The 72089-nt window shown below is 34.6% G+C and overlaps 1 protein-coding gene across 4 annotated transcripts; it reads right to left on the reverse strand.

The window, feature by feature from the left end:
* Nucleotides 1-3416: 3416 nt before the first annotated feature.
* On the reverse strand, nt 3417-55118 carry LOC149567178 (RPM1-interacting protein 4-like). Of its 4 annotated transcripts, none has more exons than XM_089820362.1 (5): nt 54945-55118; nt 54744-54823; nt 5260-5922; nt 4081-4278; nt 3417-3995 (listed from the first exon to the last, which is right to left on the reverse strand). In XM_089820362.1, the coding sequence occupies exons 2-5, from the start codon at nt 54753-54755 to the stop codon at nt 3960-3962; spliced, it is 909 nt and encodes a 302-aa protein (XP_089676488.1). In that variant the 5' UTR covers nt 54756-54823; nt 54945-55118; the 3' UTR covers nt 3417-3959. The 4 variants fall into 4 exon arrangements, with proteins under 4 accessions (XP_089676488.1, XP_089676486.1, XP_089676489.1 ...); XM_089820360.1 differs by having other exon boundaries at nt 5242-5922; XM_089820363.1 differs by lacking the exon at nt 54744-54823.
* Nucleotides 55119-72089: the final 16971 nt, after the last annotated feature.

Consider the following 72089-nt stretch of genomic DNA (forward strand, 5'->3'; position numbering starts at 1 on the left):
CACATCTTTTGGTAAAATGCATGCTGCTTCTAGACTATTTTGGGGATACTAAAATCTATTATGGAAGGGATAGGATAATATATCAAGGACTTTGTAATGGAAAGAAGCATGCTCATAACTGTTAAATCCCAATTTTTGACCTAATTTGAAATATAGCCGCTGAGGTTCACATGAAATCAGCTGACAGTGAAATTGGTTATAATCTTGTGAAATGATAAGATTGTTAGTCGTTATAATTTCATGTGAAGATAACATGCTAGTTGATATCACGAATTCGTGGAATTGAAAAGGCAGCTAGCCGTTATGATTATTTATAACTTGTTATGATTTTAATTTCAAAAAATTTCCTTGCAGGAAACACATCAAAGGGGTGGAAGCATTGTCAGAAAAGAATTAGGCACAAGAGCATCAACATCACTGGGCAGATGGGTTGAGGACCTAACAACTTGAAACAGGATACGTCTGCGGGACCCGCATGAGCTATTTAAATAAATAATTTGAAAAACTTAAATAATTGGATTAAAATATTAATCGTGCCTCACAAGATTTAATATGATATTTCACCTTATTATTATAATAGATATATCTATATACGTACATATAGATATAAAAATGAGATGGCACCATTATATTATAATAATTTAATAAAATGATGTCACCCCATTAATATTTACATGTACATATATAATGTAAAATTATAATAATATTCAAATATAATAACATTTGAATTATAATAATATTCGAATTATAATCTTTCCAACTCTTTCTTCCAACCTTTCATTTATCTTTTCCTCTCTTTTTTTTGTTTTAAATCGAATCAACGTTTATGAATTTGAATGGACATCTTGGAAAACCGATAGTAGCTGAGGAGTCATGACTAGCTTTTAAAAAAGCCATGAACCAAACCATTTGACATCTCTCCTTTTCATATCTGTTGCATTCCCCTTTGCAAGCCGAGTTTGAATCTTTCTCATCCAAAACGTTCTTCCTAATCACTCCATCAAACCACCTTGTTCTCCCTTACTCTGCCAGCAATTGAATATTGCATCAAGTTCAACCAACGGGTGAGCAATCAGCCAACAAAAGTTCTAGCCTAGCGACGAAAGAAGTCACATCCAAGCCCAATCACAGGTCACATTTATATGAAATCGCATGTCATAATTTTCTTCTCTTTCTAAGTATAAGCCTGATTGTAGTCGGATACTCATTTCCAGGGTTGAACGAAATACAGTATAAGCAATCGTAATTCATAGTGCTTCCTTCATGGAGTATAATGACTGATTGCAATCGGTACGTAGTGATAGGACTAAGAATAAAACAAAATATGTTTCATGCTCATAACTTCTTTTTCTGAATTAGAATATCCAACCATAGTCGGCCATGCATTATTACACTACGATTAATTGATAACATCCTTCTTGTTGGACCCTTGCATCATATAAAATTCATTGAAGATCTTCCCTTGTGATTAAACATCATATATGTATCCAAATGGTAGCTGTAGAAAAACTAAATCAATAACCATGCTATCACAAATTCCAAACAAGATCAGAATACTCATAGATTCTCTAACATTGAAGAATTCACAAGCAAATATGTCATGAAATGGTGAAGAGGTGGAATGAATTTGCAAAAATGTAGAAAAGAAATCAAATATGATTAAATTAATTAATTAAACAATAAATTTTGCAACCCTTAAGAATATCCTTTTCAAATCATAAATTGTGATAAGCTAGAACGTATATGTTATTCATGAATTTGTTAGAAATCAATAGACAGAGCTGATTGCTCTGAGATCCGAACACCTAGGATTCACAGGCTATATAGCCATGAAAAGGGTGAAGAGGTGAGATGGAGTCTGCAATGACTTAGAAAATAAAAGTTAGATATGATACATTAAATCTAGGATAATATCATTTAATTGCTCATGCATGATCCTGTTAATGTGACTCCTGCTGTCAAGTCTAGTGATGTGGTTAGATACCAGGATGCTCAGGAGATGACAGATGATCCAAGTCCAATTTTGGGTAGGGAAGGTCTTTCTCGTTGGAGATAGTGTGGGGAATAAGTTAAGGTCCAAGGTTGGGTGGTAAAACCCCTAACAATGTTTCCCTCTCCCCAAGTTGTCGGACGTACAACAAACAAAGATACGCTATACATTCAATTATTTGTCGGTAACAGGTATTTTACTTTTATGATGTATATGCACGAAGGTAAGATTAATTGAGTTATAACATCGTTACAATTATTTTACACTTAGATGCGAGAGATAGATTTATGGATTGCCTTTCATTTATATGAATATTAAATATGAGCATATCTTCTATCTTATGATAATGCCACAGTTAAGCAATTGGAAGGAAAGAAATGATCCAGTGGTAATTGAAGCCCTAAGTGATACAATGGTGTCTGAAGCCCTAAATGATCTAATGGTAATCGATGCCCTAATTGATACAATGGTTTGCGATGCCCTAATTTTATATAGTGGTATTTAATAGTAATTCGTCATTTGATTTTAATATAGTGGTATTAAATGGCAGTCGTTATATGATTTTGTTATAGTGGTATTTGTGAACTAACTTAGGTGGTTGCAAAAGCATCCCTACAATGATTTCTGATTTCAAATTCCATATTATATGGATTTTAATTTCTATAGTAATTCATTCATAGTGTTTTAAGTTCTTAGTTAAAAAAAATTGATTAACTGATTTTAACCACCAATCTCTTTCATATGAATGAAACTGATTTAATTGTCTTCCTATGAAAATGAAGTAATAATTGTATTTCGTTGAGTATGTTAGTTGTTAATTAAGACCCGTGAAAACTAGTTGTTAGAATAACTTCGCCACTGAAATGAAAATGTGCTACCATTTTGGGGGCATCCTAAGCCAAATTTTGAAATACATTTCCATCTATTGGCCTTGAATTGATATTCAATAGGCCCCTTCCTGCAAAATCTGGTTCTCATCTTGTTATCAAGCTCTCATCAGGACAATGAAGCTGAACTCTTTGATGCAATTACCTATGAGTATGGATTTCTCAATTTTGAAACTCGATTATGCAATGGCCTCTGTTTGGCCTACTCTCACTAAATTTTTATCACCCAAACAAAATTGAAATAATCCCAGTCCTTTGCATCCATTTTTGGCACACAGATAAAATCTTGTTCTATGGCCTTGTAGATATAGCAGTTTTTTTTTCATGATGGAAATGTATTTTTCAACTAAAATAAAATGAGAATATGATATGTCCAGGAGAAAAATGCAAGGTGTTTAATAAATTGATCATTTCTACTACTTCAGCAAAATTCATAAAATAATTAGCAGAGGCAGTGAAGTGAAATTCAGCAACCTAGAAATTCTGGCCAAAAAGGTAAACTTTGCCTGATAGAATATATAGAATGGGACACAATGACAGATGGCAATATCAATGATGTATTCATATAATATACTTGATAAGCACTGGACTCCCTCTGTTTTTGCGAGAATAAAATCTTATTTAGCTGATCACAGAACCTGTCAAAATAATAGGTGCAGAATTGTCCATGGTAAGGCCCAACAGAAATCACAACACACGAAGAGAAATGAAAGTAGCTGGAGAATCCCACTCTAGTTCAGAAAGGTAGTTCAAGACATTTGCATATGATGCAGAGGTGTCTTTTCTCAATCAATTCCATAATCAATCTTCTACAAATCATGTAAGCTTGCAAGCTATATTTCAAATGTCAACTAGAATCAGTAATGAGCTACAATCCAACCTGTGATGCACAGTTCCTGATTGAGTACCAAAACTGGTGGATATGCAACCCTCTGGAAGAAAATCACATTGAAGTCACACTGAATGCATGAAAATAGAGGCTTAACTGCTGATATATTGAACGCAAGCCATTTAGTCTTCGGAATACCACTGTTCATCCTTGAGAAATGCCATTAGAAGTCTCGATGTAAATTATCATACCCTCACTCTGCAGTCTGTGGTAAACAGCAACATGGAAACTGCAAGTAGATAAAGATTCCAATTTCAGTCAAAAACCTTAAATAAGAATTTAAAGATGCCTCCAGCTCATCCACAAGTACTCACTGAATTTTTGCGTGGTACAGTTTTCTTGTAACCACTATCGCGTGAAGGAGTTTCAGGTGGCATTGTTGGAATCTTAGAAGCTCCTCCTGTCAGCTTCTCTTCCCTTGCTTTATTAAATATAAATGTAAATCCATCTGCAGATGCAGGATCGTTCTCATTCCAAGCACCAAACTTGGGTAGAGGCCCTCCTCGATCAGGCTGCAGCAAGTTCAACAAACCTTGATATCACAGCAACATCAAGTTATTCTTACACAGAGCTATTTTCATACAATATCAGAAGTGGAAACTGGAAACATCAATTTTCCAGTACCCTGGAAACAGAACAGAGTGGAAATCAATAAAATTATATATATACAATTAAGAAACCTGGAAATGCGCTGGAAAAGAAAAAAATCTAGGCACACCCTGGCATTTTTAACACATTGTCAAGGCATTGCCCTTTTTATTTTTTAAATGGCAAGATGATAAAACTGGGACTACCTATGACATTTCCTGCAAATGCGAAATGAAAAATTAAGGGTGAATTCAAGGGTAGAAATTTGAAAGAACAAATGGACCCGAGTTATGTCATAGGAAGGTTCCAAAATGTCTTCCAAGTCATATAAAATCTCACAATTCTGAATTTGACAAAGAATCACAAAATTTAAATATCAGTATTTTATCTAAAAATATAGGGAATGAACCCATTGAATTCAACCTTGTCAAAAATAAGTTTATATAATCAAAAGCATTTAGATTTTGGTCCTGAAAACTCAAGATTCATGTTTATAGCTTAAAGAACCAAGACAGTTACAGTAAATTCACTCTGCATAAAACAAACATATAAAAGGCATTATCTTTATAAGCAATACACTAAAAAGAATATACTGTGTTTCTCAATCCAAAACACCAATTGTAAATATAATTCTATATTTGGTTTAGCCAGGACTTAAATCAAACAAATAACATATCAGTATTCAGACCATGTATTTAAATTTCTCAGATTACCATAAAAATTATTTTTAAAAATTGTACAATCAGCTGAACATCTAATGCCTCTCCATGAAGTCTCTCAAAGGTACTCCTATATTAATTATAAACATAGCAGATCAGATAATGAATCATATTGACTAATAGTCAAGTAACAACGTCTAGTACTAAAGGAAATACAGTGGTACTCACAGTTTCATCAGCTCTTACACTTCCTCCACGTGGCTTTCGTCCTGGTGTTGCTGGTGCAAACACAGGTCCCCCATCCACCGAAGCCTTCCTATCCCATGCAGGAGAAGCTGCTCCAGGTTTGTTACCAAGTCTCCCTTGATACTGTGCTGGAGATTGGTCTTGACTGGAAGAAATAACCTCCCCCATACCTTGATCCCCCCTTTGCGATTCACCAGTGTTTGACTTTACAGATCCACCAGCTGTAGTATTCCTCCCTGCATACCTATGACCAGGTGATTCTCCTGTTGTTTTTCTAGCAGGAGAATCAGCATATTGGAAGCGTGCAGGGGATCCAATGGGACGCCTGGAATCCACATCTTCCCTGCTGTACCGTCTTTCATGACGAGGCTTTGTTGCTTGTCCGCCATTTAAATTTGAATCACTTGTTCTCCTAGGAGGTGGAGGTGGTCTACCTGGGACACTTCCATCTTCATATTCTGGATTTTTCCCTAGCAAATTCTCTGATGTGTTATCCTTTATTTCAGTATTCTGTACAAATGCAGTTGGATTTTCTTCAGGATCATTAGGATTGATCATCTTCCCTCCTGTACCTTTACCAGCACGGGCATTGTTAAAAACAGCGGTGTAAGGAATATGGTCTTCAGTCCAGTTTCCAAACTTTGGAACATGTGAAGGCCGTTGCTGCAAACCAGCACACAACAGTTAAATTGAAATGACATGCATATCACATGTGCACATACATCCATATAAACCAACATCAAGACATAATAGATCACAAACACTAAATAAATCACTACATCTAAAACTCGAGAATCAAGCATGTGGTGGGATGCAAGTTTGGTGACATATGCACAGAGCACTATACTTTTAATTACATGTAAAACTTGAAAATCAAGCACATGTTGGGATAAAAGTTTTGCAGCATGTGTATGCTATTTTTCATTATGTAAAACTTGAAAAAGGAGCATGTGGCAAGATACAAGTTCAGTAGCATGTGCATACATTGCTCATGTGCATGAGAGAGAGAGAGAGAGAGAGAGAGAGAAGTTTATTAATGTCCAACAACAGACCAAAAACGGGTCCAAGGGACTGAAAGCATAGAACGAAGGCAACTGCCAACAGCAGGAATACCAAACAGTGACCAAAAAAAGGACAAACAGGAAATTAAAAGACCCAACGAAGGAAGACAAGAGGTCCTTCCTAGGCAGGAAAAAGTCCAAGACTGAAGGTTAAGGTCCAGGACGGGGGAGAGCCCTGGACCATCTCAAAATACCGCTGGAGGTGGAGTGTGGCTGCCGAGTGAACCCACCGCAGGGTCTAACAAGCTTGGTGTGACTGGAAGTAGGAAGGTTTATAATAAAGAGAGGGAGAGAGACAGAGAGAGATTTATAACAGAATGATAATGATCCAGAGACCTGTAGGGTTTTTTATCATAATTTGAAAATTATTTCAAATAGTAATTTTTAAATATATTAGGTGGCCAATGGGTTGTGTGTGTGTGTGTGTGTGTGTGTGTGTGAGAGAGAGAGAGAGAGAGAGAGAGAGTTCATAACAGAATGATAATGATCTAGAGACGGTCGTTTTGATCATGATTTATGAAGTTAATATATTAGGTGGCCAATGGTTTGAGTTTCCAAACATATTACTTAAATATAATACTTCCTGGTTTGTAATATCTAAATTACTTTAAATGCGGTATTATATGAATTCAAGGGGTCTTCCTCCAGTGTCATATAAACAACTATGGTAACCAACAACAAAGGGTTTTTCTAATTAGAGGATTCTGATGTGCCTACACCATCTTACAGCAAGCCACTCTGCAGTCTTTCAAGTCACTGTAGTCTTGGAAAAAATGAATCACAGCAATATATCTGAGCTGTCAATCCTCACTCACAAAGGTGTTCTAATACCATGACATTACAAATAACCTGAGACTATTCACTGGAAGAATTTCAAGCTAGATGATAGATATGGAGGTAGCATTAGTAAATGTCCAATGATTCTAATAGGACTTGAATGTTTACTTGGTAAAGATAATTTCCTCGTCTTTTCTGGGAGTATTCCTAAGGAATCCCTACAAGTTGTTTGTCCCCTTTTGAGTTCTCTTGACTCACTTTTCTTATTCCAAGTATTCGGAATATCAGATTTCCTCCTTATGAGAATTGTGAAACGTTGCACCCACAAAGGACTTTGGATGGCATCCTTAGACCTGGGAGTTACTTTATAACTCCTCGCTTTCACCTCTATATATTTGAGGTGCCTCTGTCTTTTCTTCTATGGAAGCATCATTATGCTAAGCTCACCTTCCTTGTCTCATTGTAATTTCTTTACGCTCTATGTCATCCACATAATCATGTTTTTTTTTCCTTAGAAATCTTGTGTCTCCTTCATGGCTCTTGGTGTGGTTGCTCTTGGTAATGGCTTTTCATCTTTATGGTAATATCCTACCTTCAAACAAGTGCTCCGTGGCTGGTTTTTCCTTTCAGATTGACACACGAGAGACAATTCAGCAAAAATGTTCATTGACATGCAATGTAAGACAGCAATCAATATACAGTTGTATCATTTCATTCATCATGGCCCCATATTTATAGCCATCTATTAAAACAACTAGGGCAGGGTAGACCCATATACCACTAGCATGGCCCTAACTCAAATCCTAACTGACCAGATAATATGTATAGCTATTATTAGCTGACCCAATCTAACTTGGTCACGAATATTTCAAGTTAGTTAATCAATACCTTCTAAACTACAACCCTAAAACTTTTGTTGATTTTCCATTGTTGATAAGCACTCTCTCAAGAAAGATTTAGATCTGTAGGCAAGACTTTTGTTTTGAGTGGAGCAGCTGTTCAAATGATAAGGAGTCATCCACATACAATTCTTGTGTGATTTTTTGGATAATTGTAAAGGGCGACTAAGAGATGAAACCTAGTTCTTGTTAAATAAGGATCAGAATACAATAACCCTACCTGAACAAAATTGAAAGGCACCATTAGGAAGCAAACATTAGATGTTATTTTGATGGAACATAATATGCATCATTATTCCAACACTGCTAAACCAATTAGCATGGCTATTCTTCAACAAACCCATTATACAACATAAAGTCTTAAAAAGGCAGAGAGATTTTTGGGTCACTACCAAACAAGACACAACTTCCATATATACAATGGCCCTTGTGGCATCTAAAAAGAGACTTGTTTTATATTTCCTTCTATATTATTCAATAAAATGTTCATTTCCTACATTCCAACAAAATTCAAACCTACACCTACCCAAAAAATGCAAATCTTCACCACTGGGACCACTATGGTTGTACTCCAATAGACTCAAGCTATATTTCATCAAACTCACATATAGACCTATTGATAACAATCAAAGATGATAGTCAATAAACAAGAAGCAAGGTCATCTTAACAAAAGAGTAATAATTAAAATATCACGACCAAATGATGAAAGTAGAGATGTGTCAAGGACAATAGCATCATTAAACCACCAAGGGTGGTTTCCAAAAAAAAACTAGAATGATTTAGAAAAAATTAGAGACAAGAAATGTTTTATGCAAACAACCAACAGTCTCATCCAGGGCCAACTCCTCAAAGGACAAACAAAATAAATTAGGAAGTCAATTGGCATGTAGTTCATCCAAGCAATCCCATGATTAAACAAACAAGTTGCCACCCACTTACCTTAGATAAATATATGCTTACACTCTTCCACTAAATCACTTCAAAACCTTTTGTAAGATGTCATTCTTCAAAAATCATCCAATTCAATATCAAATTTTAGCATTCTCCTTTTTCTACAGCTACAATCATTTTCAATCAATCAAATCAATGTAATCAACAATCAATAAGGCTGTTGACAAAGTCCTTTATGTCAGTCCATTATTGATTTATCTTTCACGATAATGTTCCTATGTTCCTCAAGGATGCCACTGAGTGTTTTACTAATATTTTGGGGCAAGGATGATGTAGGGTGAATGTGATGACAACTATCACGCATCTGGTAGCCGCACACACCCATGATCTGAGACAACCTAAAAGGATATTGAACCATTCATTGTTTGTTTCTGCTTGTTAATCAAAGATAGTATTGGTATCCAAATGGTCAATATTTGGGTGCACTTGCATCTCGTTCTTTTCAATAAAGCACAATGATGAAAATCTATGAAAAATATCTGGCAACGACTCAATACATCATCTACGTTGATAAAAACCAGATCATATGTCTTATACGAGATGTATCTTTCTTGAAACTAGACATTATCGCTTGTCTTATACATGGTATATCTTCCTTGAAACCAGACACTATCGCTAGTCTTATACAGGATGAGTCCTTCCTGAAACCAGGCATGATTCTTGTCAAACAATCTCTATCAATCAAACGAACATCATCATCTACTAAGTCTTCACTTCTTACTAGCTATTCTTCTCTTTCATCATTTCATCTAACATTTCTCATCTTCTATCAAGAGATCATTCATGCCTTTCTTGCATAAACAATCTCTTGAGGGGACATACAATCCACATGCTATCAATGAGGCAAGCTGAGGCAATACCTAATTTAAAATTCTTTGATAAAATGCTCATAATCACATTATATCAAAGAGGGGCAAATGTAGACACCCAAAAATGGACATGCTTGTGACTCAGCATTAAATTGCTAATTATTTCCTCTATTAATTAGTGATCCTTTAATTGTTCATTAAATCATCTTTATTCCCCTAAAATCAAATCTTTTCATTATCTTATCATTCTCTGATATTAATTAAATAGTTGCTATTGTTTAATTAATCACCTTTAATTAAATGATTTTTTTTATTAGTTAAAATCAATTTCTAAAATCTCATAATTTACACAATTATCATTGATTATTTAAATTAGCTAATTTGTTCCTCTTAATTAAATTAATTTTCAATAATTTCATTTCAATTTCCCTTAATCTCAATTTCTAATTAATTCTATCCAATTTCAATGAATTTCAACTTTCTAATTTAATTTTAATTTTAATTCTTCTAAAATCTGAAAAAACAAAATGACGAGGCAATAATCATTTTCTAAAAAATTACAAATCCTCACAAATTGGAAAATCACTTTTTCTAAATATCATATATTCTTTAAAATCAGAAAAAACAAAGTCTTTCCATTTTCAATTTTTGGAAACTTTATCTCTATAAATTGAAAATATCTTCAAATTTTATCTTCTACTTTTCTAATCTGAAATTGGAAACTTCCTAATTTCTTCTTCAATCTTATCTCTTCTTATCCATCCATTATTGATTTATCTTTCACAATTATGTTCCTATGCTCCTCAAGGATGTCACTAAGTGTTTTACTAAAATTTTGGGGCAAGGATGATGTAGGGTGAATGTGATGAGAACTGTCACGCATCTGGTAGCCGCACATATCCATGACCTGAGACAACCTAGAAGGATATTAAAACATTCCTTGTTTGTTTCTGCTCGTTAATCAGAGATAGTATTGGTATCCAAATGGTCAATATTTGGGTGCACTTGCATCTCTTTCTTTTCAATAAAGCACAATGATGAAAATCTATGAAAAATATCTGACGACAACTCAATACACATTCCACGTTGATAAAAACCAAATCAAATTTCTTACACGGGATGTATCTTTCCTGAAACCAGATGTTGTCGCTTGTCTTATACATGGTATATCTTCCTTGAAAGTAGATGCTATCACTAGTCTTATACAAGATGAGTCCTTCCTGAAACCAGACATGATTCTTGTCAAACAATCTCTATCAATCAAACAATCATCATCATCTACTAAGTCTTCACTTCTTACTCACTATTCTCCTCTTACATCATTTCATCTAACATTTCTCATCTTCTATCGAGAGATCATTCATGTCGTTCTTGCACAAACAATCTCTCGAGGGGGCATACAATCCACATGCTATCACCAGGGAAAGCTAAGGCAGTACCTAATCTAAAATTCCTTGATACAACGCTCATAATCGCATTATATCAAAGAGGGGCAAATGTAGACACCCAAAAATGGACATGCTTGTGACTCAACATTAAATTGCTAATTATTTCCTCTATTAATTAATGATTCTTTAACTGTTCATTAAATCATTTTTATTCCTCTAAAATCAATTTTTTTCGTCATTTAATCATTCTCTAATATTAATTAAATAATCAATATTATTTCATTAATCACCTTTATTTAATTCATCTTTATTGATTAGTTAAAATTAATTTCTAAAATCTCATAAATTAAAACAATTATCATTGATTATTTAAATTAGCTAATTTGTTCCTCTTAATTATATTAATTTCCAAAGTTAATTTTAGTTCATTTCATTTCAATTTCCCTCATCTCAATTTCTAATTAATTCCATTGAATTTCAACCTTCTAATTTAATTTAATTTTAATTCAATTAAATCTGAAAAAAAAAATAATGAGGCAATAATCATTTTCTAAAAAATCACAATTCCTCACAAATTGGAAAATCACTTTTTCTAAAAATCATATATTCTTTAAACTCAAAAAATACAAAATCTTTCCATTTTCAATTTTTGGAAACTTTATCTCTAAAAATTGAAAATATCTTCGTATTTTATCTTCTCTTTTTTAATTTGAAATTGGAAACTTCCTAATTTCTTCTTCGGTCTTATCTCTTCTTGTCCATTGATCTTGATTTTCTTTGATTAATCTTGATCATCCATTTTAACCATGATTTTTTATTTAAGCAACCATCATTCCTTCATGATGATCTCTCTCTCTCTCATGCAGGTTTTCAACCAATCATGTATCAAACCTCTATCATTTTTTAAATCATTTCTTACCATTTGGAATCACATCTTTTATCATATTTCCCAGAGCTCGGAGTCTAAGAGTTGCTGAATCAGAACTGAGTGCACACTTTCATACGAACAAAGAAAGCAACAGAAGTTTGGAGTATTTGATTGGTTTGCATATTTTATTGTGTGTTTCTGATTATTTGGTACTTCTTATTTGTTGTTAATAGGCTCATATTTAGTAGTTTGATTTAATGTCTTTTATTAATCATTTGGTGCTACTAACCCTCATTTCTTGAGTGTGCAGATTTAAGCCTAGACACAAAATACTTGATCAAGTTGGTATACTAAGAGAAAAGTTGGTTAAAAGCTCAACTGGCATTTTCATATTATGCAAGCTTTCAGATTTCCTTCATTCTTGTTATGCTCATTATTGTGTTAGTTTAATGAAATTTCTCTTTTTGTTTTGTAAGGTAACTATGAATGACAGATGATTGAATCGAGATCCACTCGTTGGGGTGATTTGGGGGATCAAAACATGGATGGTATACAAACCCTCAATCACCATGCCAACAAAATGGATGGTACAAGATCAATTTCAAAACTTCAAGCAAGAAGATAGTTTGTGGTCAAGGATCAAATGAAGATGTCAATTCAAAGATCTTCAAAAAACAAAGAACGAGGAGAATAAGATCTTTGCAAATCTAAAGTAGAGAAATTTATCATCAACTTCAGTTTCCTCTACTTGTAGATTTGCAAATTTGTTATTCAAAGTTGATGAATTTTTTTCTGTAATTGTTCTGGAAATCCAAGTTGACAAATTTTGACTACTTGTAGATTTGCAAATTTGCTCAAACTTATGCAGGTTTTCAACCAATCACGTATCAAACCTCTATCATTTTTTATATCATATTTTATCATTTGGATTCATATCTTTTATCATATTTCTCAAAGCTCGGAGCCTAAGAGTTGCTGAATCACAACTGAGTGCACATTCCATACGAACAAAGAAAAGCAACAGAAGCTTTGGAGTATTTGATTGGTTTGCATATTTTATCGTGTGTTTTTTATTATTTGGCACTTCTTATTTTGTTGTTAATGGGCTCATATTTAGTAGTTTGATCTAATGTCTTTTATTTAATCATTCGGTGCTACTAACCCTCATTTCTTGAGTGTGTAGATTTAAGCCTAGACACAAAATACTTGATCAAGTTGGTATAATAAGAGAAAAGTTGGTTAAAAGCTCGACTGGCATTTTCATATTATGTAAGCTTTCAAATTTCCTTCATTCTTGGTATGCTCATTATTTTGTGAGTTTAATGAAATTTCTCTTTTTGTTTTGTAAGGTAACTATGAATGAGAGATGACTGAATCGAGAACCACTCATTGGAGCGATTTGGGAGATCAAAACATGGATGGTATACAAACCCTCAATCATCACACCAACAAAATGGATGGTACAAGATCAATTTCAAAACTTCAAGCAAGAAGATAGTTTGTGGTCAAGGATCAAATTGAAGATGTCAATTCAAAGATCTTCAAAAAACAAAAAACAAGGAGAACATCTTTGTAAATCTAAAGTAGAGCAATTTATCATCAACTTAAATTTCCTCTACTTGTAGATTTGCAAATTTGTTCTTCAAAGTCGATGATATTTTTTCTATAATTGTTCTGGAAATCCAAGTCAATGATAAATTTTGTCTACTTGTAGATTTGGAAATTTGTTCTTCACCTTGTTCTTTGTTTTTTGAAGATCTTTGAATTCACATCTTTAATTTCCAAGTTCACAGATCCAAGCACATAAAGACTTAATCACCTTATAAAGATCAGGGTTAAGTCATTGAAAATGCATTAAGTCTGCAAGTAAAGCAAGTTCAAAATCATGTCAATGAGAATATTTTCACAAGGATGGAGAAAATTTGAGAAGATGAAGCAACCTGAGAATATGTCATCACAATCCAAGGTTTGATAATATTAAGTATCAAAACATTTTCTCATCACCAAAGAATTGATCAAGTCTATAAGATAAGGATGTTGAGGTGGCACTCACTTGTCTTCAACCAATTAGAAGCCTCTAGTTACACATGTTCAAATACATTTAAACAGTAGTATCCCAAGTGTACCTATAAAAGGCATTCAGTGCCTCTACCTAATCTACTTCCTCATTAGGCTTTCAAAAGGATTGTAATTTTCTTCTTGACCCACAAAGTGGTGCCTTCATGTCATTGGATGATAGTGGTGGCAACCCTAATTAGGGTTTGTGATGGGTAGATCTTTTCCCTTGATCTTGAATCAATCATGGCCCTTCATTATAATTGAACGACTATAAAACCCTAAGGCCTTCTCATTTGTAAGGGTTTGGAGTTTAGTTTCATTAAAGAGAAAATTAAGAAAAGAATAGAGGGTAGAGTAGGAGAGGAGACTTGTTTAAATTATTATCATAATGCTATTAAACTAATTGTTGATTCATTCTTGGTCTTCATGGTGAATTACTCTTTGGTGTAGTGCATGCTTTCTACATTTCCTCACTTAAGAGTATATTTCATCTCATGTTGAATGTGTAAAAGATTTAAGGATCTCTGATAGAGAGATACTGATATATAATTTTAGTTGTTCTAATTATAAACTATAGAATACTGTAATGTCCCCATCTTTTTAGCATCTGAATGGAGTTCTTAGCCTTTACGTTCTCCGAAGGCTAAGTGGAGAAATAAGGAGAAATTGATTAAATTAATTTCTTATAAAGTCGTTAAATAAATTAAAATTAAAAGATGACTTTATATTTAATTAATTTAATTTTCTAGAAGCACAGCTAATTATTGTATTGGAAAGAGGGAAGCTTCTAAAGAGTGCATTTTCTAGAAGTACAACTAATTATTGCCTTGAAAAGGGGAAGCTTCTAAAGAGTGCAATTAAATAATATTTTATTTCCTTTTAGAAGGGTGAAAGAAAAGAATAAATAGGGAGGGCAGCCTCATTGTTGAGCATCAAATGTGTTGCCATCTACTCTTCTGGATAGCTTGTGGAGCCAAGGGTTTCTACAGTTGTTATATTGATGATTGGGAACAAACACTCCCATTGATTTGCATAAGTGAGGTAGTGAAATATCTTCCGAAGGGTTGCAACTATTGGAGAAGACAAACTAGTCTTTTCTTTGTGCCAAATTTGTGGCCTAGGGCCAGCTTTCTAGAGTAAGGAATAAGTTGGAATTTGCTACAGTGATTTGCCATAGGAAAATTCATGTTTTTGGAGCAATTCCAAGTTTTTATCTACTACATTTTGCATTGTTCGAGAGTAGATATTTAGGGCATTGGTAGGGTTTGTAAAATCTATTGCAATTTAATTTATATCAAAGTTTTATATCAGAATTTGTTGCCCTAATGTCTTATTGATGTAGATGCATATTTTTCTATTTATAATCAGTGTTATTTAAAAACAATTGCATCTTCATTGTTAGTTGTTTGGTGTGTTCTTTGGAAGCATATTTATTAAAGTTTGGCACTTAGAAAGCAATCAAAATTTACATATGCAATATATCTCTTGCTTACAAAGTGTTTGACGAAATGTCCAACAACTGAATTAAAGAAGAATTTGGTATTTGTTGAAGTTATAACCGGTTGGAGTTATTACATTGGTATCAGAGCTAAATCCTACCATCCTGAGAGTTTAGCAATCACATGCAGCCACTTGGGGTTGGCTCTCACAAATTTTCCACTCGCAAGCAAGCTTTGTTTGACAGGGAACAAGATTTTGACAGGCAGCCAGACACCACGGGTGACAAGAAAGAGCATAGCCCACCAAGAGACAATAGGAATGAGGATCAGGAAACAAGGAAATTTTTCAAACCAAACAAGAGCGGATGGCTCAAGCTTTGCAAGCACTCACCACCATGGTTGAGCGCATGAACCCACAAGACTAATGGAATCAGGAACAAGGGGATAACAGGAGTGCAGTGGGATTGCCTAAAGCTCATAGAACTCTTTCCAGATAGGTCCACACGTCCTACCTTTGTTAGAGAGGAACCAGTACAGGAGCCAGCAGAGGAAGCTGAGGATGGGACATTTGCAAATATCCTTATGGCTGCTAATGATGAATGGGAATTACTGACACCGCAGGTACGGGAGAGAATGACTTTTGAGAGGTTTGTGAACCAAAGAAGAGAACACTACCGTGCAATCAGATAGAATAGGAGACCTCGTGGCGAGGATAATGAATTGAAGCGGGCTACAGGGAAGCTTTCCTTGACTACATTTGATGGGAGTAGCAGAATGACAACACAAACTTGGATTCACAAGCTTGATACCTTCTTAGCACTGAGACCTATGACAGAAGTGAAGACAATAAAATATGCCACGCTACATTTAGAGGGAGCTGCACATGATTGGTGGTACCATGGTATAGTTACCCTTTAGCATAACCAAGTGACTTCATATCAGGACTCTGTGGACAAGTTGGTAGAGGGTTGATAAGAAGGATCTAGAGGTCTACTTCAAGGAGTTGGCACAGTTGAGACAGACAGGCGAATTGGAGTATTTCATTAGTGATTTTTAGAGGCTATCTGTTATGGTGCCAAATATATCAGATAGGAGATTGGTTGTTTTGTTCATGGAGGGATTATCCAAACCACTTAAGGGTTGGGTAAAAGCCTTTGATCCATTTAATTTGCAAGAAGCAATTAAGAAGGCAAGAAGTATGGAACAAGCAGCCCCAGTAAATAAATTTCAGTCAGAGAGCATCATCTAGCAAAGACAAACCATTCTTCAAGAAACCTGACAGGAATGAAACAAAGGCTGAAAATAAAGACAAATCATTTGCTCCTTTGGATAGAGAGACATTGAATGATTTATGAAAGAAAAAACTTTGTTTTTATTGCAAAAGACCCTATGACATGAACCATGACTGTCCCTTGAGGCCAAAGGGGAAAGCAAACAAGCTTATGTGGGCATATTATGAAGATTCGGATTCTGAAAATTCAAACCAGCAATTTGAAAATGAGGAATCAATTGAAGAAAAAAAGGCACAGATGATATAGGTGATGAGAAGACTGAGGGTAGACCTAAGGAGGCCCGTCTCACTAGTGTACAACAAGAGGGATCATTCAGGATGAGAGGGGTATTGGCTGGTCAACGAGTTATTACTTTGCTTGATACAGGTGCTACTCACAATTTTATTGGTTCCAGATTGATTGAGAGGCATGGGATACAGAGAAAGCAATTTGAGGTTCTGAGAGTGAGGGTAGCCGATGGCTACATCCTCAAATGTGACAGAAAGATTATAAGTATGCCCCTAAAGATCAACAATTTTGATTTCAAAGCAGATTTTTATGTTGTTAACATGGGTGATACAGATTTGGTCTTGTGTATGACTTGGTTACATGACATAGGGGAATTCACTCTCAATTTGAGAGATATGGAGATGAAGTTTCAGTCAAAGGGGAAGACCCATATACTTAAGGCCATTCGTGACAGTAGGTTTAGGATGATGTCTTGCAGATGCATGGAGAGCTTGTTGAGACATGACCAAGTTGAGTGGGCAGCCCATTGCACTTTAATGCCATCACAGGGGCAGCAAAAATCAGAATATCACCAGACATACAGAAACTAAGAATCAAGCACTACAAGGTTTTCACTGAAATACCGCTAGGTAGACCTCCAGATAGAGGTATTGAGCATATTATTGAGTTAAAGGAAGGTGTTAAACCCATCATGATCACACTCTATAGGCATCCAAAGAGACTGAAGGATGAGATCGTAAAAACCATCAAGGAACTACTTGTTCTAGGGCACATTAGACCAAGTAAGTCACCTTTCACTTCTGTGGTTTTGGTGAAGAAGGATGGAACTCTTAGGATGTGCATAGATTAAAGGGTCCTGAACAAGAAGACTATAAAAGATAGGTACCCCATCCCACGGATTGACGAGTTATTAGATGAGCTACATGGAGCATGTTTCTTCTCCAAAATTTGAGATCGGGTTATCATCAAATCCAAGTCAAAGAACAAGATATAGAGAAGATGACATTTAGATGTCATTGTGACCATTTTGAGTTTGTAGTTATGCCATTTGGGCTAACTAATGCTCCAACTACTTTTCAATCCACAATGAACAAGGTTTTTCAGCATTAGTTGAGGAAATTTGTGTTAGTCTTCTTTGATGACATCCTAGTGTATAAAAGGACATGGGATGAGCATGTGCGGCACTTAGACACTATGTTGAGCATTTTGAGCAAGGAGTCCTTGTATGCAAAGGAGTCAAATGTGACATCTAAGTTTTTACAAAACCTACCAGCAGATTTGTGAGCATTTTTCATGGAAAGGGCTCAAAGATGAGGTGTTGCAATATGTTAGAGTGTGTCCTACTTGCCAGCAAAATAAATAGGAGCACTCTTACCTAGCCGGCTTACTTAAGCCATTTCCGATTCCTGACAGGAAGTGGGAGTGTTTATCCATGGACTTCATCACAGGACTGTCGAGAGCCCAGGGTAGAGACTTTATATATGTTGTTGTTGATCGGCTTACAAACTTTGCCCACTTCTTCCCAATCAACACTACATACACTGCTACACAAGTGGTAGACTTATTCTTCAGAGAGGTATTTAGGTTCCATGGTTTACCTAGGAGCATTGTCAGCGACAAGGATAGCAGATTTACGAGTCACTTATGGCAGGAGTTGTTCAGATTGTGCAGGACAAAACTCACTCCGAGTACTAGCTACCACCCCCAGATAAATGGTCAGACAAAGATAGTGAACAAATGGGTGGAGGGATACCTTAGGAATTACATAGCAGGGCAACTGAAGGCTTGGGTTAAGTGGATATATCTATGTGAATATTGTTATAATTCCACTTATCACATGTCTATCCAAATGTCACCATTCATGGCATTATATGCATATGAGGCACCTAGTTTCATGGATTTGTTGCTATCAAATAGTAGAGTGCCCAGTGCTGGAGACTTATTACAAGAGAGTCAGGACATTGTGAAGGCTCTTAAGGATAATATCACCAAGGCACAGAATCAATAGAAGCAGTATGCTGATCAGAACAGTACTGGGCGGACTTTTGAGGTAGGTGATATGGTCTATTTGATGTTGCAGCCTTACCGTCAGTTCACTCTCAAGAAGAGTGGCGCCAAAAAACTTAAGCCACGTTATTATGGGCATTTTAGGCTGATCAAGAGAGTTGGAGAGGTGGCTTACGAGTTGGATTTACTAGCAGAGAGAAAAGTCCATAATATTTTTCATGTGTCACATCTCAAAAAGGCATTAGGACACCAGATTGTTCCTTCTACAGTGCTTCCACCCTTAGACGATGAGGGAAAATTGGTTTTAGTACCAGAGGCTATCATTGAATTCAGGGAGAGGAATTTGAGAAAACGTAATATCAGGGAGTACTTGGTGAAGTGGAAGGACCTGCCAGTAGAGGATGCCACTTGGGAGAATGAAGAAACTTCACAACATCCAGAGTTGAGATTACTTGGGGACAAGCAATTTCAAGAGAGGCAAATTGTAATGTCCCCATCTTTTTAACATCTCAGTGGAGTTCTTAGCCTGTACGTTCTCCAAAGGCTAAATGGAGAAATAAGGAGAAATTGATTAAATTAATTTCTTATAAAGTCGTTAAATAAATTAAAATTAAAAGCTGACTTTATATTTAATTAATTTAATTTTCTAGAAGCACAACTGATTATCGTATTGGAAAGAGGGAAGCTTCTAGAGAGTGCATTTTCTAGAAGTAAAACTAATTATTGCCTTGGGAAGGGGGAAGCTTCTAGGGAGTGCAATTAAATAATATTTGATTTCCTTCTAGAAGGGTGAAGGAAAAGAATAAATAGGGAGGGCAGCCTCATTGTTGAGCATCGAACGTGTTGCCATCTACTCTTCTAGATAGCTTGTGGAGCCAAGGGTTTCTGCAGTTGTTATATTGATCATTGGGAATGAACACTCTCATTGATTTGCATAACTGAGGTGGTGAAATATCTTCCGAAGGGTTGCGACTATTGGAGAAGACAAACCGGTCTTTTCATTGTGCCAAATTTGTGGCCTAGGGCCAGCTTTGTAGAGTAAGGAATAAGTTGGAATTCGCTTCAGGAAAATTCATGTTTTTGGAGCAATTCTAGGTTTTTATCTACTACATTTTGCTTTGTTTGAGAGTAGATATTTAGGGCATTGGTAGGGTTTGTAAAATCTATTGTAGTCTGATTTATATCAGAGTTTTATATCAGAATTTGTTGCCCTAATGTCTTATTGATGTAGATGCATATTTTCCTATTTATAATCAATGTTATTCAAAAACAATTGCATCTTCATTGTTAGTTGTTTGGTGTGTTCTTTGGAAGCATATTTATTAAAGTTTGGCATTTAGAAAGCAATCAAAATTTACATATGCAATATATCTCTTGCTTACAAAGTGTTTGATGAAATGTCAAACAACTGAATTAGAGAAAAATCTAGTATTTGTTGAAGTTATAACTGGTTGGGGTTATTACAGATACTGATATGGTATTTAAACAAGTTATGATATATGCTAAAGGAATCTGGATTCGATTATAACTCAAGGCAGAGATGTATTATATCTGACTTGTAATGTCAATTGAGTGTGACTTAATAATGTTTATGTTCTGATTACAGATTGAATCGCTGAAGGGAAGGAGATCATTACCAATTTGATTGATGATACTCTCATCAGCGATTGCATATTATGTACGGGAATAAAGAGTCATGTTCCCATAGGGACATGACTCTACGTCGCCAAAGGCCACGTAGGGTCATGGCCTTACGGGTTCGTGATATAGTTACTTAGAATAATGATTGGTTTAGTAACAAATATAAAGACTAATTTATAGCAATCAAACCTCAAAGTTTAGTATAGATTAGTAAACACATAACAGTGATTAGCATATGTGTGTGTGTGTTTGTAAATCATAGAATCATATACTTAGGATATATACAACGTTCTTCACTTTTGTTGAAGCTACACTTTAACACTCCCTCTTAGCAAGGGAGAAGTGAAATATCAAGGATATCTTTAAGGACTCAAAGATATAATAATATCAACATTAATGATATTCATTCACCAAACATATTATTTGTCTTTTAACACTCTGAATGTAGTGACTTGTCAAATAACCATAATCTCAATGTTATGAACACTATCATAACATGTATTATGATCTCCAGCACTTTCGGATCAACAATTAGAATGATCATAATACATTTGTTATCAATGACTTTCGGCGTATCCGAATCAATACCATAATTTGTCATGATAACAAGCCTATCATTTGTAAGATCGTCACCTAACAATGATTGCCTTCTGAGTACATATGTCTCTGAAAGATTGTCATCTTTCATTACATATCTGAAGTAACTATTCAATTAGAAGCATAAAACACACATAAAATTGAAAACTCAAATTCAATATTCAAAATTACAATTTGATCATACCAAGTTTTTCTCTGAAATGTACCAATTTAACCTTGGCAAGAGGCTTGGCAAGAACATCTGTTGTTTTCTCATTAGTACTTATATACTCTAATCTAATAACATCTTGATCTACCACATCCCTAATATAATGATAACGTATCTCAATATGCTTAGATCGTTAATTGTAAAAAACTAGATTTGCTGAAAGCTTGATACAGCTTTGATTGTCGCAGTGAATGATAGTTGGCTTCAAAGGTTTCTTGAACGACCCAACTAGTAACTTCCGCAATCACACTGCTTCTTTGGCTCGCATGGATGATGCTATATATTCTGCTTCAGTGGAACTTAAGGCAAGTGAAGATTGTTTTCTACTAAACAAGAAATCATTGCAAATCCAAGACTGAAACAACATCTTGTAGTACTCTTACGTTCAGTAGAGCTGCCTGCCCAATCAGAATCTGAATATCCATGAAGATTGATTTCAACTTGATTGTATTTGAGTCCCATACCAACAGAACCTCTCAGGTATCGTAAAATATGCTTTGCTGCCATAAGGTGAATCTTCTTTGGTTCACACATGAATTGACTTAATGTATTGGTTGCATAACAAATATCAGGTCGAGTATTAACCAAGTACATTAGTGATCCAATGATCTGTCTATAGTAAGTAAGATCAATAGGTTCAGATACAAATCTGCCATTCTTCAGTTTATGTAAGTTAGCTTCCATAGGAGTAGTAACTGGTTTACAATCCATCATTCCAAACTTAGTCAAAATATCAATAGTGTATTTTCCTTGATTTAAGAAGATGCAGTTCTCCTTTTGCCAAACTTCTAGACCTAGAAAGTAATGAAGAAGACCTAGGTCTTTCATATCAAATTATGTTATTAGTTCCTGTTTGCATTTAGCCGTGAGATGTTCTTCACTTGTTATTAGCAAGTCATCTACATATAATACAAGTATGATCATATCATCTCCATCTATTTTTAAGTATATGTTAAGGTCAGCTTCATTCTTGGAGTACCCTAATTTTGTGAGGTAGTTGTCTATTCTTTCATACCATGCCCTAGGTGCTTGTTTAAGGCCATATAGTGCTTTCTTTAATTTACACACATGGGAGTCTTTGTCATGAATGATAAATCCTTCTCATTGCTCAATATATAATTCTTCAATTTCACCATTTAGGAATGTTGTTTTTACATCCATTTGATGCATCTTCCATCCTTTGGATGTTGCAATTGTGATAATAGTTCTAACAGATGTGTACAAGGCAACTAGAGAAAATGTTTCTTCATAATCAATTACTTCCTTCTATGAGAATTTGTGAGCCACAAATATGGCTTTGTATTTTTCAATGCTTTTGTCAGGTGCATACTTAATTTTGTATAGCCACTTAGAAGAGACAAATGATTTGTTCCTTGGTCTGAGTACAACATCCCACACATCATTTTTTAGTATGGATTGATATTCTTCAATCATTGCATCTTTCCATGATTTTCTCAATAAGGCTTCTTCGACATTTGAAGGCTCTGTTTTGATGAGTTCAAAGAGGAGTGCTACATAGCATGATTGATTTCTAGTTCTCTTGCTTTCTCTAACTACTTCATCAAGTTCTATATGATTTTTTCCTATCATTTTTCTGGCCCATAGTGGTCTGTTTTTGTTAATAGAGTTTTCAGCATTCTCTGACTTTAGAATAATAGGTGTAGTATGTTCAGAATCATTCTCCCTCTCATTCTCTACTAAATGATCCTCATCTAGTTCAGAAGTAGGTTCTACATATGTTTCATCAATGTTCTTTGAAAGATTAAAGGCAATGTCTTCTTTAAATTTTACATCTCTACTAACTTCAATAGTTCTTTGACCAGGGACATAGATCCTGTAACCTTTGGTTGATTCACTATATTCAATGAGTATACCCTTCTTTCCAGATGGTTCTAATTTTGTTCTCTTTTCTTTAGGAATATGTATGTAAACAGGACACCCAAATATTCTTAGGTGACTTAGGTCTAGTTTGATGCTTGTAAATATTTCTTCAAGAGTTGTATTTTCCAATATTGAGTGAGTACATCTATTTTGAATATAAACTGCAGTATTAGAAGCTTCAGCCCAAAAAAGAGGTATGAAGATTTTGGTCATGCATCATAGCTCTAGCTGATTCAATAATGCATCTATTTTTCCATTCAGCAACTCCATTCTGTTGAGGATTATATTGTACAGAACACTCCCTCTTAATCCCAACAGTAATGCAAATATCTTTAAAGATTGCAGCGATGTATTCAACTCCATCATCAGATCTAAGGGTTTTGATTTTCTGTCCAAACTGGTTTTCAACTAGGGCTTTGAATTCTTTGAATTTAGATAATACTTCAATTGATTCCTTTTGTTTAAGGAAGTAGATCCAAGTTCTCCTAGTATAATCATCTATAAAGATCATATAATAGAGGCATCCATTTAGGGAAGGTACAGCCATGGGACCACAAAGATTAGTATGAATAAGTTCAAGTACAGAATTTGATTTGTGTACACTTTTAGGAAATGATTTCTTTGTGTTTTGCCTAGGGCACATCCTTTGCAAATGCCTAAATGATCAAGTTTGAGACTAGGTAACCCTTTTACAATTTTTCCTATCGATGATAAAGAGCGGAAATGAGGGTGACCTAGTCTCTTATGCCAAATTTTATTTGTGTTAGATGTTTCATGATTTAGAGCTAAATTTTGTTGATTACAAAGTTTATATAAACTTCCATCTCTAAATCCAATAGATATAGCTTTCTTGGTGTTTGAATTCTTTGGCCAAGATAGAACTTTGTCTTCATGGAAGGTGATTCTGTATCCTTTATCAGCAAGACCAGAGATAGAGACCAAATCCTTTTTATACCAGGTACAAATAAAGCATTTTTAAGTTAGAGAGTAATACCTAAATTTAGTTGAATTGAACATGATCCAATACCTTTAACCGAGCGTGTAGAATTGTCTCCAATGGTTACTACTTCAAAGGAGTATCCTTCGAAGCTTTCAAAATTATCTCTAAAGCCTGTGATATGACGTGATGCTCCGCTGTCTATAATCCAAGTATTATTGTTGGAATTTAATTCACTTGAGAGTGCTAGATAAAATGCATAGTTTTCTCCTTTTTCCTCGACTTCTACTAGGGATGCTTGAATTTTCTCTTAATCTGGATAGAAGTTATGAGTGTGACCAAATTTGTCACATTTAAAACATTGTACATTTGACCAATCATATTTCTTGTATGATTTGTTGAACTCCTTTCTGTTTTGTTTGAATTTACCTTTCTTATCTTTATTGTTGGAATTAGCACGAAGAGCTTGAATGTCTCCCTCTTGATTTAAGTGTTATATATGATCATAGAGCATTTTTTGTGGCTAAATTGTTTAAATACTTATTGATTGTCAAGTTGAGACATCTATAAGAAGAGATTGTGTACTCATTATTAAACCTGAATAAAGGCATCGTCATTTGTGTGGGTTGGGTTGTTTTTGTCAATGAGGAGGGTTTTTCCAAGGATAATTTCTTTGTGTTCTCTGTCAATTGAGTTTTTTGTATTCATTTTGAAGAACTTATATTTTTGGCTCCTAAATTTAACATGGTATTAGAGTGGGTTTGAAGATTTGATCCAAAACCAAAAGTATTGTTATACTCTTTCATTTTCTTTACTTTCAATTGATTGTTTGTAGTTATCATCATGGTGAACGGTTTGGAGGTTAGAGACTAGTTGTATGGCTCTTCTAACCTCTCTTCATGGAAGTTCAGAATTTTAATTGCTCTTAAAGAAAACAATCTTCTAAACCATATAAATTCTAATGTATAGAGCCTTCCTAAGATACCAAAAAAGCTCAATGGAAAAAGAACAAGGTCATGGCAAAGAAGATCCTGATTGATTCACTAAAGGATCATTTGGTTCTCGTTATCTCTAAGTTGAGTTCAGACAAAGAGATGTTTCAGACTCTGAAGGACCTATATGAATTCAACAACACCAGTAGATCTCTGGCTCAACTTCTACTTAAAATGACTAGAGGGGAATCAGTAGTTTCATACTTAATGAAGATTACTAAATCAAAATGTCATCTTAGTGCAATTTGAGAATCATTTGCAAATAAAAATTTGGTCACGGTTTCCATGAATCAACTTCCCACTCTTGGGAATCATTCATTCAAGGTGTTAGTGGAAAAGATGATCTTTCAAATTTTGATAGACTAAGATCTGATTGCAGGAAAAATGTAGACTTGAAGGTAGAGGAAATGGACTTAAAAATCATCATGGAGATGATCAACTACTTGCAGCCCACACTTCAAAAAGAAAAGGAAAGAAAAGTAGTTTCAAAAGGTTCAAAGAGAAGAATTTTGAGTAAGCTCCTGATTCCAAGAAAAAGAAGAAAGTTTTTTCTAAGATTTCATGCTTCAAATGTGACAAATCCAATCACATTGCTAGAGATTGTACCTCGAGACCAAAGCCTCAAGCAGCTGCTGCAAATTTTGAGATCTCTTTTTCTTGAAAAGAGCTAAGTGAAAACTCTGAAGGATTCTTATTTATTTCTGCACTCTCTAGTAATGTTCCCACAAACAGTGATACATAGTTGATTGATAGAGGAGCATATCATCATATAACTAATTAGTGAGAGCATCTCTTTAGTCAGAAAGAAAGGATTCTCATCTTTAAGTAATAAGTGGTGATGATGCAAGTTATTCTCTAAAGGGTATTGGTTCTACTTCTTTCCAATTGGATTCTGAAATTACTCTTCACTTGAGTGGCGTTTTTTTTGCACTGGGCTTAAGAGGAATCTGATTTTTATATCAGCATTAGAAGACGAAGCTTATCATGTTGTCTTTGTTGATGGAGAAGTTCGTGCATGGAAGAACTTCAACATTCAATCAGCTCATGGGATGGGAATTCATCATGATAGTCTTTACAAGCTTTCAGCCCATCCTTTTCAAGCTTTAATTCATGATGCTTCAAGTTCAAGTGAACTTTGGCACAAAAGACTTGGGCATCCAAATTGTAGAACTTTATCTTCTATGGAAAAGGTTTTAGTGGGTCTTTCAAAGCTGAATCAAAACCATGAAGAAGTCATAAAGGGATGTACTCTAGAAAGAAAGAACAGGACAATTGTTGAGGCAGTGAAGGCTATAATTCATGATCAAAACCTTCAAACATTTTTGTGTGTTGAAACTTGCATGACAGTAGTTCAAATTCAGAATCCTAGTCCTCACCAAATTCTAGACAACATGACTACAGAAGAAGCTTTTTATAGGTATCAAACCAGATATTAATTATATCAGAATCTTTGGATGTCCAGTTTATATCCATGTTCCAAAAGAGAAAAGAACAAAGTTAGAACCATCAGGAAAGAGAGGCAGCTTTGTTGGATATAGTGAGTCTTCAAAAGCATACAGAATCTACATTCCAAGTCAAAAGCAAATTGAAATCAGAAAGGATGTTTATTTTGATAAAGAGCTTGCAAGAAATCCAAAGAAGCTAACATGGAATATGATAGGGAAGATTTTGAACATCCTCAAGATACGCATATGGCTGATCCAGATCCACCTTCTAATATTCAAAGGGAGAATACAGTTTAGAAAATCCTTCTAATCTAGTTGATCCAGTTGATTCTACAGATACTTCAAAAGGTCTCAATAATACATAAGCCAATAAGAAAAGGCCATTGTGGCACAAGCACACTATGGATGAGGCTGAAAAATACGCAGCCCCTCGTGGTACTTTTCGATAGAGCAAAAGGCATCATAAGTTTGCTTGTTATGTAGATTTGATGAGTCGCATTGTAGCATTTGAGTCTTCCTGTGTTAAGAAGCTTCAAATCAACAAGTGTGGAAGGATGTCATGATGGAGGAGTATCAATCTATCATCAAAAATGATATATGAGGCATTGTTCAAAGGCCCAAAGGTAAATCAGTTGTTTCTTCTAAGTAGTTGTTTAAAATTAAACATGCAATTCATGGATGTATAAAAGAACATAAAGCCAGATTTGTAGGTAGATGTTTTTCACAAAAGGAAGAAATAGACTATGAAGAGACTTTTTCACAAGTAGCTCATTCCACTTCCATCACAACCATCATAGTGTTGCAACAATTAAGAGTTGGAAACTTCATCAAATGGATGTGAAAACAGCCTTCTTAAATGGGGTAATTGAAGAGGAAGTATACATTGAACAGCTAGAGGACTTTGTGATTTATGATAGGGATTCTCATGTGTGCAAGTAGACAAAGACGTTGTATGGCCTTAAGCAAGCTTCCGGTGCTTGGTATGAGAGAATTGATCACTATCTTCTAAGTTTGGGCTTCCAAAGAATGATGTCGATCCAAATTTATTCTTCAAGGTAACGATGATCTCATTATCAAATGCAAGAAGTACTTAGCTTCTGAATTTGAAATCAAAGATCTTGATTTGTTGTGTTAGTTCCATGGGCTTGAGGTATGGAAAAGACCAAATGGAATTATTTTGATTCAAGGTAAATATGCAATTGATACTTTGAATAGATTTGGCATGTTAGAGTTTAAATCTATGGAGAATCCTATGGAAGCAAATATGAAAAAGTTACATGATGATGCAGCATCATGCAGCTACTTCAGATTTAATGGATCCCACCATGTCTAGGAAATTAATTGGCTCTTTAATGTATTCCATTTACCACAATGCCTGATATATGTTATGCAATTAACACCTTGAGTCAGTTCATGTGTAAACAGGGGCAAATTCACCTTGTGGCACCCAAACACATACTGTGATATGTTCATGGTACAATAAGATATGGCTTAAAATATTCTTCATGTGTAGAGTTGAACTTGCAGAGGTTCTTTGACACAAATTGGGCAGGGTGTGTGCCTAACAGGAAGAGTACTTCAAGATGTTGTTTCAACCTAGGTTCAGCCATGATTTCCTAGTGCAGCAGGAAACAAACTTGTGTTGCTCAGAGTACAGCTAAGGCAAAATATATTATAGCTTGAGTAGCTACAAGAGAAGCTAGGTGGATTCAGAAAATTGCTTGCAGGTTTATTTGGGCAGCCTTTGGAACCTACAGTGATTACGAATGATAATCGAAATCGTGTGACGCTTTCAGTTAATCCAAATTTTCATGATAGAACCAAACATGTAGAAATTAAATATCATTACTTGAGAAATATGATCCAACGAGAACTAGTTGAACCCAAGTACATTTCTACAAACTACAAACATTCTCACCAAGCCACTTTTGAGAAAGAAGTTCTCTTATTTCCAAGAAAGGATTGGTACTGTGGAGAATAATACTCTTCTTGAGAGAGAGTCCAAGCTTCAATGATTCGTTGCTTATGGTTAATGGGTTCTTCTCTGTGAAAGAAATTCGAGGTACAATCCCTTGTTAATGAGTTCTTTTCTACCAGAGAAATTTGAGGTGAAATCCCTTGTTAATAAATTCTTATTTGCAACAAAAATTTGAGGTGAAATCCCCTCTTAATGAATTCTTCACTACGAGAGAAATTTAAGGCAAGATCCCTTGTTAATGAATTTTTCTCTGCAAAGAAAATTAGGGTGAAATCCCTTGTTCCACTCTCTGGGAGCAATTATGGTGGATCCAAACTCTAGGAGTAGCCATGGTGGAAGCCATGGGTGAGACTCCATGACTTCAATTGTTGTTCTCCTCATTCACCCTCTAGAAGTAGCTATGATGAATAATATATTGTTATGTCAAGGTAACAATGTTTATTGAGAAAATCTGTGAGGCCTCACCCCAACCCATCATAGCATAGATATTGTATTTCCATTTTGTTATTTAGGACTGGATATCTCGACACATATTTTGATACTTAATGGACAATAAATTTTGCTACTTATCCAATGATATTTACCTTGTGATTTTCCATTATGATTTGTATGAAGACTTAATTTGGCATAATCGATGAATTAATGGATATTTATTTAGTACTTCACTACTATGATAGAAAATGGAATTACGTTGTGATTCAAAATGCTTAAATTGATCTTGTTAGGAAAGTCAATAATATTCAGATTTTTGAGGTTTAATGATTAAATGTATGTAAGCAAATGATGGAGAATAGGAAGTTCATTATGAAATGTGTTATATGTGAATTGTAGAATAACAGAATTATCATATATCTTTACTTTCATATGTATTTTATATGTGACTTTTCATTGGATTACTGATGCTCGAGTTTAGTGTGCAAGAAAGGAACCATGGAAACATAACGAAGAAACAAGGTATAAATACATGTTAATATGACACTACCAAGTTGAATCTTTAGAAGATTTGTAAACCTCGTTGTGATGTGTTTATTTTGTAAACGTGAGATGTATGTGTGTAGTATGTATTTCATGAGTAGATTCAGAACATGTCGTGTGATGTATAGTGAACTTTGTGTGTGTCACTTGACACTTGTACTCGTTATGCAAAAATGACATGTTCTTTGAAGATGGATTATGTAGCCACCTTCTCTCAAGTTAAATTCCTTAATTAAGAATTAGGCTTAATTGCCTTGATTTAGTAAAGGAAACAAAGGTTACCACCATAAAAAATTTGAAATTTGACTTTACCTAGCATTGTGAGGGCCAAAAAGTAGCTCTAAGGTGAATTTGTGATGAAAATAAACCCTATCCATAATAATACTTTAAGTTAGGGGGCTAATAGTGACCACTAGGGTGCCTAGAAGACCTAGGAGACCCCAAAAAGAATGCATTTTATATTGAATCCGAAAATGGGAGTCATATATAGAGGCATAGCCAAACTAGAAACCCACTTACCCACTCTATAACTTTAGAGACATTTAGGGTTTGGAGGAAGAGGATAAGGAGCTCTACAACAACTTTCATTTGTCATTGCTTGGAGTGAGGTTGGTATCCATGATCCATGGTGTTCTTCATTGCATTGTAGATTTGATATAGTTTTACTTCATTGCATGGTGGATTTGATATGGTGTAGATGTGGTTTTGTGAAGAATCTTGTTCTATGTGTGTTGAATGTGAGAAGTTTTATGTGATTTCTTCCTTGAATCTTGTTTTGTTCATGATGTTTGTTTGTGTAAATGGGTGTAAAGCATCACTCACCCTTGGGAGGGAAGAGATGCTTGGGTGAAGGGGTTAGTTGGGCTCACCCATGTAGTTGAGAAACTCTCCCATGTGTGGAGATGATTTTGATGTGTTTCAATGGAGTATGGACTTCATGATTACTTGCATTCTTGGGAGGTATAAGGAGGTGTATGAAGGGGGAAGATATTGTTAAGCCTTGAAAGGGCATGTTACTTATGGGAATTTGTAATTTTATAAGATTCATGGATTTGAAATTCTCCTAATGGAGAGAACCCACCTCCACCTTATATCTTGATTCTATTGTTGAATCTTTGTGCAAGCCTTAGGATGGGTTGTATTTTGTTGTGTTGTGTTGAGATGGGTTGTTATGGCTTTGCATGATATGTGAGTTTGAAGATGTGCAACCGTTTGTGCCTTATTTCCCCAAGCTCGGTGGGTGGCCTCCTTGAGGCCTAGGATGGGAGGTGAGCCTCCATGGTTCTACATTTTGTCTCTTTTTTGTAGGTTTTTACTTGATGATCTTGGAAACTTGGAGCTCATGTAATTTTCCCATTTCATAGGAGAAGAAGACACTATTATTTTTTTTATTGGAATGGAGCGCAAAATCCATTTTGTTATATGATTGTTTGTGTTGTGAGAGTGTTATCTTTGTTCTATTCCATTTGTCAATAGAAAGGTTGTGAGTCATCTATGTATTGTGAAAAGATATTTCCATTGAGTATATTTCAAAATATTGTTTTCATCACCCTATGTTCATGTATGACAAGTGTGTAGTATGGAAGAAATGAGAGAACCTTGAAGGAGAATTCTGTTGAATTGTAATTGTAGCTTCAATTTCTTGGATATGAATGCATTGAAAAAAAAAAAATTTAAGTGACATGGTGGACATTAGAAAGATGAATAGGAGATTACCATTTTGTTATTCTTATTTCCTCAAGTCTCATATGAAAAATTTAGATGTATTTGTGTTCAATCTTGAATCATATTAGTGTAGATTTTGTTCTAATTGATAATGAATACGTAGTCATGATGGAGACATCAACAATAAAATTGGAATATTTGAAGTTCATAAAATTACATGTAAAAGATTGCATTGTGTCTCTTATAAAAGTATCTTGCAATTTAAGTTTGATAGTAATAAGGTAGTTGTCATATATCAACTATAGATTTCACTATATGGAATAAGCATTGAAATACATAATGCAATGTTCAAATTATGTCAGCTCAATTATAAGTAACCATAGAGAAAATTGTGAAGAAAACAAGACAATAAACTCAACTTAAAAACAAAGTGTTTGTAGATGCATATTTAGTTTCTAGAAAATGTATGAGCAAAACCAAATAATGTCTCATGCCAATACAGGTCAATAAAATAATAGGCCCTGAATAAGATAATAATATCTTGGAAATTATAAGTTAGAAATAAATCATCTCTAAAACCACCTCGCATTAATAAGGTGTCAGCCTTGAGTTATGATGTCCTTAGATCATGATAGGACCTTGTACAAAAAAATAATAATAATAATTAAAACAACATATATAAAAACATATCAGTCTATGTCAAACTCAAAGGGAAAAAACAAACCTAGAAAGCACCTTTAAATGCTCCCACTAAATAACCAAGTGTTTCCAAATATAAAATGTATTTATCCACCAAGCAAGCGCTTGCCTTGTCCTTGTAAACTTGGGCGCAAGTATCAAGCAAAACATGGGGGGGAAGACATCATTGACTTTAGACAGCCCCAAATTTCATGTCACCTTCCACCTTGGATTAAGGGTTGTACGCTTGTTCTAAGGGGATGCAATATGTGTTTTTTTAAAACAATGTGCCTCCATCTTGAGTGGGTCTCACCTCCCTAGGCGCTAAGTGGGTGGAGTAATGAATTTATGAGTTTAAAAAAAAAAATGAAGATCAAGGCAAACTTATGCTTTACCTTCCCCTTTCAAAAAAGTCTAATTAAGAGCCCATGTTATATGTACTCGCCTAACAAAAGTGGGGACTTTCCTAGATGTCCCATGTTGGGTATGGGAGATTCACGCCCACCTAGGAGTAAATGTTTGGGGAGGTAGGCGTTAGACTAAGGAAAAAGGGGAAACATAGGGATTAGAGGGTTAGGTGAATAGAAAAGTAATGAAATTATGGTTTAGTAAGTATTAATAAACCAATGAAGTTCCTAATTAAGGTTAGTGTAATTTATGAAAATTAATAAAGTGTTAAGTCAAACATAGGTAATTTCTAGGAATAAGTAAAATGTAAATTTAAGATGTTTACAGGTAGTGAAAGGTTAAGGTAGCTTTATTTTAGATGTTGAATTTGACTAACTAATAAGGTATGTCATTTAAAAGGAATAAATGAGAATGTTTTCTATTAAATTAGGATTATTAGGATTTATTGATAAAATTTAAAGTAATAACGTTATAGTGAATAGGCATTTGAAATTATAAGATAAATTTAGTAATTTAACTCACATATAGTTACTAGTAAAGAGAGATATGTATATGTAAAGATAATAATAACAATAAAATAACAAATCCATTGGATAATTAATTTTTAGGGCCTAGTTAGTAGCGTCTAGTTAGTAAGTTACCAAAATGGTTGAAGTGAAAAAAAAAGATAAAAGATAAGAAGTTCATCAAGAGGATGTTTATACGCAATTAATGAAAATGGAAGATAAAAGGGATAGGTAGGTATGAGATGGGGTAACTTGTATTTAAACATTCAGGATAATTATTAAACATCCCCATGTTCGTAACCCCTGGAACCATTGCAACTACATTATCACATGCATTGCAGAGAGTCTCAATTAAGAGTATAGTAGGTGAAGGGCTTATATCCAATATCATGTTAACTTAGTAGTGCAAACATTGATAGACAACCAGGCAACCCATCTTAGAAAACTCGAATCCAGATTTCAAATGGAACTATCTTCGTTCCATCAACTAACTTAACATCTCCTCATTTAAGTATAGATTTTGTATCATATCTTCGGATTTATCTCTTGTTTTAAAAAAAAATTGTCAATTGTGTTTTCTTTTGCCTTGTAAAATTGTGGGCATGACAAAATCTATGATCAGATTTTGTTGACATTTTTTTTTTTGCAGTTATGTGCACTTGCTATGAAATGGCAGTCTGAAGATCTCTTTCTTGCAAAGAGGGAGTGTTGAATATTGTAGCAGCAATTGAGATCATTTACCTCTGATGATGCCTAGTGTATGTTCAGCAATGGCTCTCATTTTTTGTTCTTGTCATTGCCTGAGAAGGCAATGATGAGTTTCATTGTTCCTCTTCTTCACATGCCTTATTTTTTGTTGTGCGACTTCTCAGTTTTTGCTCTGCTCCTGTGTGGTTGTGTTTTGTCTCTTGGTCGAGTCCATTATGTTGAAGTGTTTTGTGTATGCTTCATTCTGATGACAAGATTAATTTCTTCACATCGAGCTCATTGTTTATGTTGCTGGCTCCCCGTCATCATACCTTTCCTTAGTGGCATCAAGATTGCTGACAGTGATTACATTAAATCGACCTCATTCATTTTGGCAGTTTATTTATGTTGATTCTCCTACCCACATCGACAACAGGTCTATCGCTGTTCATGGTTGTCATTGATTGCATATGCCACTACGTATTGGATGACATCGTGTAATTTGGTAATGCACGGTGATTACTCTTCCAAGATCTCTCCTAACGTCGGGTGAGATTTTTGTATTACTGGCTAAGTCATACTGTGAGACACTCTTGGCATGTGCTTGCTGTGTATCTGATCGTGTATCTTGGTTCTCACATAAAGTTGAATGTTCTCTTCTGAGTCTTCTTTGCATAAGAGTTCCTCAGTAATTCTATTACTGCAGTCAGTTTATGAGATGCTCTGTGAATCAGAAAAGATTTCAAGATTCTGTGTACTGTTTTGTATGTGATCATATTCTAAATCTGCGTATTGTATTGGATCACAGTTTATATCTGCTGTTTGTTATATACGATCATTGTATGATTATAGAGCATTTTTGGTGGCTAGATTGTTTAAAAACTTATTGATTGTCAAGTTGAGACATCAATAAGAAAAAGGGATTTTGTAATTGTTATTGAACCTAAATTAAGACTATCATTTTCGTGGGCTGGGTTATTTCACTCAGTGAGAAGGGTTTTCCTTAGGATAATTTGTGTTATCTGTCAATTGAGTTATTTGTATTTCATTTTGATGGAATTTATATTTCTGGTTCCTAAATTTAATAATTTCATCTAGTGGAACATTTTTATTGTCTTTTATCTCTTCAGTATGATGAAAACTTTACTAGAGCATCTATTTATCATTTTTAAGCCAACTTGAATCTAAAGAAAACAGATCATGTTGTAGAAGATATATTGTATGAAAAAGCATCTTAAATTCACAAAAATTGGGTCTGCCACAACCACCAAAGCAAATTTGGGATATGCTCAAAAGACTTTATCAGACTTTTGATTCATGAACAACCAATAATTTAGACATGAAACTGGATATAATTCTACTTGATTCTTATGTGACATCTCATATAAGAAAGATCAATTCACTTAAAAGGCAATTTAAGGACTGTAACAATGTTGTGCAGGTTTTGCATATATTGTTGATATTTCAATGTTATGCACTACCAAACTTTATATGTTTTGTCTACCAAAACCAGCATTCTGTCAGGCAGCATCCCCGAGGGTCCAGGTGATGATCCTGCCATCCCTAACATCCAAGGTATTCAGAACTTGGAGGGAATGTTTCCATTTTACAGCACTAGACAGCCTGCTCCATGTGGTGCATAAAAATGAAAGAAGGTGACATTTTAAATATTCAGGGAAAAAAATAAAATGCTAAAAAACCCCTAAAAAGGTAGGACTGTGGTACCAAAATTGTGTCCCCACGTCTCCCAACCTCCCTCCATTGCAGAAACTGAAAGAAACACCAATTAAAACCCTTGAAACAAATTTCAGCCTATGCACAATAGTTGTTGAGACTTGGTAAGATTAAACCACTCTTCATACTTTTGGACATAAACAATTCTTAGAGAAAGTGAGAAAATTATGCCATGGTTTTGGATGTTGGAGATATAGAGCTTCAGGAGATATCTTTCAACCAATTTGAAATGTATAAATATTCTATTAAAGACATCAAAGGCTCTTCAATTTGAAGGGACAAGACATTCAAGAGTCAAGAGTCAAGACAATGAAGGGTTAGGACAACAAAAGGTCTTCACTTTGTAACGGCAAGGTAATGAAGGGTCAAGGCAATGTTTTATATTCTTCAAGAAAAAATTTGCCAAGATAGACTGATATTATTTGTTGAGTGATTGTATCAAAGGGATATTTCATTTATTGTCTACACATCATTGAGATGATTATCATTGTTTCAGTTTTGGCCTAGTTTTGGCCTTGTTTTGGGCATATTGTAAATTTGTCTACTGCTCTTTCATTAATAAAATGATCCTTGTGTGGCTGGGTTTTTCCCCTCAAGTTGGAGGGTTTTTGCAAGATAGATATTGTGTCTTGAGTTCACTATTTTTGTCTGTTGTTTATATTATTTCTGATCAACCAACATGGTATCAAAGCTGATGTTAAGGGGAAGTTAAATCTTTTCTTGTTGGGCGGGTGTTTTTGACGTTTGATAGACTTATTAATATCATCGTTGTGTATCTAATAAATGAAATCTTATTGTGTATTCCTTTGCCTCTTTGTCAAAGTTTGATTCTAATCAAGCTGCGTACTAGAGAGTCTGAAGGTATCAACCTGTAGAAGCATTTGGGTAATCGGGTTCTTCTTTCATTACTGTTGTTGGTATCTTGGGATAGCTCTAAACACTGGGGATGGAAGCCAAAACAATCAACATTCGTTAAAAAGTGATTTGCATGGCTCTCTTGTCTGCAGGCAATATGCTTACAATATGTGGATCAAGGAATCATGATTGGCACTGGTATTTGACGCAAGACCTATTTGGACATGAAAATGGATCTTCATGTAGGTTTTGAGGCATTGCAGTTAGGTCGCTTTTCATATGGATGTTTTGTGAGGAGGAGAGTTACAATTCTGTGTTGCACAGAAATAGAATAAAAAAGAGCACAGTCATGCAAGATCGGGTATTGTGCAAGATAGAGGAAATATTTTAAATTTGTTAGTCACCGAAGATTAAAGATTGGGCCTTCATCTTCCAGGTGCCGCATTAAGTTAGAGAGTGCATATAATAGTATTATGGATGTGAATTTGATTGAGTCTCATATTTTGAAGAGAACTCATACTTAGACATTGCTGCAGAAAACATGCAGAAAGAGGTGGAATTTCTTTGAGAAACAAATCTCATATCCATAGCCAGATTGGAACCAACATTACTTCAGCAGATTGAAGAGATGATAGATGCCCTTGCTGGTGGGTATGGCCTTAAGAAGGTCATGGACTTTCTGTTATGTGCTGTACATCCATGATGAATAAAAAGGGAAAGTTGCGATTACCTACAACTATTATAGGCCGACAAATGTTTGTATTTAGGCAGCTTATATATATTAGCATAAAGCTCATCTGTTCAGTGTAATTTATTGATCCAGAACCGAATGAGCGAAAATTTATGTGCATGGGCTATAGTCTCATAGCTACCGCCTGATGCTATCAGGTTGACTGGAGCAAAAATATTTGAACACAAAATATTGATAGTCTGTGAGCTGCAGACATTACTGGTATGAGATTAACTTCCTAGCTTGGGACCATTCACATGGGCATATTCAGAGACAATACAGGAAGAGGAGAAATTTATCTCAGTATTTATGAATTAGAGATCTGTAATCTACCATCAAAGCTTCGGATTGATATTATTTTCTGTATGGTGTTGTTAAGAAAATCTGAGGCTACTGAGTTTAGCTGTCAGTTATGTGTCTGCTATGATTCAATTACAAGTAGGTTGAAGGGGAAGTCATCTAGAACTATATGGTCTGAACAAATTTGCAGATAAATCCTATTATCAAATCTAATATTGTGACTGCTTGGATTTTAAATTGAGATATTTTATTTGTAATTTATGTTGATAGATCTGTGACAAGATTATTAATTGTTGATTTGCTTGAATATTCTAAGAGTAGTTGCCTTCTATTATTATGGTTGATATTTATTGCCAGACTTTCTAATGTTGGCAATTGGAAATTATATGCATGCAGAGAAACTACAATGATGTAATTCCAGACTTATTGAGCCAGCATTATTAAAGAAACCTTGGCAAAATTGTAACGTCGCCATCATTAAATAAAATAAATTATAGTATTTGTATTTTGGAGTCCCAATTGATTTCTATATATCTTGGGCCCATCGTTTACTTTTTGTCATAGGCGCTTGTTGTCATGTCGGCACTTTGTGTGCACCTTCAGCGTTTCCCTCCGATGAGGTATATATGACCGGTGTGTAGGATGTCTTTTGGTATGTGACTTAAATTATTTTATCATGCTGCAAATTTCTGTGAGTTATGCTCTATTTCACCATTTAAGAAGTGAAAGACCTTCCCTATTTAGCTTGTGTATTCCCTGACTTTGGATCTTGCAAATCTGAAGCACCATCACTTGTTTGAAATAAATTACTCCTTGTGGCGTCATTGGTAATTGGCATTCATCTCTCCATTTTGTGCAATATAATTACATTGGCATTTACAACACTATGACATTATTTTAAAGTGGTGTGCATTATGGAAGGCATCTCGACTCATCCACACAATCCATTGCCACTATACTTCTCACTTCCCCAATCCAATGACCTTTTTGGTTTCCTTGGTTCTCTTGCATCTTGATGATGGATCATGTAGTATGATCTGAAAAGTTGATGGTAAAAAATTGCTCCACAATAGAATCCAGAAACAAGAATTCATTCAGTACACTTTCATTCACCGTATAGCCACCGTACTTCCACCCCCTCCCCAAAATCCACCATACAAAGGACAACACTCCCAAACACTATACATTGTGTCTTCCACGTTACGGACTTGCATATACTCTCACTGTATAGACATAGACACTCACCGTATGGACAAGTGAGGTGTACAGCATCTACTTCAGCATTTTCACACATCCAGTTGGGATTTGACAGACAAAATCACCTTGGTCTCTCCCTCACCATACAAACATACAAGAATACTCTCAATTGGAGGCCATACATTTCATTGAGAAGGCGTCTCCATACTCTAGTTTGCATGTGGGATATTACAGTGGTATCAAAGTTGGTGATCCTGCTAACCAGTGGGAAGTGAATGCAAAATTATACCAAGAAAAGAACATGGTATCACTCAGTCAATAGAATGGGGGAGCCACAAGACCTTATTGTTGAAGTCGTGAGTCTGCTACGAGAGCTCACTAGAAATCAAGTTCAAATCTAACACTCAACGGCTTGTGGAGGAAATGTTATGCAAATTGGCAGAAGGCAAAACATCCAAAGAACGAAATAGGCGTACTGACAATTTCAATATGGGAAGGACAAACCCTCAACCCTCATGCCCTCGACCCTTGATTTCAACTTTCCCTCCAAGAACTAAAACACCACACAGAGAACGAAAAGTCACCTTCTAAGAAATGCAAGAATAATTACGAGAAGATTGGAGGAATGCAAATATGGAAAAGGATATATCTTACAAAGATTATACAAATTTGAGATGAGGTACTCCAACGGTAGCAATTGTGGCTACTTTAATGATGACCTCAAAAGAAAGATAAGCAAGGTGAATCTGTCATTGTTTAATGGATCTAGATCAATTTTTGCACAAGCATGGGTGATAAAGGTGGACACTTGCTTCCAACTCAATCCGATGCTCGAAGAAGAAACAATTAAACTTGTCGCACTCCACCTAGAAGTTGTTCACAAATGGTGGAGTCACAGTTTGGTTACTCTTGGCCATGATCAAGTAACTTCTTATGTCAATAAGCATCCAAAACTCAATATCAAGGAGTTGGCACAATTGAGGCAAATCAAGTCAGTTGACAGTTAGATTACTAAGTTCCAGAGACTATCTATGTTGGTAGCGTACATCTCGGAGAGACAACAGATTATGTTGTTTAAGAATGAACTGATGGAGTCGTTAAAGGGATGGGTGAAAGGGTTCAACCCCAACTCTCTCTCGAAGCCAATCAAGAGGACATGTAAAAAGGCATCTTCTTCTTCCTCCAGGGTTATTCTCACCCCAAGCCACCCTTGGCTCTGAAGTAGAAAGACAACAAACCCTATCTGAAGAAGCCATCATTGGATGAGGCCACCAAATAAGAGCTTAGGAGGAGAAAGCTCTATTTTAATTGTAAGGAGCCATGGGAACTAGGGCACAGATACTTAGGCAAGGTTGAAATCCATTACATTAAGGTGATGTCAGACAGTGAGGGGAGCATGCGGAATTGATACCCAAAGGGGATGGACAACATGTTTACAAGGAGGTTAACATAAATCACACAGAGAAGATTGTCGCATTGGTACACAAGGAGGCACCATCATTCTTGCAGGTAATTGTTAGCATGAATGCTGATGATATTCCTGTAGGGGAGTATCCTAGCATTGCTAGAGCATTTGGGAGATTGTTGGTGTGACTATATGTTGCATTCATGGCAGTGTTTGTCACCGATGTCAACATACTAGTTATTCTGTGAAGACTGAAAAAGCAACAAACAACGTTTGAGATCGTGAGGTTTGAAGATTGAAGATGAGGTCAAACACAGTTGAGGATATGTTCTACAGATTGTCCTGACTCCTAACAACGTGGCTACAAGCACATACAAGAAGTCGAAAACTAGTGACAATATCGAGATTTACTGAAGACAATATTGTTAGCATGAATGCTGATGATATTCCTATGGGGGAGTATCCTAGCATTGTTGGAAGCAATTGGGTGATTGTTTGTGTGATCATATATTGCACTTATGGTAGTGTTTGTCATTGATGTCAACATATTGAAGACTAGCAAAGCAACAGACAAAGATTGAGATTGTACGGTTCGAGGATTGAAGATAAGATCAAGCACAATTGAAAGACAAGTTCTAAAGAGTGTCCTAATGTTATGGTTAAGAGCGCATGCATAGAGGCGAAGATTGATAATAGTTATTAAAGATTTACAGAAGACAGTATACAAACAGAGTTCTTGAGAAGTGATTTTCGGTAATCGGATTATATCTCCTAACAGGGATAGAATCTGATTATGTGCAGTTGTACAGAGATAGAAGACATCACGATGATGACGTCAATGTGCGCGTGAAGTCCGAGGTTGCACGTGTGAAAGATTTGTAAAGACTATGAGTCAACAACGTTGTGTAATTATGAAAAAATATAATGTAATGTGTATTATTTTATCTTAATAAGGTCCTATTGTAATTGTAAATTGGGAAAGCCAATAAATTAATTTGAGGACTTAGCATAAAGGAAAGTTATTTTCCTTGTGATTAGATATGAGTATGTAATGTATTGAAGTAAGGAAGCGAATTGTAAGTACGCATTGAATGCGAGTAAGCGATCCAAGGGATTAATGTGATACGAGTTTGCAGATCTAGTATTAAGATCTAAGAAGTATTTGGTGCAGCAGAGGCACACTAAATGAGCGAAGCAATTATATTTAGTAGAGAGTGCTAATGGACAATTGATCATTTGGTATTGTTTTGAAAGGAATAATACAAAGGCCAATAGGACAGTGAGTTTGGTGGTCTTTCCCTTGAAGTTGTTTGGACAGTGGATCCTTCTACCTTCCACAACTCCTAACAGGGTTGCCACAACTCCTAACAGGATTGGAATCTCCTCACACAGATTCAAAGTCTCCTAATAGGGACTAATATGTACTGAATGTATTTCATTGGCTCCTAACAAAGTCCATCCTCTTGCAAGGAACTTATATATTAGTACATCATTTTGTGGGTATCATCCACATCGGGGTTTTCCCTCTTATCAAAGGTTTCCCTAGTTAAGAAATCTAAAGTTATTGTGTATCGTTACCTTCTTCTAGTTATTGCAGTTGCTGATTACATGTTCTAGATTTAATAAGGATAAAAACAATTGTTTTGATTGCATAATTAATTCACCCCCACCCCCTCTCAGTCATTTTAGTGGACTTTACTTTCTAACAATTGGTATCAAAGCATCAGGTCCTTGAAGGAAAAGATTAACAGCTTAAGGAGATCTATGGTAAATCATTTCAGAAAAGAAAGTCCGAAGTTTGATAGAGTTAACTATGACAATTGGAAAGAGGAAAATGAGAAGCGAGATGAAGGTATGAAAATTTTTGTTTGTTGGACATGTAATGAATTTGGTCATTTTTCATCCAAATGTCCTAAGAGAGTAAAGAAGCCTTACAAATCAAGAATACCTAAGGATTGTCTTTTTTATGATGAGAAATTTTATGCAAGATTAGAAGAATTCTTGAATGTTAGTGATGATGAAGATGATGAACTTGGATTGGTTGAGAAAGAGAAAGTAATAGAAGAGATAGCTTTAGTAACTATTGTTGATAATTATAATTTTGATGAAGAGATTAATCTAAAGGCTAACCAAGAGAATGTTGAGTTGTTTTAACGAAGGGAATGTTGAGTTGTTTTATGAGACTAACACAAATTTGCAAAATGACATACAGATTGTAAAACAAAGAGAAGAACCAAGTTGTGAATCTAGAGCTGAAGTAAGAGTTGAGATAGTGACACCTAATAAGAATCTGATAAAGAACCATCCTGTTGATCAGATTATTAATAGCAAGGACAAAGGTGTGATGACAAGAAACAAGGTACAACGAGAAGAACTATATTTAATTTCTCAAGTAGAGCCTAAAAGTACAAATGAAGCTAGTAAAGATGACTTTTGGATTCAAGCTATGATAAAGGAATTAGATTAGATTGAGAAGGATGATACATGGGAATTGGTTCCTAGACCTAAGGACAAGAACAATATAGGAACTAAATGGGTTTTCATAAAAAAGATAAATGAACAAGGTGAGGTTGTGAGAAATAAAGCAAGACTAGCATGTAAAGGATATTCATAGCAAGAAGGTATTGATTATGAGGAAACACTTGCACCTATTGCTAGAATAGAAGCAGTTAGAATGATTTTAGCTTATGTGGCTAACAAGAAATTCAAAGTTTATCAAATGGATGTGAAGTCAACATTTCTGAATGGAGAACTTGAAGAAGTTTACATTGAGCAACCTGAAGGTTTTCCTGTATGGTTTGAAACATCTAGAGCTTGGCATGGAAGGTTGGAAAAATATTTGGCAAAATTGGGATTTGCTAAAGGTACTGCAAATAGTAACTTGTATTTGAAAGAAATTGAAAATGATTTGTTGATTATTGAAGTATTTGTGAATGATATAATCTTTGGAGATGACAAAGCAAATTAAGCATTTGCTAGTAAAATGAAGGAGTTTGAGATGTGCATGATTGGTGAGATGAAATATTTCTTAGGTTTGCAGATTGTGCAAAACAGTGAAGGTATTTTCTTATCGCAGACTAAGTACTTAAAAGATTTGGTTTGGAAAGTTGTAAACATGTTGATACACCTATGGTAACTAGTCATAAGTTATCTGGCAAAGATGAGACATCTACTGTTGAGCAGAATAAGTACAGATCCATTATTGGAGGTTTGCAATATTTGACACATACAAGACCAAACATAGCTAATGCAGTTGGCATTGTTGTGAGATTTCAAGCTGATCCCAAAGAAGCACAGTATGCAGTAGTAAAGAGGATTTTCAGATATTTGAAGGGTACATCTAATTTTGGACTGCGGTATGATAGATCAAACAACTTTACTCTATGTGCATCTATTGATGTGTATTGGGTAGGCAGTATGGATGACAGAAAGAGTACAAGTGGTGGAGCATTTTTCTTAGGAGGAAGATTGGTTTCTTGGCTAAGAAAGAAACAAGATTGCATTTCACAAAGCACAGCAGCAGCAAAGTATGTCGTAGCAGCAAATAATTGTAATTAGATTATGTGGATGAAACAAATGTTGAAGGATATTGGAGTTGAGTTTATAGAGCCTGTTGTCATAAATTGTGATAACACAAATACAGTATGTCTAAGAATCTTGTGTTACATTCTAAGACGAAGCACATATATATTAAGTATCATGTTTTGAGAGAGAAGGTTGCAAATAAAGAGATCAAACTAGAGTATGTTAATGCAAAGGAGTAGATAGTAGATATATTTACAAAGCCTTTACTGAATGATACATTTGAGTATTTGAGAGGTATGCTTGGGGTTATGCCCCTGCTTACTTCAAAGTAGATGATGCAGAGACTGCATCAGTCCAGTGGTACAAAGAACTATTGTTTATCTAGACTGAATGCTTGATGCTTCCTCTACAGGGGAGTATCTTTGTTTGAGTTGAGTCATGAAGGACTCTTGGTTGCTAGTATTGACCAATGTCTTTGGACACTTGAGTATGATGGAGATATTTTTGTCGGAGATTGACATAATGAAGCCTTTGTCACTGATGTCAATGGGGGAGAGTTGTACATGAAAAACATTCAATGGAGAGAGTATTGATGTCAATGAGGGAAGTATATCAATAGGAGAGATGTTTTCATGAGACTAGTTTGATTGATGAAAAGGATTGAAAAGAAGATGACGACAATAGTGAAGCAGTTGCAGCAGAGCGGTATGTTTGGTATTCTTGGAACATAGATTTTTTCATCTATATTGCCATCAATGCCAAAGAGGGAGATTGTTAGCATGAATGCTGATGATATTCCTATTGGGGAGTATCCTAGCACTGTTGAAAGAATTTGGGAGATTGTTTCTGTGATCATATGTTACATTCATGGCAGTGTTTGTCATTGATGTCAACATACTGAAGACTAGCAGAGCAGCAAACAAAGATTGAAAATTGTATGGCTTGAGGATTGATGATAAGATCAAGCCCAGTTGAGGACATGTTCTACAAAGTGTCCTGATGCTATGGTTAAGAGCGCATGCATAGAGGCGAAGACTGATAACGGTTATTCAAGATTTACAGAAGACAATATACGGACAAAGTTCCTGACAAGTGATTTCTGGTAATCGGATTATATCTCCTAACAAGGATAGAATATGATTATGCGCAATTGTACAGAAATAGAAGACATCACAATGATGACATCAGTGAGCACATAAAGTCCAAGGTTGCACATGTGAAATATTTGTACAGACTATGAGCCGACAGTGTTATGTAATTATGGAAAGATGTAATGTAATGTGTATTATGTTATCTTAATAAGGTGCTATTGTAATTGTAAATTGGGAAAGCCTCAAGGCCGACTCAATAAATTAATTTGAGGACTAGGTAAAAAGGAAAGTTATTTCCTTGTGATTAGATATGAGTATGTAATATGTTAAAGTAAGAAAGTGAATTGTAAGTACGAATTACTTGCGAGTAAGCGATCAAAGAGATTAATGTGATGCAAGTTTGCGGATCTGGTATTGAGATTTGAGAAGTATTTGGTGCAACAGAGGCACAGTGAAAGAGTTTAGTGGTTATATTTGGCAGAGAGTGCTAGTGGACAATTAATCATTTGGTATTGTTCTGAAAGGAATAATACAAAGGGCAGTTGGACAATGAGATTGGTGGTCTTGCCCCTGAAGCTATTTACACAATCGGTCCTACCTTCCACATCTCCTAACAGGGTTGCCACAACTCCTAACAGAATTGGAATCTCCTCACAGGGATTCAAAGTCTCCTAACAAGGATTGATATTACCTTAATGTATTTCATTGGCTCTTACCAGAGTCCATCCTCTTGCAAGGAACTAAAATACTAGTACATCATTTTGTGGGTACCATCCCCACCGAAGTTTTCCCTTTGATCAAGGGTTTCCCTAATTAACAAATCTAGTGTTATCGTGTATGGTTATCTTCTTGTGGTTATTGAACTTGTTGATTACATCTTCAAGATTTAATAAGGATAACAAAAGTTGTTTTAATTGCATAACTGATTCCCCCCCCACCCCCCCCCCCCCCAGTTATCTTGGTGGACTTTACTTTCTAACAAGTATACAGAGAGAGTTCCTAAGAAGCCAATTCTGGTAATCAGATTAATCTCCTAACATAGATAGAATTTGATTAAGCGCAATTAGACAGAAATAGAAGACATCACAATGATGATGTGATTGAGTGCGCAAAGTCTGAGGTTGCACGTGTGAAGATTTGTGAAGATTGTGAGCCCACAATCTTATGTAATCATGAAAAGATATAATGAAATGTGTATTGCTTTATCTTAATGAAATCCTATTGTAAGTGTAAATTGAGAAAGCCTCAAGGCTGACTCAATAAATTAATTTGAGAACTTGGTATAAAGGAAAGTTGTTTTCCTTATGTTTAAATTAGGTATTGAAGAAAGTGAATGTAAGCGAATTGTAAGTGCAAATTACATGCAAGTACGCAATCTAAGGGATTTGTGTGATGCGAGTTTGCAGATCTGGTATTGAGATTTGAAAAGTGTTTGGTGGAGCAGAGGCACAGTGAAAGAGCAAAGTGATTTTATTTGATAGAGAGTGCTAGTGGACAGTTAATCATTTGGTATTGTTCTGACAAGAATAATACTAAGGCCAGTTGGAAAGTGAGTTCGATGGTCTTGCCCCTGAAGCTATTTGGATGGTAGGTCCTTCTATCTTCCACAACTCCTAAAAAGGTTGGAATCTCCTCACAGGGATTCAAAGTCTCCTAACAGGGATTGATATGTACTGAATGTATTTCATTGACTCTTAACAGAGGCCATCCTCTTGCAAAGAATTTATATATTAGTACATCATTTTGTGGTACCATCCCCACCAAGGTTTTCCCTCTAATCAAGGGTTTCCCTAGTTAACAAATCTGGTGCTATTGTGTATGGTTATCTTCTTGTGGTATTATCGATTACATGTTTCAAATTTAATAAGGTTAATTAATGTTGTTTTGATTGGATAATTGATTTCCCCCCCTCTCAGTTATCTTGGTGGACTTTACTTTCTAACAATTGGTATCAGAGCACCAGGTCCTTGAAGGAAAAGCTTAACAGCTTACAGAGATGTATGGTGAGTCATTTCAAAAAGGATAGTCTAAAGTTTGATGGAACGAACTATGACAGTTAGAAAGAGAAGATGAAGACACATTTGCTATGTATGGGTCTAGAATATTGGCTGATTACTAAGAATGAGAAAGAAGTTATTGAAGAAGATAAGCTTGAAGATTGTACTGAATGACAAAGAGAATTATTCATGTAACATGCTTGCTAGGGAAGCACTTTTGACAGCCCTTCCTGAAAATGAGTACAATCAGGTAAACTCTTTAAAGTTGGCATATAAAATTTGGAAAGCTTTGGAATCTACTTATGAAGGCAATAAGCATGCTAAGAAGGTTAGATTAAAGAATTGGATATGTTTGTTTCAAGAAGTTAAAATAATGGAAGATGAATCTTGAAAAAGTTATTTTGGTAGAATATTAGAAATTGTTGCAGGAGTTAAGGATTGTGATGGGGAAAAAGATGAAGATGAAATGGTATGGAAGATCTTGAAAACTTTGACACCTGCATATAAGCAAATAGCACAAAGGATTAAACTAGTTACACCATGCACGAAAAAGTTTACAAGAGAGACTCTTCTTGGAAGATTGGAAGCAACGGAGATAAGCTTAAGACAGAGTAGAGATTTGCCTAGAATTGAGACAGCATTTAACACACTAAGTGTACAACCTACATTGACAAGAAGCGCGAGTACTAGTGGAGATTTATGCTAGCATCAGCAGAGGAAGAACTGAAGAAGACAGAAAGATTGAAGGAGGAATTGCCCTACTTGTGAAAAGAGAACCTGAAGGTAAGAAAATCTTTAAATTTTGGACTTGTATGAATTTGGTCATTATACTTCAAAGTGTCCTAAGAGAGTAAAGAAGTATAAGAGGAATTTCAAGCCTAGGAGACCTAGAGAATATCTTTATGCAAATGACAAAGATCTAGAAGCTAGTGTGGAAAGATTCTTGAGTGAAAGTGATAATGAAAGTGAGGATTTGTTGCAATTAAAGAAGAAAGTCCTAAAAAACAAGTTATAGAAGAAAAGGCACTAGTGTCACAAGTTGAAAAGAAGAACTTTGATTGGATCATAGACAATGGTGATATAAATAAATTTGTTGAGTTCAATAGTTGTGATGGAGGAATTGTCGGAGTTGGAAACAATGTAGCTTGTCATATAAAAGGAATAGGATCTATTACTCTTGATGGTAAAGCTAACACTGATGATGTTTATTTTGTTGATGTTCTGAAACATAATCTTCTAAGTGTTTGACAGTTGGTTGAGAAGGGATATCAACTGCAATTCACAGAAAAGACATGTATTATCAAGGATAAAGATGGTAAGATGATTGATACTGGCACAAGATCAAGAGGTAATGTTTTTCAGTTAAATCCTATAGAGACGACATGCTTGGCTGCTAAAGTTGATAACAGTTAATTATGGCACAAAAGGATTTATCATATAAATTTTGATAACATTGTTAAAGTAAGCACTACACTCGTTAGAGATTTGCCTAAAATAGTGAAGCCTACTAACATGGTATGCAAGGAATGTGTTATGGAAAAGCAGAAGAAAAGTATTGTTCCGAACAAGAAGTTTACTACATCAGCGAAGTTGGAGATAGTACACACAAACTTGAGTGGTCCTACAAAGACAAGAGCGTTCTATGGTGAAAGGTACTTCATGCTTCTTGTTGATGATTTTACTAAAATTATGTGGGTAGCATTTCTTAGTGAGAAATCTGAAGCATTTGAGAAGTTTAAGGTGTTTAAGAATAGAGTTGAAAATTGATTTGGATTAAAGATTAAGTGTTTAAGATCAAATAGAGGTGGAGAATTTACTCCGAATGAGTTTAACAGTTTTTGAGAAGTAAATGGCATTAAAAGACAGCTTTCAGCCCCTAAGACACCTAAGCAGAACGGTGTAGCAAAGAGAAGAAACAAATCAGTAACAAAGGTAGCAAGAGCTATGATGTTTGAGAATAATGTCTCAAAGACATTTTAAAGAGAAGCAGTTAACACAACAGTATATACAATGAATAGAGTACAAATCAGACAAGGTACCGGTAAGACCCCTTATGCGCTTTGGTTTGGACATGCACCGTCAATTAAGTATTTCAGAATTTTTGGAAGTAAGCGTTACATTAAGAGAGAAGATGACATTGGTAAGTTTGATGCAAGAAGTGATGAAGGTATATTTCTTGGTTATTCATTGAAGAGTGAAGCATATAGATGTTTTAATCAAAGAACTAAGACTTGTTGAGAGTGCAAATGTAGAGTTGATGAGAAGTTTGGAATTCAAGAAAGAAATTATGATTCTATGAAGAGACAAAGCCAAAGGCTAACTCAGAAAATGTTGAGTTGTTTTATGAAACTAACACAGAATTGCAGAATGACATACAAATTGCGGAACAGAGAGAAGAACCTAGGAGTGAACCTAGAGCTGAAGTAAGAGTTGAGACAGTGACAGCTAATAGGAATCTGATAAAGAATTATCCTGCTGATCAGATTATTGGTAGCAAGGACAAAGGTGTGATGACAAGCAATAAGGTACAAAGAGAAGAACCATGTTTGATTTGTCAAGTAGAGCCTAAAAGTGCAAATGAAGCTAGTAAAGATGACTTTTGGATTCAAGCTATGAGAGAAGAATGATACATGGGAATTGGTCCCTAGACCTAAGGACAAAAATATTATAGGGACTAAGTGGGTTTTTAGAAATAAGATGAATGAACAAGGTGAGGTTGTGAAAAATAAAGCAAAACTAGTATGTTAAGGTTGTTCACGGCAAGAAGGTATTGATTATGAGGAAACATTTGCACTTGTTGCTAGAATAGAAGCAAATAGAATATTTTTGGCTTATATGGCTACCAAGAAATTCAAAGTGTATCAGCTAGATGTGAAGTTAGCATTTATGAATGGAGAACTTGAAGAAGTTTACACTAAGCAACCTAAAGGATTTCCTTTGGCAAAAGGAGAAAGGAGATATGGTCTGCAAGTTGAAGAAAGCATCGGATGGATTGAAACACGCACCTAGAGCTTGGTGTGCGAGATTGGATGATATTTGGCAAAATTGGGATTTGCTAAAGGTACTGCAAATAGTAACCTGTATCTAAAAGAAATTGAGAATGGTTTACTGATTATTGAAGTATTTGTGGATGATATAATCTTTGGAGGTGATGATGAAGCAAGTGAGAAATTTGTTGGTGACATGAAGGAGTTTGAGATGAGCATGATTAGTGAGATGAAGTATTTCTTGGGTCCACAGATTGTGCAAAACAGTGAAGATATTTTCTAATCACAAACTAAGTATCTAAAAAAAGATTTGGTTTGGATAGTTGTAAACCTGTTGGTACACCTATGTTAATTGGTCATAAGTTATCTAGCAAAGATGAGACACTTGTTATTGAACAGAACAAGTACAGATCCATGATTGGAGGTTTGCAATATTTGACTCATACAAGACCAGATATAGCTAATGCAGTTGGCATTGTTGCAAGATTTCAAGCTAATCATAAAGAATCACATTATGCAGCAATAAAGAGGATTTTCATATATTTAAAAGGTACACTTGATTTTGGGTTATGGTATGACAGATCAAATGACTTTACCTTATGTGCATATACTGATGCAGATTGGGCAGGCAATATGGATGACAGAAAAAGTACAAGTGGTGGAGCATTTTTCTTAGGAGGAAAAGATTGGTTTCTTAGCTAAGAAAGAAACAAGTTTGCATTTCACAGAGCAGAGTAGAAGCAGAGTATGTAGCAACAACAAATAATTGCAATCAAATCATGTGGATGAAGCAGATGTTGAAGGATATTGGAGTTGAGTTTACAGAGCTTGTTATCATACATTGTAATAACACAAGTACAATGAGTATGTCTAAGAATCATGTGTTACATTCTAAGACAAAGTACATATCTATTAAGTATCATGTTTTGAGAGAGAAAGTCGCAGAAAAAGAGATCAAACTGGAGTATATTAGTACAAAGGAGCAGATAGCAAACACAAGACATTGGTAATAGTAGGAATGACAAATTTTAAGGATATCTTTGATTAGAAGATATCCACCATTTTGATATCATGAGTATTGGCCTCCAAAATATTTACATTAATATTCACCAAATACTCTAAGAATGATCTACAGAATATCAACATGTGATAGTCACCATTTTGAAATCACATGAGTATTGGCCTCCAGAATATCAACAAATCATATCACCAAATACTCAAACTAATGGCCTGCAAAATATCAACATATGATATTCACCATGAACTCAATCAAGTTTGATATCACATCTGATATCAAGAATATTGACCTCCAAAATATCAACATATGATATTCACCAAATACTCTTTGAGTAATGGCCTCTACAATGTCGAGATGAAAGATATTCATCAAGTACTGTAAGTAATGGCCTCCTGAACATCAAGTCGCATGATATTCACCAAGTACTCTGTGTAATGGCCTCCTGAACATCACTTTTCATAACATTCACCATGTACTCAAAATGTTTATAAGGTATGTGCATACACATTCTCATGATGCATACCATATGAACATCCACCATGCAAAGTATAATCTATCATGATCTACATAGACATCATAAAATATCCATTATAATAGAAAATTAAGTTATAGTAAGATCGTCACCTTTCAATAACTTCTACAAATACAAGTGAGAATCATTTGGAAGTTGTCACTTCTTCATGATGTACACTGGGGATAGGCCCATTAAGGTCATACAATCACACACAAGAACTTTTGAACTCCCTCTGAAAATCAATCATCTAAGCGCATCAACTAAAGTTGCCTTTGATGAAGTGTCATATTCCCTCTGAATCTGATATGATCAAGATCTTCAAGGATCAACTGAAACAAATCCTCTATCCGCTCCTTAAAACGAATGTGTCAAACTACCTTTGAACATCAATCTTTTGAATTCCTTTACCTTTGAAGAAGTGACAGACTCCCTCTAAAGCCGATATCAATTTTCCCTTTTTCTGCAATAATATTCTCGGAGGAAAAGATCAAGGCAAATAGCTCTTATAGTACATTTTTAAAAAAATAAGAGAGAGATTACTATAATACTCAAGAATAATAATAACATTAGGAATAATCAGATACTATCATATTAGTAATAATCATAATCGTGTAATATTATTCCTTTAGAATAACAATGTAACATAATTACTCTATTCAAGATGATATATATATATATATGGATAATGACACTTTACGTTTATATATATATATATATATATATAAAATGTAATAAAATAATTTTCAAACAAAACAATAATAAATTCGATGTACACCTTGATTTTACCTTGTTATATCTCTACATCTTTCGAAGGGCCTCTTGTATTAAATCTTTTCCCTTTAATCTCTATTCAATTTGTGGTGGGTCCTTGGTACCCAATGCAATACCAAATATTTTTCTTTTATTGTAATCCTTTCGTATTTTGGGTGGCTTATGTCAATGTATAAATGATGTCTGTTATTTTGGGTGACGGGTTCGTAGAAATTCTGAATCAGATGGCAATACACAATGACAGTAGCCAAAATGAACATTGCATATTTTCACAATAGGTGTTGTCAATACTCCTCTTCAGGCATCTATGGTTGCATTTTTTTTAAACTGAGACTCTGTCCTCTTGTTGTAGTTTATGTGGATAATCTCAGGTCTATTCCAAACACAAGTTCCTCATTTTAATGTGTATTGAACATTTCTGCCCTTCACAGAAAGACAGTCACACATAAGTCGTTGTCCTTACAAAACTTGCCGATCACCCTTGGGAAGAGTACGAAATGATGGCTCTGCTGCTTGGAACTTTCAAAAATGCCCTGATGTCCTTCGTTCCTTGTCTTGCATGTGCATGGATCACCTTTGTTAATCGATCCCTTTTCTTCAATTTCATTTAATATCTTTGTTTATTTCATTATCGGGTGGCAGTTGGGATTATCGAAATATATTATGAATAATTTTAATCAATCTGCCTGACTTCTGAATATTACTGCTTCTAAAATAACCACTATAACTACTCATTATTGATTCAGTAAATATTTTGCACTCTTCTTCCACCATACCTTATCTAGCTTCGATGAAAATATGCTCTGTCGTGACGACTGCCTCCTTTTTACGCTGACATTGATATGGCAGTGACGACGACTTGAGGCCTGTGTTGACACCAAACGATGAACTGCATGGGACATCAAATCCTAGACGAAGTTCCTGTCGAAGCCTTTGTCTGCATGAGCAGAGATCTGCGTTGATTGGTGGATGGTGCGAGTGGAATCTTCAGATAAGGTGATCATCTCAGCAGCGATGAGAATTAGACTTGCATTGGCTGCGTGAGCAGAAATGTCTTGCCACCAAACTCTATGGGAGCTGCTTGCAATCTGCACAAATGGGGTGTCAATGGCACTAAAGCTTGTGATGAGAAGCCTGCCTATATTATTGATCAGATTGCAATGTGTATTTGAAGTCGTTCTGCAACACATATGTGTTATATGTAATCTCGAATGAACCCTCATACAATTCTTAGTTTCTCATTGTTCCATAATAGACTCATTTTCTCTCATTTGCAGTTTGGCTCTAATACCATGTTGTTCTGATGGATAGCTGCAAATGTTATAGCACTGCCATGTTTTTGGTATGTGTTTTCCAAATGACAGCGATCTCTTATTTCTATTGAAGAGACATGTCGCCTGAAGGGACATATCTAATCGTTAATTAGATAATCAGTATAATAACAAATATATATATATATAGAACTTTCTCTCATATAACAATAACTTATATCTCATATATGATGAACACATATAAATTATATGTCATATGTAATTATAGGTTTATCCGACTGAAGCTACCAAATATCAACAAGCCACATGTGCTACTGTAGTTAGAGGTCTAGAAGCCTCGCCTTCTTGTTCCATGGCAATCAGAGTTTTTTGAGTGTTCTAGTCAATCACAGCATTTGATTACGAAGGGTGTGATCATTCATTTATTGTCTGGGATTACTGTTTTTCATTGTCAGGGTGTCATTATCAGTGGTGAGCTTAGCAGAAGTTTTGGTCAGTATTGTGTGTTCCTTATTTCAGTATTACATCGCTTTCTGTAGGTGTTTGTTGAAAATATATCAAGCATGGTGCTGAGTGAAGAGTTAGTATTCTGTAGATGATTACTGTGTTGCATACCGTGAGCATTGCTTTGGAAATTCAGTGAGCATTGCTTTGGAAATTCAGTGGCTGTTCATCTGTGACAACAGTAAAAAGTTTTTTTACGTGATCATTATCAAGTGTGTAGAATGTATCAATGTAAGGAAAGTATTCGGAGATCATACATGTGTATTGAAGATTCTGTATTTTTGTGGAGAGTATCTGTTATTATCTAAGCTTGCGAAGCTTTCTATTCAGACTCTGATTTTTCAATAAAGTATCAATTTTGGTGTAGCCAGGTTTTCCCCTCAAGTTGTAGGGTTTTCCCGGGATAACTTTGGTGTTTTTTTGTGTTATCTGTTTGTTGTCTTGTTCTATTTTATGCTATTCTGGTTGAAATTTTAACAAAAACAACAAATCTGGAATTAATTAAGAGGTTTGAAATATACTAAAATTGTTTCTGTTGCCAAACAAACTTGTTTGCATCTGTGGTAAAAGTTGAGCTCGGTAAGTACTTAATAATAAATTTATACCCTATACCTACTCTGATTTTCTTTAAAGGAAGTTTCCACTTCGATGTCAGACGAAATAAATGTTCCAAGTTCATTAATATAATTATTGCTGCTGGTAAAATCAAATTCAGCATGGTCTTGAAAGCCAACGTGAGAGGTAAAAGCCAACAATGATCAACGCTAATTACAGAGTTGCAACACGTCATTTCAAATTTCTATCATATAAAATCCAGTATTCAGCAATGTTGGTAATAGCAGGTGCGTTATTTCAATTTTTTAAAATGGTATTTGTAACTAACATCAGAGCCTAATGTGATGTCCAAATTTACATCATTGGATCTAACGCAGGCATAAGAGATCGGAAATTCCAGTTTTTCAGGCTACTATCAATAAAGCTAAATTTAGCACAAAGGTTTTGGAAAGTTAACAGATTAATTCTGCAAAATGCACAAAATATGGGATGTTTCAAACTTTTTAAGCAAAAAGAAATCCATCACAAATTAACTAAGCCATCTACCTTTCCTGTGGATCAAAATTAATTGAAAATTGATAAATATGCAGTTTTTTTTTTATCAAGGCCGGCCTAAAACAACAATTTGACTAGTTGTATTTCCGATGGCTGTACCTCATAGCCCATTTCATATTCCCATCAGCCAAGAAATCAAAACTGCAACACCTATCCAAAAATATTGACGCCTACCCTGACTGGACAGCATACCAAACTAAAATAATGAAGCATGCAAGACCTGAACATGAATTGAAACAAGATTTCCAAAGGTCCTTGTTGATAAAATTTCAAATGCATGTCACATGAAAAAGAACTCACCGCCATATACAAATTGCTGGTTTGAACAATCCAAGCTATGTGGGTCAACGAATATCTGAGGAATACCAATTCTGCCTGGATTTGAAGGCGAAAAGGGGCAAATTAGAGAGGCAGGGGCAATCCAAGATGATTGACTTTTCCTGAGCCTGCCCTCAAATACAAATTATGACCCACAACAAATTTGGTCGATCGGCACACTTATGACCCACAACAAACTCAACAAGGAAATTGCTTGGCCGGCTCACTTCAATCCAAATTTGCATTCAAATTCACCCCAAATGAAATGACGAATTCGCCGTCTTGGAAGACAGGACCAGGTCAATTTAACCTCAAGGATTTTATCATTTACAACTCATCTTCAATCATCCTGCCATTTCATTTAGTCTTTCGAAACGACCAACATATACATTGAAGTACACGTAATAAAATATCTGAAAAAGTCCCGTGTGGGGGATTCAATTTCTTGTGTATGTTTTTCTTGTTCCTTGTGTATATTATTATATTTTCCTTGTTCTTTTTCTTTTTATATTGTCGCTAACAAAGTCACGTTTTTGTTCGGATTTTAGTGGTGGCTGGATTTTAGTGGTGGCTGGAGTAGTTCAAACATTCGGTACAGGGATTTTTTTTAAATATTGTTTCCAGATGCTATAATAACAAGCTTTTTAGAAGATGAAGATTCATTTAGATATCTTTTTTCTTTACTTTTGTGATTCAATTTACAATTAATGCTATTTAGATTCCTTTTTTCCCTTTGTTACTAGTTCTTAGATGTAGTTTTGTGTATTTTTTTATAAAAGCTCTATTTTATACATTTTTAATTAAAACTTGACTCTATTAATGAAACTTTCTCTCCATTTTTATTTGACTTGAAAAATACTTAATGTTTATCTCTCATTTAGTATTAGAACCTTTCTCTCTAGATTATTTGGAATTAGTTGAAGAATAAAAAACGAGGATGTATTGAAGAATGGGCTATTAAAATTTTACAGTGTGTTTCTCATAGATAATGGTTTGTTTATGGTGTGCATGTTTTATGATGAAGAGTCTATTGCAGAATATAGATATATTTATTTTATTATTTTGTAACTAATTATGAATTTGATTTGTTTGAAATGAAAAGTATAGTTCTAAGAAATTCTTCATAGGAAACCCATATAAATGGTGAAGATGAAATCCATGTGTTTTTGTGAGAAATGTACCGAAAATGAACACTCTTCACATTCACCCGAGAAAGTAATACAAACTCCTTTATATTTCTTCCCATTTTTTTCATTTAACTTGTTAACATGTTTATTATTGCATGGATTTTCTATTGATGAATTATTTCTATAGTGAGAATATTTTGAGTTTAGCACTATTGGGTATGAAGCAAAAGCAATTTTCTTTACTGTTCAAATGTTTTTTTTCACAATATTGTTTATTATTCAATCTGTTGTTTTTTCAGGAAATTGATGTGGTGGTGTTGAAACATAAAAGGGAAGAGAGATTAATTTAGAAAAATAGACAAATAAAAATGTGGAATGATTTGTCCACCTTGAGTATTTTGATACATTTTTTAATTGTAAATGACCATGCTTCTTTTTCTTATCAATAGTTGGTCTTTATTTGAATTCAATATGTTTATTTGTTTGTCTTATAGAAATTGGTGTTATTGTGCGTTGTAGCTATTGTACTATATACAAATAAATTATCAGAAATAAAGAGATTGTTTAGTCATTCAAGCTTCAAAAAAAATTGATAAACAAAAGTTCAATTTATTTGGTTCAATCTGAATATCTTTTTATTTAATGATTTTGGTTATTTTTTAAAATTAGATTAATATATATTATTTTTGAACTTGATTTAGAACAAGGTAGACATGGGAAATTACTGATATAAGATTAAAAATATCTAAAATTAAAATTTATATTTTAAAAAAATCAAATTTTTTAGATATCAAATCTCTATATATTCATAAAGACTGCAATTCTTTTATTATTTTTTCATTGAGAAGAATTTTTAAAAAATTAATTATATACATTTTTACTTTTTCATTATTATTATTTTTAATTTTGTTATGTATACTCCTAATTTTTTTCATTGCTTTTTTATTTTAATAGTATAATATTCTAGATCTAATATTTCTAAAATGAGTTGGCTATTTAAGTGATTTTAAATTTGATTAAGTTTTTTTAATATATGTTATATTTAAAGGTAGGAGTTTTTGATAATTCAAAATTTGGGATTTGTATGTTTAAATATTTATATTTGCTTCTTTAAAATGATTTTTAGTAATTTTTAATTAATTTTTTACATTTATAAGTTTTTTGTCATAATTTGTATAATTTTAGTGATGAATAGTTTTTGGGTGGGTGTTGGGAAATAATGAGTTTCGTCATCATAACTTAAGTTTCATTCTTATTAGTAATCTATTTATCATAGTTATAAGGACATTTTGATGTAAGGATCCAACGTATGTAATGTATATTCCTAAAAGTCAATATAGAATACCTTGAGAAATGATAGAGTATAATCATAATAAAGACCCAAGCTCATCCTACATTCTGTTTGAACTATGCTTATCCTACATTCTGTTTGAACTATGCTTAGTATCTGATATAGTAATTTGGACTAATATTTTAAGATTATTAATGAGGAATGATGTCTTTAATGTGAGATTTTAAATTGTATTTTCAATTTGTTTTCGTAATCTCATATTCAAAAGTATTGGATTTGTCATAACATGGGGTCTATAACCTTCTTCTTCTTTTTTGATCAGCAAGAGGCCGAAGCCAAGATTCATTATTATTATGTGTAATTAATTATTATTTATTTAGTTTGTGTAGAGTTGAACCCAAGACCTCTTGGATAAGAGGCTCACAATTTACCATTGTGTTGTAGGCTCTTGCCCAAGTGTCTATAACCTTTGAATACTTATATTTATTCATTTAAATTTAAATTTGATTATATAAATTTTTTCGCTTATATTTCTTTATAATTATTTTTCATAATAATTTGGCGTAAGGTTATTAATAGTTTTCATGTGGGTGTTTGAAAATGTGAGTTTCACTTCATAATTCTTAGTAATGGTTGCCTTGTGTTGGCTGCAAGGACTTTGACATAGGGATCAAATGTATGCTAGGGTATCCACCTACATGTCACTATAGGATACCTTAAAAGGCATGATAGACTATCATCATAATAAAAACCAATACTCATACCTACATTTTTGTATTAGATATAGTAATTAAAACTTACAAAACAATGACTTGAAATTGTCCTAGTCTTAATAAATTTTCACTACTACTAACCTCGTGTTTGTTAACAAGCTATATCATAATGAAATTACAAAATATAGTAGTAGTTTGTGCTAATCATATAAAATTGAGACATGGGAGTTTTATATGTCATTGTTGTCTCTTAGTTGTATAGTTTAGTTCATATTAGATCAAGCTTTTGCCTTCTATGGAGTTTCGCCTTCACTATTATTTCTTTTAGTAGCCTTTTCATTGTTGTCTTAATTGGTTCCTTTTTAATATATGTATAAATGAACTCTAAGAGATCTTGGAGGAGCAATTAGTTCTCTTTGTTGTTATTTATCAATGTTTATGCATATGATAAAAAATTTAAAACCTTCATGTTGTAACTATTACTTGTGAAATGAGATTAGAAATTAAGATTTTCTGACAAACTCGGTAGAAGACCCCCCTTACCTTGAAGTTTCTCCTTGTTTGCATAGACTTAAATTTACCATAAAATGTAAGTAGATAACAACAACCAAAAATAATTTATCATCTTAGGCATATTGCTAATGTTACCATGTAATATATCTAACTAGTTAGCATTGTTGGTCCAACCATTAAGAGCATAACTAGAAGTGTTTCATGTTTTTTAGTTATTGGTGTGGTTCTGTAACTCATGCCCCATTTTCAACCTTGAAAATAGGGACCCCCCTTTTGCCTTTTTAACATTTCAAATCCTAGCATCCTAGCTTTTAGATTAAGGTCTCTCCTAAGAGGACTTGATCATTTGGATACCAAGGTTTCAAGTTAGTGGTTTTTTTAAGTCTTTTTTTCCCTTAGCCAATGTTTTGTACACTTGCATAGGTACACAACTGCACATGTTCCTCTATTATAATTCTCTTTTGGGAACCCTATGCATGTGCACACTTGCATAGGTACACAACTGCACATGTTCCTCTATTATAATTCTCTTTTGGGAACCCTATGCATGTGCACACTTGCACAAATGTACAGTCTCGCTTATGTCATTACATACTAGGGTACCTATAAATATAAGTACAGGGTCCCTTAGTTGCTCACGTGTTTCCTTCGAGCCTCCAATTCTGCACATCCATAGGTGTCTTAGATGTGAAGGTGTGCACTTTCTCATCGCCAATCATCAATTCTTTATGCACATGTGCACTTGCACACATCCATACATGCGAAAGAGAACACTTTCACACCTTCAACTTGCCCTGGTATGCATTTGGTCTTGTTTTGCTTGTGTGCATTGTGCAAGTGTGCACCTGCGTAGTCCCTAGCTTTTTGTATGCATGTTGTGTTGTCTCATAGGTTGTGCATGATGCACACTTGCACAACCTATATAGGTCACCCTTTTTGTCTTCTTTTGCCTATCACTCAATTTTTAGGTCTCGTCAAGGGATCTTTTGAGGTCTTTTAGAGTCTTATTTTTTCTATAAGTTTTTGATGGAGACACTAACAACATCTTTTGATGCAGGTTATAATGGCTTCCTCATCCTCAATAGTGGAAAAAGAGAATATATGCGCAAAACCTATAACCTTGCAATTCAAAGGTGTTCCAAAGAAGTTGAGGTTCAAGGACCACTCCAAGATTAAGGATAGTAAGTTGGGACACACTGATTTGAACGAGTTTGTAGTCATATGCAACAAGTTACACAAGGGATCAGAGATAATATTTGCATTGATATAAAGTGGGCTTGTAAATGTTACATCACATCCCACATCAACGTAGTCATTTGAATTGATCATGACTCTCACTCATCATTACGTTTTTGAAAAGAGGGTGGTGAAAAGCATTAATGGAGAGATTTTCCTAGACATCAAGCCGAACAATATATAAAAGGTCTTCCACCTTCCTATCTCAGATGAATTCTATGAGATCTAGTATGAGAGTCCCAACTAATGGTATAGAGAAAATACAGATGATCTATTGTTCAAAAGAAGTACCTTACAAGTTAGACTCCTCGTAATAAGCCTAACAGAGTTAACATGACATGGGGCTACATGATAGTTTACAATGGATATCGTATTACACTTTTGAGCTAAGTAATAGGTCTCCCAATTGTTGACCATCTTGAAACCTAGATGGTGTAGTTTATAGAAAAGATCTAAACAAGGGCCAACAAGATTGACTGGGGCACTATCATTAGTGACTCCTTAGATGAAAAACTGACTTTAGTCAAGGTAGACTTGAGGTTCTATATGACCTTGTATGTAGTCTATCTACTTGCCGCTAGGGTCAAGTATCCTGGACTTATCAGGAAAGAGAAACCACAAGTCCTGAATGTGTGGCCATATATAGTGTACCCATAATTGATACAAAAGGTGATGTGGAAGGACAGTCCTGAGTACATTATAGTCAATGACACCTTCATCTTGGTGATGGTAAGATTTGGTGAAGGTGATTATGCAAACAAGATATCTATCAAGATAGCTACAAAGGTGACCCCATTTGGGGCCTACTTTGTATAATTCAACACTTTCACTTATATCTAAGTAGCTAACACAACCTTGCACGCAAAGAAACTACATCAATATCCCTCAAATAGGTTTATTTCATTGGAGATAAGCATGAAATTGAGCTCTGTATATGATAGAATTTGAGGGAAGCACAAGAAAACTTTGGAATGACTCATCTGTATAGGATCCTATGAGGTCAAGTAAAAGAAAGATATTAGTTCTTTTCAGGTTTAGTGGGAGAAATACCCTTTAGAGGAATTTCTTGTGGCTCACCCATATTTTGACTCTATGAGGATGTTTTAGCATGTTGCACAATGTGAGTTTGTTATAAATGCCTCCATTGAGGATCACTAGATGAATTGTGTAGATGATTATGAGTTTTGCAAAAGGGTGTATTTCTGAATGGATTTTGCCCCCGCATATAAGGTGTTAGGATTGTAAATATCCAACAAGGTTTAGAATAATGATACTCCTAACATATTGGAACCTCCATTTAATAAAGATAAGATATTTGATAGGCTTGTGTTGAATGTCGAGGTTAATAGAGAAGATAATGATGATCTTTTAACACTATGCTTGACATGTAATTAGGTTCGCAAGAGATTGGGTTCATAAACCCTTTATACTAGACCCACTGCTAAAGGTACCATCTCTGAAGGTGCCAACACAACCTAGAAAGGGGAGAAGAGTTAAAGTTACTATTCCTACATCAAATTCATCATCTCCTATATGACCAAAAATAGTGTACCAACATGATTGGGATGTGGCCTACTTTCAAAGAGAAGAAAAGAGAAAGGGTGAGAAAAAAAGCTATAATTGTGGAAGAGAAATAATTAGTGCCAGAGCCCCAAATACAGGAATAAGTTACCCCAAAAATCTCAAAGAAGAAGCAAACAAAGATGATTATGATTGGACAAAAGGGAGGAAGATTGAGAAGAAAAGGGGAAGTAGTATTATCTCACTTGTTATTCCCAAGACTATTCAGGAGGATCTAGAAGAAGGAGAATTACATCTAGAAGATCATGAGCTATTCCCATTGATCTACTATAGTTGGGGAAGTAGCACTTGCATAGTCAGAGAAGTAGTGTTGTCTCACCTACTATTCTCAACACTATGCAAGAACAACCTATCTAGATCGAGGAGTCCACTAACTAGTAGAAAGGGGATTGGAAAGAGACCATAATAGGGTATGATTTAGTTATGTTTGATTTCTTATATTTTGATTTCATGTCTATTGGGACTTATTTGGATGAAGGAGAAATAAGGGATACACCTCGCGAGGAGCTGAGAGGTCATGACTTTGATAATATTCCTCCATTCCAGCAAATGCATGCTAGTATACCTCCACTGCCCTTGGGAAAGCCAGGGTTGCCACTTTCTCCTACTTGAGAATAAGACACCATGGTCGTGCATTATCCCATTGCAAAAGAGAAAACTCAAGAGACAATAGAAGGAGGGGTAGATACTAATCAAGGAGTGCTAGAATGGCAACAAGAACAACATCCCTCTTGTGAGAAAACTCTGCTAGTAGTGCCACTGCCTCCATCTCCTCCAAGGTAAATAAGGACCACACAAGTGGAGGAGAAATAAAGAGTTGAGAAGACTCTAGAAAGGAGAAAATTAAAAAGGAAATAAGTAGCCTTGGGGACCACCCCATCACCTCAATAGATAGGATCCTCATAGGGTAAAACTCAAAAATGGTTGTCCCAAGTAGTCCAATCTAGAAAGAGGACTTACATCACTGGTGGGGTTGAAGGAGCATTGATCATCAGTCAAGCTATCCAAGCCCCAATTCCACCTCAAGAGGAGCCTCAACAATTAGCCTTCAAGATAAGGGATAGGAAAGAGAATTTGGTCACTTAGATTTATATCTCTTTGGAACATGCAGATCTGACAATAATAGCTCCTAAATATTAGCACATGCATGAGATTGTATTGGGAAAATCTAGTAAAGATAATGAGAAAGTAATGACTACCTTGGGTCTATGACAAGTGTGTTATCAATTAGATAAAGGGGAGGAAGATATTTAAGTTTTGAGGAAACAAAATGAGGCACTACAAGAATTCATCAAAGAGGTAGCACCTCCAATTGACATACAAAATGTTGTTGGTCATTTTCATGGGTGAGGAGTTAGACGATTTTGATGATTGGATCGAGAAAATACAAGCAAGAAATGAAATCATGTTGTCCATGTTTGAAGATATCCAAGATATGAAGGACAAATCCCAGACCAAGATATTAGAAGAAGATAAGCATTATAGTGGGGCAAGCTTAGATTATTCTAATGATGACTCTGAGTTGAACTTATGCTCTATAGAAGCGATAGTATAACAATTATGAGCTCCCTTTGAAGCATTGTCATCTATGGATGATATAAGGATTATTTTTATGGTTGAGGAGACACTTAAGTAATTAGATAATAAGATGGAAATTTTTGATGAAGTTCAAAAGGAGGTTCATGATTTCCATATGGGTATAAGGGTTGAATACGAAGCATTAGATTTATCGGACCCTCTAGAAGTTACTATGGTAATAGAAGTTCAAGGAAGCTCATCTAAACATCATTTTGGTTAAACAATAAGAAAACTTAGATGTCAGAAACTGAGAGTTTTGACTTAGGAAAAGTTATGCCAGTTTTGGTCTAGGGACCTTTGCATGTATGAACCTTTGCAAGTATACAATTTTACAATTTTGAATTGTACCCAATTTTCACCTCCCTGTCTCCGAATATCCTCAACTCTATAGGTGCAAGGATTTCGAGAATTTTTTTTATTTCTGATGCAAGTTAACTACTTGTTGCTAAATTTAGCATTGTCATGCTTTGATTCCACTTTTTCTTGAGTTCAGTGGCAGTTAACTTATGAGTATCCATGAAGGTCGAGATTTAGTTTTTAGAAGACCTTGAAGCTTGAGTTTATTGTTGGAGTTCTCTCTCTTCTCATCTTCTCCTTCTATTTTAGTTTTGATTCATGTAAAAGTTCATTCACATAATAATAATAAAAGTTAAGAGTAAATCCCTACTTAGCACCATGCTAGGAGTCAATTTGTACAAATTTAGCATTAAAATTTATTTTTAAAAAATTGCATGGGAAAAGCCCTAGCTTCAAAAATCACATGATGGAGAGGGTTCCCTATAAATTCAAGAATGTAACATGTATTCAAGGCCAGTATTTTATGTAATAAAATTATGTTATTGGTGCTCACATTATGGGTGCAGTGATTCTTGTTGGAATGTGCATTCTCTTTGTGAATTAATGTTCATGAATAACAAAGGAGCTAATCATCTTATTATTTTGAATACTTGTGTGATCTTAGTTTTTTGGAGTTTGTCATGATTAGCCACATAATACCTCTATAGTGATGAACCAAAGAAGGAGAATTTTACAAAGTGCACTCATAGTAATTTATCTCGTGTGTGTGCACTTCTATGGATGCACAATTGATAAGTTGTGAAAACATACAACCTTATAAATCTCCATCGATGATTGTATCAATTAGATTATGATTGTGCAACTCAAAATTTTGTTGGTTTTCTACCATCCCCTTCGAAGGTGTAGTTCACAAATGCATTGTCATTGTGACTTATTGTAATGCCCAGCATGGAAACCTCAGAGAAATAAACCTAACATGTTATAATGTTTACGCAACTATTTTTTTAAGTTTAAACAATATCCAATTGACAATGCCGAAGCAATATACACATACACTTTAATTACACTTATAAAATTACAATATAGAATTCATTCTACAAGGGGTCCTTCTTGTTGAGTTACGTTTAAGAATTTTATATTAATTAGTTGAAATCTCAAGTACAATATTCCACAAACATAAAGAAATAAAAGATACATCGTCTCATAAGAAAATGCATAAATACAACTAATACAATAAAATACATCTAATGAATAACATCTACTACATATGTCAGAGGGTATGCAAGAATAGATGCAAGTACATCAAAATACAAGATACATGATAACATATTATACATTAACTGAATAGAAGTCTCCAAGATAGTAACAAGAAAGATAATGATACAACTACAACAAAAGCATCTAAATTCCGTCAATCTAAGGGAGACCCAAATGGTAATAAGTCACTTCCTCCCAATTGTGTGGTTACCTACTCAAGTTTCCACTCCCACCATGTAGGGAAGATAATGAACGATCCACATATAAATAATCAAACCATAAAAAATCTTAGGAAAGGAATCCCAATAGTCAAATTTGTTTCAAGGGTACACAAACCACTAAAGAAGAAAAGATAATCAAAATATAAAAGATGTGCAACCAATACCAACACCACATACCAAAGAAAACATACATATAACAAGTATAAAATCAGTGAAAGATTTCCACTTCAAGTCAAAATCCATGTGTCAAAAGAAAAATAACCAACAAAACACCAACTGCCATTAATGAAAGTAAATCATCAAAAATAAATACACCAATAGTAAAAAAAACATCACCAGAGGCAAACACAAAATCTACGGAGGAGACTTAGGCTACATAATAAGGAGTCTCATCACATGAGCCAATTCTAAGGTTACCCCGGTAGTCTCTGAGGACCCCGACCCCCTAGTGACTCTATGAAAAACAAGAATATCCTCTCATGAAGATGAGGAAAACTAGTGATACATCTCAAGGTATCATCTCATTCCCATCCTTAGCCTATACCAGAACTCAAGGCACGGGTGAGGAAAAATATATAACTTATATTTTTAGTGTATCTCAAAGGAAAAAGGGTTAGGCAAGATATTTTAATCACTATGTTATCATGTTTTACACAACTTATAATGAGTTATAATAGCAGCCACTTTGGGCACTGGCCCCCATAGGATACACCTAGACAACCTCCCCTAAGCACATAAACCACATTTGTGTCCCATACCACAACACCCATGCCGATTGATTTTGGTTCCTTAATAGGCAACCCAATGATAAGTTGGTTCTCAAAACACAAGTAAACATAAACAAACTAATAGAGCAACATTTCTAATATTTAAACTTTAATATATATTAAATAAAATTTTAATTAAAATATAAATTAATTGAATTTGAATTTAAGAAAATTATTTTAAAATAAATATATTTTATTTTTATTTATTAAAAAACTTACCCCAAATTATGGGGTGGTTGTTGTAGCAACCTTGGCTTGCTTGTGACAATCTTAGCTTCTCACGTTAGCCTTAGCTACCTGCGACAACCTCAAGGCCACTACAAGGGGGTCGAGAGTCATGACCTAACCTCCCAAAAAATATATTTTTTATTTTTTATATGATTTTTTAATATATAAAATGTACATACATATATAAATATATATATATATATATATAGACACACACACACACACACACACACACACACACACACACACACACACACACACACACACACACACACACACACACACACACACACACACACACACACACACACACACACACACACCGCATCTATACTAGCAGACACGAAGAATACAAATCTTTTCCAAATAGATTCTACTACAAGTTTCAAACACTACCTTAATTTGATGCTTACAACCTGGGTAATCTAATGAAACCCTTGCGAATTCAAAACCTTGAGGCTTTTCAATAATTCTTCATTTCAATTCCAAAAATTTGCTTCCCAAAACCTGTGTGTAGTTGAATCAAAATCCTCTAATATAGAGCCCTAACTCCCTTTGGGGTTTCTATTTTCTAAAAGCCCTAAAATATAATTATTTTATTTAATTAATCTTTTCATACAATTTTAACTCACTTTTAATTAAGCAGGCTCTTTTATTTTATTTGCCCACTTTATTATTTAATACAACCACATTAAAAGTAATTATTTATCATTTTAATCAATAAAGCTAATTAGATTGCATTGTTTAAATGCAACTCTAAATTAGAAAATATTAATTTAATAATTAAATAAAATAATATTTAATATTAAATTCTTTTAATTTAGTTTTCTAATTTAGAACTTTAAATTAAATCTTTTAAATTAAGTATATATTCAAATAATTCCAATGCATTAAATAACATTTAATAATTCAAATATTAACGATTAATCCTAAAATAAAAAATAAGCATACTACTAAGGAAATCACAGAGTCAAGGCCACATAACATGCATAAGGAAACCAACCAAAGTGGAAGTATTTAATAATTTAAATATTAATGATTAATCCTAAAATAAAAAATAAGCATACTACTAAGAAAATCACAAAGTCAAGGCCACATAACATGCATAAGGAAACCAACCAAAGTGGAAGTCAAACAACATACACAAGGAAAGACTCATGGGTTTAAAAAGGGTAGACAGTCAGATACAAGTCCTCCTTCTTAGGACAAGTATTTAGGTTATATCTAGGATTGGATCTTATCATTATCTTCCCATTCTTACCATTAGGTTATTCTGATAGAGCACATTCATCATAGCAATTTAGGGAAGTTGATGCCCAATACCTGCAACCTTCATAAAAGATGAACATGTACATATGCATATATATCTAAGTTAAACAAGAAATGGTGGGTAGTGGTACATCATGTAGATCTCGACTAGCAGATGACTATGACTCCCTCCCTCAACAACATTAAACATGTTACACAGAAAAGTAAAACAAGCATGCACACCATACAGATGCAAGTATGGGGTAAGTACCATAATAAAGCACAAGTAGAAATCATCGCATACTCAGGTATAACAATTCATCATTATGAATATAAAATAATCATCATTAAAGACATATCATATGATATCATCATGAAATCAATCACATTTACTAAATAAGAATCCTTAAAGCATCATTAATACACAAGTAATCATAATCATCAAATATAACTTGTGAAATTTAATCAACTAAGTAATCATAACAGATATATAATCCAAGTCGTGACATAATATCCTACCAAATATCTCTGAGACTAGCACATGCATGAGAATAGGCCTAAAATAGTTTAGCAAATAGAATATAAAAAACAAACTATGGCTAGGAACTACATCCACCCCCTAGAATTAGGCTTACTCCCGGAAGCCTACTACTATGACTAGGGTAATCTAAAGGTCAAAACATATTATCCACAATGTCATACAAAAGGGTCTTTTAAGAAACTAATACAAACAAGTTGACTAAGTATACAATTACAGTCACTAAGAGAAATATGATTTTGGTTTAAGAATAAATTGAAAACCATATTGGTCTCACATTCATCTCTATAACAATTATTGAAATAGATCCCCTACAACAACCCAAACAAAATATCAACATCTCAGAATCCATTAGCAAACCTAAAGGTATATGCATAGACATAATGCATGAATCTAGAACATGGATGTTATGAGTTCAAGTTTCATTCTCAAAAGTTTTACTATTTCCAAATTGGTTGTTCAAATTATGTTGTCCAAGTTTTCTTGTTGATAAACCTTCTTGCAAGTTTAACTAATTGTTTAAGTGATGGTGCAGAATATTCCCAGAGTTCTCAATCTTGAGACTCGAGCTCTAATATTAGATATAATGCCCTGCTTGGGAACCCCACGAAAATAAACCTAATAGGTTACAACATTTACAATTTTTTTTTTTTTAAAAGTTTAAACAATATCAATTGACAATGTGGATGCAATATACACATATACCTTAATTACACTTAGATAATTGCAATACAAATTTCATTCCTCAAGGGTTCTTTCATGTTGAGACACATTTAAGAAATTTATATTAATTAGTTTAAATCTCAAGTAAAATGTTCCATGAACATAAAGAAATAAAAGATATATCATCTCATAAGAAAATGTATAAATATAACTGATACAATGAAATGCATCTAATGAATAACATGCACTGCACATGTCGCGAGGTATGGGAGAACAGATACAAGTGCATCAAAATACAAGATACATGATAACATATATACATCAACTATATAAAATTCGATGATATAGGAATAATAAATATAATGGTACAACTACAAGAATGAGCATCCAACATCCACGAATATGAGGGGGAACCAAATGGTAATAAATCACTACCTCACAACCGAGTGCTTACTCCCACTCCCACTCCCACCGTATAGGGAAGATAATGAATGGTCCACATATAGATAATCAAAGCACAAAACAATCCTAGCCGAGGAATCCTGATAGCCAAATCTACATCAAGGGTACATAAACTACTAAAGAAGAAAAGATAACCAAATTTAAAAAGACACACAACTAATACCAACACCACATACCAAAGACAACATACAAATAATGAGTATAAATCAAGTACAAAGTCAATAAAAGATATCCACTTCAAGTCAAAAGCCACATGTCAAAAGAATAGTACCAATAGAACACCAATGACCATCAATGAAAGTAAATCATCAATAATAAATACACCAATAGTAAAAACCACCACCAGAGGAAAACATAGAATCTATAGAGGAGACTTAGTCTACAAACTAGGGAGTTTCATCACATGAGCCAACTCTAAGGTTACCTTGGTAGTCTCTTAGGACCATGATCCCCTAGTGTCTCTATGCAGAATTGGAATATCCTCTCATGAAGATGAGGGAAACTAGTCATACCCCTCAAGGTATGATCTCATTCCCATCCTTAGCCTATACAAATACTCAAGGCATTGGTAATGCAAAATCTCTAACTTATCTTTTTAGTGTATCTCAAGGGAAAAAGGGCCATGCAAAATATTTTAATTAGTATGTTATAACTTGTTATACAACTTACAATGAGTTACCCTAGCAAGCACATTGGGCTCCGACCTCCATTGCAAGCCACTCCCATAGGATACACCTAGATAACTGCCCCTAAGAACATAAACCATAGTTGTGTCCCATAGCACAACAACCATGATGATCAATTTTGGTTCCTTAATAGGCCTCTCGATGATAAGTTGGTTCTCAAACCACAAGTAAACTTAAATACTCCATAAGGTAACTCTCATAAATGTAAAGCACAATTTAAATCACAAGGCACATTATTGTTCGTATCTCTAACCATTGTTTTCTATTAGTATCAACCACTTAGTCATTTACAAGGCAGAGTCAAATGGTTATCACAATGACCAAGCTACTCTATATAGGTCGAGTCATGTACATAAGTAAGTATGTACCTAACTCTATAGGAGTTGAGCAAGTTTTTGGGTCACAGAGTATTTTTGTATACGAGGCAAGCTCATCAACGACCAAGCAAGTTTTGAGAATACATGTGTGAAGTTACTTAGTATGTACTGAGCACAATGAAGGATGAGAAACACAAGTGTTGAACATCATTAAAGATCAAGCTACACAAAATTTACATGAAAGTTAGGAATGGAACAAAGTTTTAGGCAAAATGATTAACATACTGAATTGCAAAGAATATTTAAGTTTTGAAGAGGTTGTTATGGTTCAACATTTAATACTGTTAGAGGTTGTTATAGAACATTACACATTGTGGATCACCGATCCCAATGTTGTGTGTTCAACGATCAGGATGAAGAGGCAAAACATGGAATCATCTAGAAAAATCTTTACAAATATCTTTATATAGCGATGATCTTAACATAGATCATATACCAATAGAGAAGGAGATGAAAAGAGTTTATGTGTGAACATGAAGCTATTGACAGAAAAGGATTGAGATCAATTTAGAAATCATTAAAGAGTTATGTTATCATCTAATAGACTCAGCGACCTAGTCATTACAGTGAAGTGAAAGGGAAAGACAAGCATATCAGATCAGAGGAGAGGATTAGTTAGCAAAGAGGAGACTCAAAATTAGCTTACAGAGCAAACCAAGAGTCAGGTACTAAATCAATTTTAATAGACTTGAATCAAGGTAAATCTCTTAATAGAGTGGTCTTGATAGATAATTGTAAATCTCCTAGAAAATTCCTTTGTTGTAAGTGTTAAATCATCTAACAAGGTGAGATCTAACAGTCTCTTAAGCTTTTAACAGGGAAGACCTCTCACAAGGTAGATCATATTTTATGGTCAAACTTTATAACTTTAACTGGATAACTTGATTACTTCAATAGTGAATATTTGTGGGCGTCATCCCCACCCTAGTTTTACCTTCACCTTGGAGGGTTTATGGATGACAAAAATTGTGTTATGTGTTTTATTTTCATGCATGTGATTGATCAAATTTATATGTTACAACATATTTACATTACTAGTTTTACATGCACAAGTTATTGATATATATGGATGAATCTGTTAAAAGAGGAAAGTGTTTTAGATTATAATTCACCCCTCTCCTCTCAATATCTAGTTTATCTTGTTTACTCCTCCATTAATCAATAATTGGTATCAGAGTGTTGGTTCTCTGAAAGAAGCTTAAAGGCTTGGAGATTAAATCTTGGAGATGGAGGCTTTCAAACTAGACAAAACTATTGACAATCAGGTGATTGACATTCAACTCACATTGCACAAACTTGAGAAGGTACGACAAGATCTAAAAGATTCCCTAAAAAAGAGAAAGGAAATTGTCATCCAGATAAAGCAATTTTCCTATGAAGAAGTTGATATTGAAGGATTGTTTGAACCAATCAATCCAAATGATAAAGAATCTGTTGATCTGGTTGACAAGAAAAAACTATTGAATATAGAAGTGAGAGTAATGAAAAGAGAACATGAAATCCAATTAGTAAAACTATGTGAAGTGACAAAAAAAAGAAAGAAAGCTGCAGAATGTAGGACTATGGCTGAAGAAACAAAAGGGTAATGGCTACCAGAATTGAAGAAAGGATATCAGATGTACAAAAGATCACTAATAATCAACTAGACATGATGAGCCAACTAATGCTTGGAAATCAGGAATTGAATCATAAGGATGTGGAAACTGTAAATCTCAAATCACAAAATGACATACTGAAGGATGAACTAAAAAATGAGAAGGAATCTATGGAGAGATTCAACAAACCAAAGGAAGTAATGAAGTATTTTGAAGAACTTATGAAGCCATCAAGATAGTCTAATGGATTAGGAAATTTATGCAGAGAGAAAGGAGAATCATCCAGGAATGGAGAAATGAGAAATGTAAAGTCAAAGGACAAGCCAACATGCTATCATTGTGGAAAACTTAGTCATACTACAAAAGAAAACACGGTATGCAAAATTCTAAACCTAAGTTTGTTGATTACTATTTTTACTACAAAAAACAAGGACATCAAGTAGAAGAGTGTAGGTCAAGACTAAGGAATACACCAACTACACCTAAATTTGAAGGATACTACTACAACTGTCATAAATATGGACATAGAGCATATGAATGTAGATCATAGATAAAACCCCATTGGACAAATCAGAGAAAGAATCATGCACGTTACAATGCATGTTCCAAATGTCACAAGTTTGGACATAAAAGTAAGAATTGTAGGACTCAAGGACATTCAGCAAATTAGACAAAGGACAAAGGCAAAGAAAAATTGGACATTGAGCAAGTGAGGAATGAAATGAACTAGAAATGGAAAAAGAAAATAG

Source organism: Cupressus sempervirens, chromosome 3 (genome assembly GCF_028749045.1).
Source record: "Cupressus sempervirens isolate cs-2001-9-10 chromosome 3, ASM2874904v1, whole genome shotgun sequence".
Lineage (NCBI taxonomy): Eukaryota > Viridiplantae > Streptophyta > Pinopsida > Cupressales > Cupressaceae > Cupressus > Cupressus sempervirens.

Excerpts from the sequence above, each read along its gene's own strand:
- LOC149567178 (XM_089820360.1), bottom strand. Across the intron at positions 4,279-5,241 it reads GTGTAAGAGCTGATGAAACT|CCTGATCGAGGAGGGCCTCT; the intron begins GTGAGTACCACT and ends AACTTGCTGCAG. Across the intron at positions 3,996-4,080 it reads CTGTACCACGCAAAAATTCA|TTTCCATGTTGCTGTTTACC; the intron begins GTGAGTACTTGT and ends ATCTACTTGCAG.